The sequence below is a fragment of the Protobothrops mucrosquamatus genome, unplaced genomic scaffold, assembly GCF_001527695.2.
Source record: "Protobothrops mucrosquamatus isolate PMUCROS unplaced genomic scaffold, P.Mucros_1.0 scaffold3180, whole genome shotgun sequence".
In the NCBI taxonomy this organism is placed as follows: domain Eukaryota; kingdom Metazoa; phylum Chordata; class Lepidosauria; order Squamata; family Viperidae; genus Protobothrops; species Protobothrops mucrosquamatus.
This window is the reverse complement of record NW_015389178.1, coordinates 48,034-120,122: the sequence shown is the minus strand read 5'-3', so window position 1 is coordinate 120,122 and position 72,089 is coordinate 48,034. Positions and strand designations below refer to the sequence as shown.

General features: G+C 35.9%; 2 protein-coding genes across 2 annotated transcripts; one reads left to right on the top strand and one right to left on the bottom strand.

The window, feature by feature from the left end:
- The first annotated feature begins 1,212 nt into the window (after positions 1-1,212).
- CD247 (CD247 molecule) lies at positions 1,213-9,520 on the top strand. The gene is made up of 8 exons (XM_015826563.1): positions 1,213-1,264; positions 1,812-1,915; positions 3,321-3,377; positions 5,264-5,350; positions 5,647-5,682; positions 6,630-6,686; positions 8,168-8,203; positions 8,517-9,520. Exons 1-8 carry the CDS (start codon positions 1,213-1,215, stop codon positions 8,580-8,582), a joined length of 495 nt encoding a protein of 164 aa, XP_015682049.1. The 3' UTR covers positions 8,583-9,520.
- Positions 9,521-24,771: 15,251 nt separating this feature from the next.
- POU2F1 (POU class 2 homeobox 1) lies at positions 24,772-58,310 on the bottom strand. Its single transcript, XM_015826564.2, has 15 exons — positions 58,235-58,310; positions 51,518-51,615; positions 44,307-44,360; positions 42,666-42,785; positions 40,762-40,941; positions 37,788-37,914; positions 36,242-36,336; positions 33,374-33,547; positions 32,692-32,833; positions 31,881-32,026; positions 30,793-30,972; positions 30,265-30,370; positions 26,964-27,312; positions 26,477-26,565; positions 24,772-25,334 (listed from the first exon to the last, which is right to left on the bottom strand). Exons 1-15 carry the CDS (start codon positions 58,293-58,295, stop codon positions 25,024-25,026), a joined length of 2,232 nt encoding a protein of 743 aa, XP_015682050.1. The 5' UTR covers positions 58,296-58,310; the 3' UTR covers positions 24,772-25,023.
- Positions 58,311-72,089: the final 13,779 nt, after the last annotated feature.

The window sequence follows — 72,089 nt, the reverse complement described above, 5'->3', positions numbered from 1 at the left end:
TTTCATTTCTTATTTAACTGAGTAATGCCAAGGTAAATAACTAAAACTAAGGTTACAGTTTCCAGAGAATATCAAAGAGGGAGATGGTTGGACATTAGAGAATTGTGTCATATTCTTCTAAATTAAATGAGTGAAAAATGGATTCTCTGAACTCTATAAACAACATAGAGTTTGTGACTCAGCATGCACACAGAGATATTCCACCACTGTGGTTTGCAAACCATGGCTATGGCTTAATATTTTATGTGACCAGAATCAAGTGGGGTTTATGTATTTAACCATACTTGCATGATCTGTGAAGATAGCCACTGACTATGTTAAGAATATCCAATGTAGCTATTTTCTTTTTCTCTTGTGTTGAATAGCTGTTGCTGTGGTACCAATAGAAGAGAAAGTTGGTCTATCGCATGCTTATTCTTCAATGCAGTTGATGTAAACATTTCTAAAAATAATTACATTGGATCTAGAACAAAAAACTGCCCAGAACTTTGGAAGGATAATTTCATATGTTAAAACAAATAAGTATTTTTGATAACATTTCAGCTGCTTTTAAGCATAGGATTATTTATTTGGTGTATTTAACCCCCTTTCCCCCCATCAATCTCAAGGTGGCATATGTGCAGATCTCCTCTATTTTTATTCCTATAATTACAGCATTGTGAAGTAGGTTGGGCTGAGAATCATGGTCCAAAGTCAACCAGTGACCTTTGTGAACAAGTGGGGGCATAAACCTGGGTTTTCTCTGTCTAAGTCCAATATTTTAATCACGCCACAAGCTGAAGAAGAATACTGCAGCATGAAGTGAAATATCTTTAGATATTGGATGCATGTTTTAGAGATCTCTCAGTAACAAAACAGACACATTATGGATCTAATAAATAATAAACAAATATTGAAATACTTCTAGATCAGGGAGCAAAACAAAATCCTGAGTGAGCTTCACAGTTTTTCTTAATGCTGCTGAAGAACTATAATTTTTAATTGTCACAAATAAGGGAAATTATTATATAAAGGATTAATATTTAATTAAAGTATATATGTAATCCACTTAAGTTTTTCTTTTTTAATGTACTGATCTTTAGGATTTCAGCCCTTAACAATATCACTTAAAGACAAAAATAAGATTGGCTAAAATAAGATTGCCTATTTCTGCTGTAAATAGTATTATTGAAGCATTAAATGTTGGCCTCAATTGTATTTGGAATAAAGAACATGGCCCAAATCTTGAAAAACGTTAGTGTTGATTATGATCCATTGAAAATCAGTAGGACAAATTACAGTAGTTGCAATGATCTATGGCCCATTAATTTTACTGGGATTTTAGTGTGATGTTTTTCTGGGGAACCTGGATGTTGTAGAATAGGGGTGTCAAATTGCCAGCCCGCAAGCTGGTTGCATCATGCGGAGGCTGCGCCCACCCCAGCTCCGGCAATGCAAAAAACGTTGTGATACATCGCGACATGTCATATGATGCGGCGAGTTTCGTGCTCTAGAATCATTGAACCATTATTATGTAAAATGATAACAATGAGGGCTTTATATCACCTCAGCAACAAGTTACTTTTTTATTAATAATAGCCAGATCTGTAAAACATGCATGGCAATGTGTAACTGTTATTCTAATATCCCCATGAGATGACAAAAATGGAAGTTGCTTAAAAGTCATTGAGCATGCTAGTTGAGAAAGTAGGAATTGTAATCTTGAGAGTACTAGTTTATGAAAGCTGGTTTGCTCATGGTTTGCTTTAAATCCTTTCTCTGTAGAACTGACCCATTAGTTATTGGTTTTTTTTTTAAACAAAACAAAACAGATGCTGATGCACTGGGATTAGCAGATCCAAAGCTGTGCTACATTCTGGATGGGATCCTTTTAATATATGCTATCATCATCACAGCCCTTTTCATGAAAGTAAAGGTAAGATATTTTCAGAAAGAGATTTCTTTATTGTTTTACATACACACAGAGGAACCTGAAAGAAAAAAGGTCCCTGTGACTTTAATCCCTTTGATTGTATGTTTGAATGTTGATGTAAATCTTAATGATATAAAATTAAGAGAAATTACTCCGTGAAATCAACTTTCACTGCAACAGTTCTATAACACTGCAATGTCTCTCATATAACTATTATAGAAAGATTATCCTTCTGTATCTTATCCCAAAGTTCAATACCCAGTCAAAATGTTTCCTACATTATTAGTTGTTACTCTCAGATGTTGCAGATTTGCATCACTTTCCCCAATCCTGTGATTGCTAGCTATATTGGATTTTATCCTGCAGTGGCCACATTGCCTTGCAGTATTATGGAAGCTGAAGTTCCACATTCAGTGAGGAGACATATTCAGTTGGGAAGACTATTAGGTAGACATTGTTTGTAAACAGTTTGGAAAAGATGGGAAATCGTTAATAATAAATCTTACATTTAAGAGTTTGAACAACTGTTTTGTTTTTGTTTTATTTAATATTCTACTTTTAACTATTAGCTATAGGTTTGTTTTTTTGGACAGGACCAGAGTTAAGGCATTTTTAAAAATGAAATAAAGGAAAATTTAGCAGCCTACCGTAACTTAGTGTCCTACTCCTAGAGAATTCTGGGAAATGCAGTTCCAGTCTTTAAGAAGAGATTGGACAGCCATTTGTCTGAAATGGTATAGGGCCGTGATAGGGAACCTATGGCACGCGTGCCACAGGTGGCATGCAGAGCCCTCTCTGTGGGCACGCGCACTGTCGCCCCAGTCCTAGGCCTTCAGCTGGTTTTTATAAAACCTTTTCGCTTTAGGCCTCCGCCACCGTGTGCAAAAAAAAAAAGGTTCAATCAATCAATTTCAACTCGCGGGAAAAAAAGATCTCGCAGTTGGAATTCATTGATTGAATTTTTTAGTCCCACCCAGTCTGCCGTTACCACCAAAGCCACGCCCACCCAATGGACCACACCCACCCAATGGGTCACGCCCACCCACCACCCGACGATACATAAGTGGGTTTTGGGTTGCAGTTTGGGCACTCAGTCTCTGAAAAGTTCGCCATCATTGGTATAGGGTTTCCTGTCTGGGCAAGGGATTGGACTAGATGACCTCCAAGATCCCGTCCAACATCATTATTATTATTATTATTATTATTATTATTATTATTATTATTATTATTATTATTATTATTATACATTTGGAGGGTGTCCAGTTGGAAAGAGCTAATATATAGTGTTCGCTGAAGGCTCAGTAATACACTGTCACTATTTTATAAATCCCTAGTGGCCTTTGGAATAGAAATGGACAGTTTTGTGAGTAAAAGCTCTTATATTACATATTTGTCAATATTTTTCCAGCTAAGCAATCGCTCTACTGAATCCAAGCCTTCTCAAAATGCAAATGACATATATAATGTAAGTAGTGATTTTTTTATGTCTCTTATATAATCTGGCACCTACAAATAAATTAAAGGGACGAGGTAACATACAAGTTGGAAAATTGAGATATCAATCTGCCTGCGGAATCCAGTGAGATTTATTCAGGGGCCCAAGTCAAAATGATTCCTTTTAGTATAGTATAGGGATTCCCTGCTACCTTCTTCCACCAAAATTACTAAATGCCAAGTAAAAGGGGTGGGGAGGTTCTCGTGTGCAACTATAGGAGAACCTCCAGGCCATAGTTATACAGCTCATTTTTAATTAAGGCAATTGTAGTGGTTTACTTGATATAGGATTTTGCTTATTCAGTAGGCTTTCTGAAGAAGGACACACATTCTCTCTCTCTCTATGTGGATGGAGAGAGAGAGAGAGAGAGAGAGAGAGAGAGAGAGAGAGAGAGAGAGAGAGAACTCTGCCAATGTTTTAGATTTCACTCACATCAATTGCATTCATAGAATAGCCAATGGTAAGACATTCTGACTTTTACAAACCAAAACACTTGGCAAAGAACATTTTCAACCAAGAAGCACTTGCAATTATTGCAATATTTTCACTATATTCCTGAAAATCCCATTCCCCAATATTTGATTATCTGGAGGAAAAAGTCAGCTAGAGATGCTGCTATGACAACTTTATACATTATGTGATGGCTTTGGTTTCCTTTTTAGTATCATCTGTTTGCTTAAGGTTCACAGAATATATAATAAGAAGTTTAAGGCAACACTAAAGAGTATTTTATACGCTTACCAAAGAATACTGGGATAACTTTATAGCTGAATAACGAGCACTGACTATTTAAGGTGAGATTAGAAAAGCTCCAGGTAAGCAGAGTTAGGGATGAAATCGGTTCATGAGAAGTTATATACTGTACAAGTTTCCAATTTCATGTGAATAATGGGACAAGGTAGATAAAAAGGGACAGAGAGCACTTAATGTGTGAGAGATTTATCCTCGGATGGAAAATAAGGATGCTCCAAAGATTAAATAAAATGAGAAAACTACATCATAAACAGGTATTGCTGTAAATATGTTTGTATGTGTGTGTATGTAGATACTCATGTATATGAAATATAATTGAAAAGATGGGGAAAAAATTAAACACTGAAAACTTTTGAAAATTCTGTTTACTGATATGTTTTCATCTATTTTGTTTTTTTTAACTATCTTTTTTCTATGTAGTCATTTATTTTGCTCCTTAAATGTCTTAAAATAAAAATTAAAAACTTTCCAGGTTAAATACAATGTAAGCTAGAGTCAGTGTAGTTTGGTTGAATTAATCAGTTATACCCGATATTTTTGGACAAAGGAGTAATGAACTCCTTAATGATTTAATTAGTTATTTGCTCAGAGTTCTGCAACTGTAAAAGTTTGGTTGTGGTTAAGAGCTATTATCTTGAGCTTTAGGTAAAATACAGATAGTCCTCTGTACGACTGATTGCTTAGTAACTGTACAAAGTTGTGATGGATCTCCTCAGGGTACTTACAACCTGGCTAATGGCTGGCTCCCACACAGAGATCATGTGACTATTTTATCATGGTTTTGCTGAAAACATTTACTTCTGTGTTTGGGCAAAGAGACCCATAGTGAGCCATTCATTAATTTAATAACTTCAGAGTTCACTTAACAACCGCTGCAAAAAACGTCACCAGTCATGTACAATTGTCACAACTTATGACTGTGATGGACAGGCTTCATTACCGTCGTAAATTGAGGACTATCTATATACAGATTTACTTGACTTTTTGTGTCTAGTGCTTCACCTAAAACCAAATTACCCATCCTTAACTTGGGGAAAATTGGTTAGCTCAAGAGGAAATTGGACATTGTAGTTAGTAGTATCTCTTTTTTTCTTCTCCTTCAGAAACTATCTACCGGACACAGAGATGAATATGATTCTCTGGCAGTAAAAAAACCAGATACAGATCTTGAAATGGCTGTGGAAAACCAGGTATCTTCACCATTTTTTCTGTGCAGGCAGTTGCCACAAAACATGTAGGCATAGCTTGGTGGAGGAAGCACAAGACCATGACCCCCTTGTGCTTTAAGGAATGAATAGTATCAATCTACAACTGACTTCTCTGATGGTTATGGCATCAGAGTTGTGCAATGGATGTTGATGCAAGTGCTCTGTCAGCTCTCCCACCATGATATAACTGTTCTGTCAGCTCTCCCACCATGCCTTCTCTTTTGTCTTCAGACTTGGTATATATAAGAATGATTAGGAGAATGTTTCTTTCTTTCTAGCGCAGAAGAAAGAAACCTCAGGACAAAGTTTACACTGTGAGTAGATCCAAGAACTGACTGTTATTATAATTTACTTAATCATCCACCACAGCATTTTGAAAGAATATGTGTGAGTGTGTGTTTGGAAAGAAGTTGTTTTCATATGCAACCTTTTCCAGAGTTTTGTGAATAAGGTTTTGGGAAAAAAAATTCTCTATGTTGGGATGTAACACAACTACTTCTTCACATGATGCAGAAAGGAATATAAGTAAATAAAAATCAACCAGTCTATTTTTTTATGTGTTTATGAGTCTTAAGATACTCAAGATCGCCCCATTTTGCCTTTCTTTTTCTTTAACAGGAAAGAAAGCTGTCAGGTTTTCAAGCTTCTGTTATTGAAGATTATATCAATAAAATAGAATTCTAGTTTTTTTTCTGGATTGTTTTTTTAACCTGACCTACCTGAAAGGATTAACAGTGACAGCAAGAACAGCTGTTAGTAGTCATCCTTCTCTGGACTTTGGGAGATGTTTATCAGATTATTGATCATCTTTTTTGTGGACATTTTGCTCTCTATATCAGAGGAATCTAACTTCTACTGTATGTTGTAAAACAAACTATTGAGCATGTACAGGAAACCTGGGCTTCCTCTATTGCAACAAATCTTGTGTTTATAGTTTAACCAAATCCCAGATTGGGGAAAAAAATGGGGAATGGTTGCTTTCCAAATAGCATTGCTCTCAAATCTGCATAAATAGTGCCTGAGATAATGGTTGACAAAGAAAAAACAATGAAGAGTAAATGTTTTGCTAAAATAGCAGCCATAAACACATTTTGGGAAATATCTTTCTTACAATTTGGGCTGGGAAGAGCAAGGACATACTGGCCAGAGTGAAAAGATTAATCAAATGCATCAGAAACTGTAAGAAAAGGCACTAGAGAAAATTAAGATTTTTCTTAAATTTTCTTTTCACTAATACTGTTTTATGGTTTTCCATGGCTAGTCCCTACAGCGGGATAAGATGGGTGAAGCATACAGTGAAATTGGAAAGAAAGGAGAGGTAAGTGATATTTTCTATCATTTTGGATGCACAAAAGGTAGCTGCAATCAACAATTTGTCATTGTTGACTCTAGGCAGGATTGCACTTCTCTGGATGAGTGGGTACTTCAAGGTTTGCCCATGTTACACCTTTGTTGCATGAGTTGCACTGGCTCTGTTTCTTCCAGGTACTGGTTATTACTTTTAATGTCTTACATGGCATGGGACGGCCTGTCCCTGGGGGTTTCTGCCAACATGTAGGAAGATACGTCCAGGTCCCTTCCCTGAACTGTTGCCATCTAGTAGGATCTCTGAAGCGTGCCTTTTCTGGCAGGCCCCTGCTAGTTTAGCCTTCTGGGCTTCATACCCAGTCATTGGGGTAGAATGTGGTTGCTCTAAATTGGTTGTTGGAGTATCCCAAGATGAGTGAGGCGCTGGCTTTTGGTTATGTTTTATGATTTTGTTTTATGGTTTTTGTAATTCAGGGTTTTACTATTGTTGTGAGCCATCCAGAATTGTATTTTAAAATGGGCATCTATACAAATCTTATACATGCATTTCTATTCAAGCTTTCCCAGTCCTATCCTTGAAACCAGCGGTCCCTAAACTTTCCAGCTCTGCGGACCAGCAGCAGTGGGGGTAGAAGAGACGGTTTTGCGCATGTGCTCACCATTTGCACAAATTAAGCTTCACGTGCTCACACACTTGCCCCATGCATGCGTGGTCCAATTCCCAAAGGGCCATGGCTGGTACCGGGCTGTGGACCCGGGGTTGGGGCCTCCTATTTTAAGCTGCATTGAACTACAGTTCCATAATGCAGAATAATGACAGTATTAATTCAATACATGTGAAAGTACCAGCTAGGGAGAAGCTGTCTTATCAGCATAAACTTATCTACAATAGTCGTACAAAACAGAAGACAATTTTGTAGTTTGTGTTTTCTGATTATAATTTTTTCATAGTATCTCTGTCAGGTAAAATTGGGTAAAATTGTGAAGAACAATCACAAAAATGTTGCCCTTGTTGGAACAGGCTAATACGGGGGAGTCCACAATTTATGACTATAATTAGAGCTAGAATTTCCATTTAAGTGATGTGGTCATTAAGTGAATCACACTTGACTTTACAACCTTTTTACCATAGTTGTTAAGCGAATCATGTGAACCTTAAGCAAATGTGGCTTTGTCCATTGACTGCTTATCAAAACTCACTGGGAAGGTTGCAAATGGCAATCATGTGACCCTGAATGCTGCAAACATCATAAATACATGCTGGTTGTGCGAACAATTATACCACACAAGAGTTCAGTTAGCTATTTTTATTGCTCATGCCTATAATACAATTCATAGACTGGTGGTTTGCACCTGGGCTAGACAAGGTTTAATGACATTCAAAGGGGAGGGGTCTGATCTTGCTTTCCTGTGCCTATGTAGAGATTCCAGACTAATTCCCCACTTGACTTCTCCCTTGAAGTCTATTAATCCTGGCCTTTTCTTTTCTAGAGACATTGTGGCAAAGGCAATGATATTCTTTATCAGGTAAGATAACAACAGAATCCCTCCCTGTAATTTCTTTAACTCTTAATTCACTGAGATCTGTCTAAAGCAATTTATTCACTGTTCTTATTCCCCCCTTCATTCTCTGAATACTTTTGGTCCTATTGCCTGCCTATGCTTGCAAGAAAGATGTACAAGGGAAGATGATTAGGAAGTAGTTGGATTCTTCTCTTCTTACAAATGTTGCTATCAGACCTTAGATTTAGTACCCTTGCTAAAGGCAACACTGAATCTGAATCTATGGTTAATAAAGTCTAATTATTTGTTTTCTAATCATATATTTTCTCTTTATCAGGGCCTCAGCCAAGCAACAAAGGACACATACAATGTCCTTCAAATGAAGCCAATGCATTCTCATTAGTTACACCTGGAAGAAAGAAAGAACATTCCTTATGGTGGAATGGTAGCAACTAAAGAGGACAGTTCATTTCAGCAACGCCATTGCCTTGTTTGAAGAATGCTATTGTACAGTCAGCAAAACCCATATTTCATTTCCAAATAACATCCTAGGTTTTTTTTTTAAAAAAAATGTACATATGTTTAAAGATTCTGCTTAATGTATAGTTGCTCATATTTAGGAGCAGAAGTTGAGATTGCTATTCACTGCATAATTAAATAAGAAAAAAATATTTTTCTTCCTAAGGTGAAAAGTAACCAACATATTTTCTTTCCTTATAGATGTGTTGAAAGGTATTTTTAATTGAAGATAGCTGGGGAACTTTTGGGGGAAAGGGGAGGGGAAGAGGATATATTCTGGAACCTTTCATCACTCTCCAGGAATTTGGATTACTGTACAATCTATCAGTCATACCAGCAGGGCTGGTGGCAAAGGATGTCAAAAATTGTCATTTTTTAAAATTGATAACTCTCAAATCATTAAATAGTTCAGAACTTAACTGAAGGTAGATATCTTTTTATATTGAAGATGATGGTACTTTGAATTGCAGTGTATGAGAAAATTGAAAGTTCTGTTCATGAGCTTGGATCATTATCCACAAAATGTAATTTTCTTTAGCATCAAAAAGCTATCAGCCTTTACTATTATGTTTGGATGAAGTCTGCAAGTAAAATAAAAAAACAAAAACAAAAAAACTGGACACAGAACTAGCCCATTTAATAAAGCAACCAAAACTAGTTTTGGCTTAGAACTACTTCTGTCGAAGAACAAAAGTCTTACTTTTGAATAGTTAAAATGTATTGGATGTCACTAAACAGTAATCATAAAAATACTCTTGTGCTATGAAGAAGTGGACCAGTACAGTTTATGCCTGTCTTTGCATGATTAAAATAATGGATAAGTATATTGTCTGTTGCTTCATTATGTACATTGTTCCTAGAGACTACATATCTCATACTTCAACCCATATTAACTACAGTGAATACAAAAACTTACAACTTGACCAGACATCACTAACAAGCTTTCTTTTGATTACTACTGATCACATTTTAAGAAGGTTAATAAAATTGTGAACTATAGTTAAGGTCTGCAAGGAAGGAAAGCAGGGAATTTGCCTGGGAGGCTGCACCCTTTCATCATCTTCAGCTGAGTGCCTGCCTACCTTTGGAATGTGTGGGTACAATTTGAATGTGGAGATTATAATCTTGGACACCATGACAAAATGGGTACTGATAGGCTGTATAGAGTGGTGTATCTGAACTGCAAAAAATGGACCACTAGAAGGAGCAGATACAAAAAACCCCTCTTCTTGCCATCTACTGGTTAATCAGCTGCCATATATAGGATGACCTATATAATATATATAATATTCCTAAACAAATGGCAGCCCTAGACAACTTAGCAATAATGCTAGGGCTACCAGATTTGGACTGCAAAAAACAGATCACTAGATGGCAGGAAAGAGCTAGGATTGGTCAAGCCTACAAAATTTTACTGTACCTGCAATGCTTCTCTCCTCTGAAGAATACTATTACCTGTACTTACCTTTTTTTTCTGGGCAGGTGAGTGCATGTCCAAATAAAACACTGGTATGCAGTAGCTGACCATTACTTCTATTTTTTTTAAAGTTTATAGACTGCATGTAGGTTTCAAGTAATTCTAGAAAATAAAGATGCTGCAGATTGATATTATGCAGCATGCTAGTGTTAAAATCAACATAATTTTTGAATGATTAAATAAGTCAAATGGAATAGGAACTTTGGGGAACATGAAACACGAAGTCATTTAAACCTCTCAAAACCACAGTGGGCCACAAGCTTTAAAACAGAAATGCTTGCACAGAAGTTACATCATGTCAAATTTAGTTCCCAAATAAAGCAAAGTTTTTATTAAAGACACAGACCAGAATAACATTACAATAGTAGTGAAATAAAAAATAAAACTGGGTTACACATCATTAAGAGAAATGAGAGTCTAAGTAAAATTAGGGACAATTAGGACTGGGAGTAAACCCACTGCAAACATTTAAATTCCCTGGAGTATCTGTTTTATGTTTACCTGCCTCATTTTCCCCCTAGGACTTGAGTCAAGATTGAATTCATCTCTATATCATGTACAGAAAATGCAACAAAACTTTAAAAAGATGCTTTGTAAAAGGGGCAGTAAGTCTAGCAAAGCTTCATTGAAAGTAAGCAAAGAACTCATACTTGAGAATACTACTCTGTAGCCATGCTCTGGAGTGCTATGTAATCTGCCCACTATTAGGTGGAACTGAGATGTCCAGTCAAAGATTTGGGAGTTGGCAGCTGGAATTCTGATCACAGCAGTTTTTATATTTTACCTTTCCAATGTTAAATGGAGAAGAGCCGAATGCTGGGAAAGATTGAGGGCAATAGAAGAAGGGGACGACAGAGAATGAGGTGGCTGGATGGAGTCACTGAAGCAGTAGGCGTGAGCTTAAATGGACTCCAGAAGATGGTAGAGGACAGGAAGGCCTGGAGGAATGTTGTCCATGGGGCCGCGATGGGTCGGACACGACTTCGCAACTAACAACAACAACAATGTTAAATGTGTATGTATATTATCAAGTTCAAAAGACTCAGGGATATGGCAAATTCTGGACTGTGGTACTGGACATTTAGAGGGCAATCCTTAAGTTCAAAAAGTTTGAAAATACAACGTTACTGAGTTAACTCAATCTCCTGTATAGGCTAGCAGCTGATGTTTATTCAATCCATCTAATGCTACAAAAATTTTATACCAGACATTCTAATGTATTTAATAACATTTTAAAAAGCATACATCACAAATACTTCTCTATAAGGAAATCAAAAAATGATATATCTGAAATAATCTTAAACAAATTAATTGTCAGTTTGAAGTCCGGTGTTTAAAAACATAAAAGGCAACAATTTTAAAAAGTTATGTGCAACTGTGTATATGGGTACATAGATATAAAATGTATCTTCATCCTCTTTCTTATGAATAGCTTACTCTGTCTTGACATGCTTTGATAATGGATTAGCTGTTGTTAAAGGCTAGGAAAGACAGGAGTTGTAGTCCAGTATATTTAGAGGATATCAGGTTGAAGAGGCTACTTTGAACAGTGAAAAAAACTGAGTTGTATACATTCAGTTCAGAGTGGAAAACCACTGTAAAACATAATCAGTTATCAAATGATCAGGAATACCATTATGATTTTAGATCAGGCATGTCAAACTGCCGGCTCGCGGGCCAGATGCATCACGCCGAAACTGCGCCCATCCCATTGCCGGCAATGGGGAAAAAGTCACGATACGTCACGTGACATTGCAAGTTTGACATGCCTGTTTTAGATTATAACGCAAACAAGAGAAAAGCTTACCTATTTTTGCTTCCCCTGAGGAAAAAAAACAACAGTTGGCAGAAAATAAGATCAATTTAAGATAGTAGAAAACCTAGATGTTGGCATTTCATTTTGTCTCTAGTACTTGTTTAAAAATCACAAACACGCACATAATTGTTAAAACACTTGGAAAAATGGTTTAATGACGTTTACAACAGAAATGAACTGTACAGTTACAGTAAGTCTCATATATATAAAAATTACAGCAGACAAATGCATCTACACAAAACCTACCATTTTTATCCTGATTCACTGTAATCAACAGTTTCTCAATGCCCACAAGCCACCTGCAGGCAGCCACAAGGGGGAAAACAGAAGATATCTTTAAGAGACAGCATTCTTTTGATCTCCCTCAGGATAGGGATCTCAGACTGACCATAAGCAAGAATGAATGTTGTAGGATATGTAAACAACTCTTTTAAGTTGACATACATTCCAAATTAAATTATACAAACGATCATTTAAAAAAAGAATCAGCAGAGAGAAAAAATCTATTGATCAATGTACATGAAACTGTGTAGTCCACAAAAATTACATACTAGGTTTTACAAGAGAAAGGGCAATAAACATTTTTCTAAGCAATGCGTCCATTGAGTGCCTTAGAGCAAAATAATTCTCTTGTAACAAAAATAAAAAAGTTATGACATCAGAACCATGGATTACCCTTTAGTGAACGGCTTTACCTGGCTTCTTATCTCACCTTTGGATATGAATGGACGATGCCTTCTGAGTAGGGCAAAGGTTCAATTTTATACATATAAGCATGCTGTCTCTTTAAAAAAAATCTCTCTGTTCAGAATGGCAATAAGAGAAAATGCAATCTAAATTGACAATCCGATGGAAATTACAGATTATGTACATTTTTCCTCAATTATGAACACCTAGGCAGTGAAAACTATTGTGTTAATACATACATAGACACACCCAAAACATACAAAAATACTATTATTTCAAACTACTAAGAATAAGACAATCAATTATCTCCATGCTATGACTTTAAGAGCATTACACAGAAACAAACAAGAATTTAAACACATTTTTAATATCCCAGAAATATACCAAAATATACATCTAAGCTTTGGAATTACTGAGGTTAGACTAATGCAAGTGCTGGGTAATTGTACTTAATACACAAGTCTAAGGTTCTGCAGGAAAGAAATTATCTTTGGTATCTGCATCAGGCTAATATTATTAACATTTGGATTTTGCTTTGGGATAGAGCTTGTATGATCCTAGAACCAAACACCCCTACTTAACTGAGATTTAAAAGATTTGTGTAAAAAGTTCCTTCGTTGGCAACCCCCCCTCCCCCAAAGTTTAAAAAGTCATAGGCATCTACCTAGCAAAAATGTTGAGAAATACAATGCATAGTTGCACAGTGGTGCTGCAAAAATAATGAACAAACAACAAAAAGGAAAAAGCAGAAAAGAAGAAAAAAAAATTTCTCACAATAGGACAGCCTCTTCCAAGCAGTGGCGGGGGGAAGCTCAGAAGTGCACCCTAGCATGTATCAATCAATTTATCACCCAGCTCACAAAGGGTTAAAAGTACCCACCAGAGCAGCCAATCATGCACCAAGGCCTTCAGCTTCACAACCAATATATAAAGCTCCATCACATTTCTCCAAGCTTTTCTCCATGCCCCTTGGATTTGTAATCTTATAAGAGTACTTTGCATCCCAAATAGAGTGGGAGAAAAGTTACCTTGCTGACCAAATCCACATTATCTTAGATCAAGCCATCCACTGCATCTTGGACCGGAAGGCAAAAGCCACTTTGGGATTCATCTCTTGCACACCCAGAAAAGATGGCTTCCCGAATTGGATTGGTGCTGAAGATGCCCTTTGTCTTTGGTTTGTTTGTTTGTTTTGAGTTTATACAATCATTAGGAAATCTTTGGTTTTGGCTGGAATTTTTTAAAAGAACAAAACAAAACAAAGAAACCGCCCCCCTCAGCATATAGCAGGGTACCGTGACCTGGCAAAACGTCCCTTTCTGAAAGGATGGGGAAAAGTACATTCAAACTAAAATGGTAGAAAGAGCATAGATACAGCTTTTGGTTAACCCAGAGGGAAGAGGTGGCAAATGAACAAGATTGTCAAATAATAAAAGGACATGTTTTAGAAAAGGAGTGACACTCAAAGACAACAGGATAAAAGGTTGAAAGTGGTATGTATGCACACAATTTGGCCCTGGCTTGATCCTGGAAATCAAGAGCCCTGTCATCTCGCCAGGAGGTGGCAGAAGGCAGCATTCAGATTTCATGCACAGGCTGGGAAAGAGATGGTTATTCAAAGACTACAAGATGACCCCCAGTAACCAAAACAAATAAAAGATTGCAATTTGCCCTCAGTTTGCAGTAGCTTTTAAGCAGCAACGTTCAGAGGCTTTGGGGGATCTGTCCCCAGGTTACAGGTCACGGTTTGCTATAGGCCAGAGTTCAATGCTAATTAAAGGAAGGGTGGCAGACTTGGCAACTCTGTAGGGTTTGGAGAAAGTTAAAGCAAGTTACTCGGTTACGAGTTAGAAATGAGGTATACGACAGCTCCTGTACCTGTGGCGGATAAATATCCGACACCTATTCATACCTAGCTTAGATACTATTACAGAAAAAGGAAATGGAACATCAACATGGTAGGATCAAGGAGTGAAAATGTCTCATGATGCTCTAAAACAGGGGTAGTCAACCTTGGCTCTTTTATGACTCGTGGACTTCAAATCCCAGAATTCCTGAGCCAGCTTAACTGGCTCAGGAATTCTGGGAGTTGAAGTCCACGAGTCATAAAAGAGCCAAGGTTGACTACCCCTGAGTCTAAAAGATTCTTGTACCCGATCTTTTGCCTTGTGGATTTTAGAGAAAAGTGCAAGTCTTCTCCAACGAGTTTTAAGTAAGTAGTTATCTATGCACTGCTATATCGATATCTATGGTATGTTCTCTTTGCAGTTCAGAGAAACTGAATCTTAAGCCTTAAAATCATAATAAGGATTATACAGGGCAAACAATGGCTTCCTGCCCCACAATAATGCCCTTTACAAACCTACTGAAAAAGTAGCTTTGCTTGATGTATATCTTAATTAAATGCAGACTTATACATTCCAACATATATCAAATAACTTATAGTATTCTTCTCACCAGCGTCATCAGTGCTGAAAACCTTCTGGTATATCAAATAAAATTAGAAATTATTTGGAAAACTTATTTTAATGGGTTTTACCCAGTGAAAAAACAGTATTATTTTTGGTGTCAGAAGAAGATTGCGACAATGAACATTGGAGGAAGAGTTCACAACAGACTTTAAGTCAATATTTTGGCTTCAGCAAACAAAGATAAGAAATAAGGCAGAAGAGAATCATTGCAGTTCTCTCCATTAAAAATTTTTCTTTCAAGATCCCACCTACCAACTGTTTCATTTCCTTCCTCTCTCGTTTTCAACATCTTTTGTTCCAAGTGCTCTTATCTTTGAAAATATTTTCCTATTTTCTACCTATAAATCTAACTAGTTTAGGAAAATCACACAATATTAATACCACTTTACATAAAGTCAGAACACCAAATCTATTATTAAAGCTTTCAGTGAGGTTATGCATTCTAGCTGATTTACAAAGTAAGAAATGGACAACCCATATATAATTACACAACTGCTTTCTTTATAGAAGCGTACGTAGAACTTGATTATTGCAGTTAATCAAGCCACAGCACGTCATGTGAGAATATTGAAAGCTCTTTTGGTGAGTAAAAAAACCCCAGTTATCTCCAACATTTCCATTATGTAAAGAAAAAGACATCACCCAGTATATCTGAACTGTGCCAGAAGATGATGCATTTTTTTTTAATATTTCAGGTTTCCCTGTTTCCAAATAATAGCTTATGACCTTGGCTTTTGTTTTAATCAGTTCTTGATTCCAATACGTCCTCAATGAAATCAGCCAAATTAAGCCCATTTGTACAAGAAAAACCACTAAAAACTATGTCTTCAAAGAAAAAAGCTATCAATATAAACTTCTAAGACCACCTTTTTTTTTTAAATCTTAAGACACTCTGAAAACAGGAAAGTTGGCAAAGATTTATCAGTGCCTTTAAGCATAAAAGCCATTGGAAATTCTCCCCTCCAGTCAGTCTAAGTCCCTCATTCTCAAATAATATGCCAGCAACAAATACACTTACACACTAATATTATTCTAAAGAATATGTTAGAATAAGGATGGAATAGACAAATCTAAAGAATTCAGACTTCAAACCAAAATATGCATTCTTTGCAAAAAATGACCCAGCCTCTCAGCAAAATTAAAACAAGAATAATCATCTATTCAGTAAGAAATCCTTTCTCCCAAGGATTATCTTACAAGATCATCTCCCCCCCCCCCATGTACACTATATTTAAGTGTTAAGAGGAGATTAGTGTTTAGTTTGGTTTATCTTCTGCAATTTTTGGTCTAGAAAAGGTTAACATTGTTACTTTAAAAATTATTTAAAAAGTATTTATTATTAAGCACTACAATCAATGGCAAAATGGGTGGGAATAAAAGCAACCATTTTACAATAACTTTCTGATTTGATTTAGATGGAAATCTTCCACTCCCACCCCCAAGTTAAACATCTTGGCTTAAGAGCAGCCCTAGTGCAACTACACAGGTTGAAATGGATTGCTAATTTTATTTCTGTGTGTACAAATAACACAATATAGCAACTCAAATTGGTAACCTATATACTGTCATTTGATATACTGAATATTATTAATAATCAAAGAATCCCAGATTCAGGAGTAAGAGTCTGCTTCCTTTGGCAAGATAAAATTAAAAAAGAGAGAGAATGAAGTTGTAAGCAACACTTGCCTTCTGGTAGGAGTGTACTGGGCTATTCAAGTGTAAAACTTTTGAACCAGTTACTGGCTGAATCAGTCTGAATGTTTTGCAAGTATTTCAACCCTGAAACGGAGCTATTTGAACTCGAAGGATTGTTTCAACCCTGAAAAATTTCCAAAACATTTGGGCCTTTTGTAGTCAGAAGAGCGTCATGAAGTTTCACACTTGAAACAGTTCGAAATGTTTTTTACACTCCTCCCTTCTAAGCATAGTCAACATAATCTGCTTCTTCCCAACACCATCCCTGTAAAACACAGATTTCCAAATACATATACACTGGGTTTCCAGACGCTTAACTAAACTCTACCACTACAGTTACCTCCACTATTTATAAAGATGCTCTCTCCTGATTTTTCAGTCTGCAAACAATACTAAAGCTATGCTGAGGTATCTTTTTAAAGGTGCCAGAAAACCAGCTGCTACCAAAGGCATTGTTTCTACAATCCTGTAACATTGCCTGCTTTAAAAACAAGAGATGAGAAGGGACAGAGTGATATTCCGAATTCTTTCAGTCAAAATGTCTCCATTTTACTCCCCTGGGGAGAAAATATATAGCAAACATACTAACATTCAGTTCAACAACATAGATATTTGAACAGAAGTCAGAATGTGCCAGGAGACGTCTACAAATACAGCAAAGTTAAACATCTTAAAATAGTTTTCCTTCTCAATAATAAAGCTACATTAGTTCCAGTGTGAATCAAAGGTCATTGTAATTTGCCTTAAGAGCAAATCTCTGTGCATGCAGTAGAAATGCAGGTTGTGTTCCCAGAGCAAAGATAAACGTTCACTGCATATTTATGTTATAGTTTCCTAAATGGGAGATAGTATTTCATATAGGAAAAATCTAAATGTGTGAAATAGCTTCATATTCTTAAATAAGGGAATAAAAGTCTGGCATGGGCTATTAGCAATTAACCAGAATTAAAAGTTGAGCTTTCTATTTACAGTATATACTGTAATTTGGACAGGGAGTGGGAAATGAATCAAAGATTGATTTGATTTCAGATTTTCATTAACAGTTGATTTAGATGTCTTTCTGTATCATGAAAATAGAAATGTGTTGTTATTGCATGGTGTATGTTTAAAATGGTCTAATAGAAATATGGAATACAATGAACATTTCATTTTCCATTTAGACCCAATATGACTTCAGGAATTTGAAAGCAATAGCAAAAAATAAGCGGACAATAAAAAAAAACCATTAAAACATATTAAAAACCAATAATAGTCATAATAAATGAAGAAGAATTCAAGAAAACAATGAATTGGCACTAATTACAGTTGTGTTTCTTCTTTTCTTGCCATTAACAAAGGAACTCAAATCCAACTTAAATACTCAGGGATATGATTTAACTTTTCCCACTTAATCATCTGAAATGTTGACAAGTTAAATTTGGCCCCAATGCTGCACAGAACAAGAATTATGTAGTTGAATTTTTAAAATAATGTATTGCTTTAAGAATACTAGAACGTAATTTTGCATAATTGGCCAACGTATCCTAAGGTCACAGACAACTTTTATCAACAGATTTTACTTCTGGTAGTGTTTACTCTATGATCACTTTTTCTTATATACATTTATGAACGTTTAAATCCTTGTAGGATTTATCTACTAAAAAGTACAGATAGGGATATACAGATTAAGTATAAACATTTCAAATGTTTGAGATAAAACTGGAAAGAGTCAGGTCAAGGATATTCTTTTATGGCATTTTTTAAGTCCATCAATAGTGTAAGAATCATATTATTGAGAATGGGAATTTAATGCTAACATTATTATTTTAAGCAAATGTAACTGAAAAATGCCCTTACTAGCATGGTTTATTATTCATTTTATGTAACAAAATAGAAAAAAGTCATGTATTTAGTTTTGCACTACCAATATAGTTGGGTAGCTCCAAAAGCAAGATGGCCAGATCAAACCCCCTCAGTTTGCCAAATGATAACTAGTCAGAAATGGATTTTACATATTTATTATGCAAAATCTCTCAGCGTTTGAAGTCACAAGGGGAACTGCATTATTTTCATGTGAATCCACTGCTAAATTAAAAGAGGAGGATTTCCTAAAGCAAGACCTCAACAATATTTTTCAGAACTCACCATTTACAAGCTTCATTTTGTATGCAAAAGTGGTTCTAGAAATATATGTTTTGCTTACTACTTTGTTCCCCGTAACGTTTCATTTGACTCAAATTCCATCTTTCAGTAGTCTTAGTAAAACAGGATCCTGTTCAACACCCTCCCCCTACCAAATGCCAAACATAGTTTTAGAGCCTGTCCACTGCTGGCTGCACACCCACTGGCAAATTTTTTATAATTTCTATAATTTTGGCTTGAAAAATCAGAGCATATTGGCAATATTTTTTCTCTCTCAAATATACATTTAATTATATCTTGCTGTCAGACTTAAACCTAAGTAAAAATATTGCCAATCAAAGTGATAGTGAATTAAATACAGTTTATATCTTTTAACAAAGAGCCAGTTTACATTTTTCTAGATTCTTGTTTGTTGTAAAATATCAATCAGGATAGACATAAAAAATAAAGAGCCCAGATAAAAATGACTATCTGAGTAAATTTTCCACACATCATACACAAGTGAAAAGAAAAGTTAAGGGAGAATAAGGCAACGATGGATTTTAAGCCTGGTGTCTAGCATTGGAAATTCTGCAATTCCTCTGCTCTTCCTTATATCTTCAAATGACATATACCATCTTTGGCTGAATTATCTAGTATATAGATAAAATTTACATTTATTGTAATGCAATTTAATGCATTCTACCAAGTCAGGGCACAACATTATTTCCTCCGGCAACTGAAACTGAAAAAGTGGATCCAACCTTCAGGATTTCATTGTTTCTCAGCAGCAAAGAAAGACTGCTATATTTCCCTCCCTGGCCACCTGAACCCTCATTCACTACATTAAAATTCTCTAAAGTATGGTCTCCTCCACAAAGTATGCATGCATCCTTGGGTCAGCATGTATTGTTTCTAAGGGACTGGATCTGATCTCTGTTGCTAATAATAAGATGTAGCTTGGGATTGCACTTTCCTCTAAAGGAATTCTTCCTATCCATCTTGCCTTTTTATATTGCCACATCATGTTGCCTAAAGTTAACATGAGCGTGACCCACTCTCTTAATGGTTACTTAGATTCTGGGAGTATTAATTGATCACTGTATTATTTCCAACCTTCTGTAGGCATCAAATAAAACTACTGAACATACAGATCTGTATATGGAGTAGATAGAGAAATGGCAAATAGTTCCTATAGAGAGAGTACAGCATCCCAGTGCTGTCATATCTGAGATATATAATCCATATTTCATATATAGTCAGTCTACAGAACCTAGATATATCAGTATTCAAGAAACATCTCAATGTCGCTAAAACAAACTGAACAGTAATAGGCGCTCATTCCCCGTGTTACTTGAACAGTTCAACAAAGGGACCTGTTGGCTTGATTTCTCGTGCTTTGAAGCATTAAGCTTCAAATATTATATATTGCCAGATGATGTTTACAATAAAACCAATAAAACTAATAAAATATGAACTAGTAATAACTCAGCTGATATTATGTTTTCTGGAGATCTAGCTCTTCAATTTGAACTATGTAAGTCAATGTGGGTTGAGCTACTTACTGCAGGTGGCCTAGAAGACATTCTTGAACCAACAGGATATCTGAACAATTTATTGGCATGGTTGTAATAGTCATGTTTCAATAAAATTATTATTTATGTAGATAGATTTATACATTCCCAAAGGAAAGGAAAAAAAGGAAAAAAAGTCTACATTTAATAGCCTTACATAATGTTCAAGCCCTGAACAAAAAGGAGCCATAATACATCAGAAAAGCATGAATGTTATGCTCTTCAAAAGTGAACTGTTAAAAAAATATTCATATGATGCTTGTTGCATATATGAACGCTGTACATGAAATCCATAATGTATAAACTGGTAGCACATGATCAAAAAAAAAATGGAAAGCCAATTTTGAAATTCTAAACTTCATAGGTTTAATGTTTTCAACACCTGTTATACGTTTGTAGAAGAACAATTGTCTTACTACAGAAAGTATTTACAATGACTGTAAATGCTCACAAGCTAGATCAACCTCAGACTATTATCTTAAAATATTTGTCAAGAGATTCGTTTTCTCAAAATGTCATTCTTTTTATACCTTTAACATTCTGGCATTTTAGCTTCATTACGCGTAATCAAAAGTTTTCCCCTGATTCGAAAGGAATGCAGCTTGTTCAATTTTCAGAAATTATCTGCAGCTGCAAAGACTGAAGAAACTAGGATAAAAATCTACCTGTTTCACCAGGAATCAACGATAAATTTCTATGGCAATCATTTCTAATCTGAAATTCATCAAATGCACTGGACTGAAATTCCCACTCAATATAATTTCTGTATTGAGGCAAAGGGAAAGGTGATCCAATTCTCTGAAGAATAACAGATAAAAGAAGATTAATGTAAAGTAAGGTAATAAGGTCCCAGAACAATACTGCAAATTCTGGTTTATGAAATTGTATTTCATTGAATTGATGAATAGGACAACAAAATAACCCAGCTATGAAATGGGGACAGTCTCATATTTTAGAACACTGAGAGATTGGAACACAATTAACTCAGGTAATTAACTCAAGTGATAGAATAAGTGATCCTCTCCAGTTATTAGAGAATATGTATACAGTGAACATATTTTTGAGTGCATAAACTGCGTTTGTAGTGACTATCTGAAAGTTGTCACAACTTCTAGAATATGTTTGTGTTTTCTGGACCTCCATATTGTTTATTCCTACATATTCTCTAATTATACACATCTGATATTCTGCTGAAGTTTTAAATCAATTGTAACTTTTACAATATTATGGAAGCTGATAATTATTTTAGACTGTGCAATAATGTTTATATGCTAATTTATGGGAGCATGCATATTACTGAGTAGAATAGGTGGCAAAATAATAGTGATAACCATTAAAACTCCAGTATTTTGTATTATTGGAAATTTTTAGTAATCTCTTGCTAACTCATCAAATACATAACCGAACCACTTAAATTAAACATAAATCTTACAATTCAACCAAACAACTGTTGATTTGTCTGTTTCTCAATTTCCAGTTTCTCTGATATAAGACTTATAAAACCTCTTAGATGTGTGGCTATTTGTACGACATAAGGAAGAGTGGAAAGGTCTAAAAAAGGTTTATAAATAAGTTCATATAATGCATGTTGGATTCATGCATTATATGAGCAAATTAAAATAGTTATGTTTTATAGCAATCATCTGAGCTAATTAGAATTCTGAGTATCTCTATACCTTCCCACCTAACAAAAACTAGGGAACCTAATCAACTGCAGGCAGACAAACCAAATTAATTTCCCTGAATTTCCTCGAAAATGTTTATGATGATAAAATGGATATTTTTTTTTGTTTTTTGGTTCATAAATCCACAGGACCTTTTCCTTGAAGCCTATGGATGAGCAAACACAATCAAAAGTCACCATTACCTTCTTTGCTTTTAAAATTATATGTGGGTTTGTGCGTGTATAAAAAAGTAAAACCTTTTTTCAATGGACAAAATAAACATTTACTGGACCAATATTTCCTTTGGTAGAAATTAGTCAATATAATGGCCTACAGGCCAGCATCTTGAATATTCTCCTGTCTTCTTACTTTAACTGCACCATGCTGTTGCTATAAGTCAATTAAATCTTTGACACAAAATATTATAATTGTATTCTGAGACTAGAATTATGGTGATAGCATATCCTAGGATTTATACTGATCCAAACTGCTATGGAGAATGCAGAATCAGCTAAATTAGTAAGCATTTGCCATTGCCATTCTATTTACCCACCCCCGAACCATGGAAATTAGAAAATAATCAAGTTAAGACTTTGTCCTAAGGATATACAAAAAGATCAACCTCTCCCCACCAAAAGATTAAAACAAGCAGCAATTTTTACATAAAATAATAAACAAATGAAAAGAAATTGTCAGTAGCATCTATCACCTCTCTGCATCTGAACTGCACTTATACAAACTAGTCCATTAGTACAGCAGCTTGCTAGAAATTGACTTTGGTTCAAGCTTAGTTTTTAAAAAATAAAACATTAAAAAAAATAAACACACATTAAAGACGGTGGACGGACATTTGCTCATTTCCCTGCTTAACAGTTCACAAGTTTTTTTTTTTTAAAGTTTTAGGAAATAAGTTTCTTATATTTAAATAGCTTGTGAGTCAGGAAGTTGAAGATTCAGAGATGAACAGAGAGCAGGCAGCATGATAGTAGGTGGAGAGGAGACAGATTTCTGCCAGTTGATAGTTAATGCAGATCTGCAAACTGCGGTCACCAGTCGGAGATGGCAATAGAAATGAACTCTCTTTCTGTTATTAGGTGATCAGAGACAAGATTTTTTTTGGGGGGGGGGGCAAGGAATGGATTGCAGCTATGTGAGCTTAAGAACTTCCTCGTCCCTCTTCCAAATATTAATAGAAAGGAACATTGAACAGTTCTGATATTTTCCAATTTGGATCAAAGGGATAGGAAAGTGCCAGCTATGCAGTAGTGATCCAACTTCTTTTTATCGGAGAAAATATGAGTTCAGGTCAATATATCATTTCTGTCTCCTTTCCTCCATCTCTCTCTCTCTCATCCATTGTCAGCAGTTGTTTGCACGTACTACTTGATGCTTGAGAACAGTTTTTCCCTCTTTAGTAGAGATGTTTACTGCCATAAATGATTTAGCTAGTAGCAAAAAACACAAACAGCATGAAACATTGCAAAATACATGCAACATGCTAGTGCTCATCATATTCCACAGCAAGTTGGCCTGTTTTTTTAATCATCCCTTACCACCAGTTCCCACAGCAGCAAGCAATGGTAAAAACACTACAAATTGTTTACAATGGAACAAGATTACAAGGCTGCTTTTTATGGCTGTGTTGGCATAAATGGTACTTCCTGTTCACGTGACCCAGTTTGCTTCTGGAACAGAAGTGTTTTAAATTCAAAATAATTTTAATACAATCATAAAAGCAAGAGACTCCAGAAAAAAAAAAATCTAAAGATGAGCCAATGCAGCTTTTTGAAATCCTATGCCAAACAGCTGGTAGGAAGATTTAGTGGATGCATATGAGTTATCAGCAATATAGGCAGTCTCCTGAGAAAGTAAATAACAGAAATATTTTCAAAGTTGTAAAGTGGCAATTTCCATGCAATTAGGAAATAAGAGAATTGTCAGCACAAAAGTTGAAACAGAGGCCAAATCCTTTCCCCCTTGGATCAACAAGAGCCAAAGACGTGCAAATGAGGGCTAGATTTGGCCAAAAATGATGAACACACTGCTGTCTAAACAAAACTCCCACGTCACATGTGTGGACTATTTTCGCACATGAGCCTCAGTATGTTTATTTTAATTGCCAACACTTCTGAGAGAATCTCAGAAAACACTCCACCAAGAAAATTATAAAGGATATTTGTGATTCACATGCTTCCCTCTCTTCTCTCTTCCCTCTGAGTGCATGGGAGCTCACTGAAACTGTTCCAGGAGCAAAGAGAAATGTGTCCAAACGTTCTTCTTCTCTTTATATAAAAAATAATAATAATCATAAAGAGATACACAAGTAATACAGGCCTGCCTAAACTGTACCAGTTAAGAAAGGAATCCCCAACACAATTGATAAGATTATAAACATCTTGTATGACATTATGGCCTGTACAACAGACCAATAAAAGATAATTAAAAAAAAGATATTCAGATCAAAAAGAAAAGAAAAAAGAAAACCCATTCCTATGTTTGAGTTGATAACCCACCTTAACTTGTCACTGAGACTGCTGGAAATGATAAGTAGTCCTTTTTTTTTTTTTTTTTTTACATTTTTGGTTAGAAAGTTCTCCAATCAATGAAGCAATCCTGAAAAGACAGTGTTTCTTATAAAATTAGGCAACTGTTTGTCCCAGTTTTAAATCCTTCTTTTTCTTGCTGTTTTTTTTTTCCTGTTTCTAATATTTTTCCTTCTCTCCCTTGTCCCCAGTAAGATGGCAGGAGGAAGCCAATCACAATTTGCAGTTCAGAAGCCCGGCTGACAGCCAAACTCACTGCAGCATGAAACAGGCTAGGGTTAGCACAGCTCAGCCCAACTCACTGTGCCTTGGAGGCCGTAGTGGTGGTGGAAGCAGCCCCACTGGCTGAAGCTACTGTGAAGAGAGAGTTCTGGATAGATTCTGCTGAGGTGGAGGTGGCATGAAGGCTGGCAACTGGTCCAGAGGCCCCTGCGGAGGCTGCAGCTGCAGAGACCAAACTAACTGGGTTGCTGGTGAGCAGTGAAAGATTCTGAGGGTTCAAGAACAGTGGGGCAGTTACGATGTTGGGTGTACCTCCAGCATTGGCAAATACCAAGTTCCCAGTTGCATCCAGCGATGTTATTGGAAGAGAGCCACCAGATGCAAGAGCTAAAAAGAGGAATAATAAATGTCAGCATTAACACAGCCAACTCCCCAAAATACCATAGGCAAACAAAAGAAAAAAAAAAGAAGAAAGAGCTTCCTTTTTAGGTCTCTTTAACGATTTGAAATTGCAAATTCATTTTCCACTTAAGGAAATTTACAATTTTTACCGCATAGGAAATGCAGATTTGAAGAGTGAACGTTCGTTAGATTCATTATGAAAGATCATCAAAATCACAAAATTGTATTTCTAAAAACTTGGGATGACTTCCAAAATTGAGGCAAAGAATCCTTAGATTCTAATCAAGTAGCTGGCAGATGATAAACTCTTTTTTATATCTTGTCACAGTGTGGGTATTTTGCCTTGCCAATTCTTTCTAATTGACCATATAATGAGATTTGGATGCCAATTCAATAAGGAGTTCGAGCATCTTTAATCACTGAGCTCATAGCCTCAGAAATCTTTGGTCTGTAGCTTCAAAAACCAAATAGACTTAGATATACTTCTAAATATGTACCAAATTCAAATGGAAAGGGGATTCTCAGTGACTGTTCATTTCACAAGGGACAGCCAATTTGGTGTACCAGTTAAGGTGCTAGTGTATTAACCACAAGGTTAATACACTAGCACCTTAGGCATGAAAGCTGGCTGGGTGACCTTGGGCTAATCACATACGCTCAGCCCAACCCACCAGAAGGGCTGTTGTAAGGAAAATAAGAGGCAGGACAATTAGGTACCTTTGCCACCTTTAGATAGAGAATAATAAAGAGAAAGTAACATTTGCCCAATATTTCCAACATTTTGGGGAAATTTTGTATATAAGTATTTTGTTTTTACCACTGATCCTACCACTGAATTTGAAGCAAGTTCCAAGGTAGTTAATGTGTCAGATTTTTTTTAATGTAATTTAATATGTGAACATGCATATCAGAGACTTATTTGTTGTCTTTTATCCTAAGATAGACTGAAATAGACATTTTTATTCATTATGTTTCTTTAGAAATAAATCCCTGTTAAATTATTTCCGCTAGGGGCTTTTACATGTTAAATATATACGGTATATAACATCTATAGCTTTCAAAAAGAAGGAACAGAAAAAAGAGTATAGAAATTTAACAGGAATAGAAAGTATAGTGTAGTAACTAACCTTGAATAGTTGCCAATGTACTGTTGCTCATCAGAGCTGGGCTGAGAGCACCACCTAGCGTCCCAGGATTGAGACTAAGTAAGGCACCTCTGCAAATCCAAAACGCAAAGCAAAACAACCAAACAACCAAAAAAACAGGTGAGTTGTTAATTTAAGGGCAAAAAATATATCTTTTTCTAGAACTGAAGCAGCTCTATTAAGTAAACTGTTTAATTTGGATTATACAATAATACACCGTAACACTGTCAATATTTGAAGATGAAAGTGATAGAAATATGAACAAGGATTGTTAACTCCACTAAATATTTTTAAACTAGGAAAAGTGTCAAATGTTATACTTTGTTATACTTTCGTTTAACAAAGAATTAACAAGATCGGTAGATTTTTAATCACCATATATTTTAGATAAAGGTACCGAAATGTGATGACTCCTAGGTTCTCTCGCTTAACTTGATACTTTAAAAAAACAAGTTTTAAAGATACTCACCCAGCTGCAAATTGGGAAGATGCCATCAAGCCTGGATTCAATCCTGCCGCAGCTGCCATAGCAGCCAGACTTGCATTTGCAGGCAATTGTGCAGCTCCTTGTAGTGCAGCTGCTGCTGCTGCAGTTTGCAAACCAGAAGCAGTTACCATCACCTGGCTGGTCCCAAGTGCCGAGGTCAAGGGGGTGGAGGTTGTCTGGGTTGTGGTTGTCTCACTGGCACTGGATGCCTCAGATGTGGAAGCAGAGGCAGAAGGAGAAGGACTTAGGGAGGGTGATGTTACTGCCGAGGCAGCTGGAGGTGCCGTAGAAATTACGGTTGCTGTATTGTTGGGTATGGTTTCTGTGGTGCCTAAAATGATACAATATTTGAAGTACCTGGATGAGACATTGCTAAATGGAGCCAATGTTACTCTAATGGAACAAAAGAGCAAGAATTTGAGTATAAGCAGTGGTTAACTCAGGGCAGAAACAAGTATCCTTGCTTAATGACTGCCCTGTTTAGGGACTGTTCAACATTATGACAATGCTAAAAAACTAACTTCAGAACCAGTTCTCACATTTACAACCACTATAACATCCTGTGGTTAAGTGATTGCTATTTCTATGCTTTATAGCTGGCTTCTAATAATTAGTCAATGGAAAAGTCAGCAGTAAAATCACAAGTCACAGTCATGTGATGTCTTGCTTAACAACTGCAGTGAAAGGGAAATTGTAAGTCGGTCATCATCATGTGATGTCTGAGTGACTACATCCCTTAACTATGAAGTGGCTGGTTTGATTGTAGTCATTAAGCGAGGACTGTAGTTCAAACATCCAGATAGAAAAAGGCTTCAGAATACACACAAATGAGTCATAACTTGGTGATTAACAATAAACCTTCCTCATCAAAAAGACTGGACCAAATATTCAAATTAACAAGGATAGCTGACCTTTTCATAATGGAATAAATGTGTAGCCTGACCTTCACAGAGCTATACTGTGCTAAAATATCATGCTTATAACTTGATGCATTTAAAGATTTAGAGTTCAGATATGACCCAAGTAGAATTACTAGTTTTGGTTGGTTTATAAACTATTTTTGTTGGACAGTTTGAGCTATACTACAGTTACTCATATTCTATCAAGTTTCATTACTGTAACATCCTCTCTATAAAGCTGTTTTTAAAATGTGTCTAGAAATAAACAGCATCAGGTATTCCAACTGAGTTACTGTTCCTACTTCAATTTGCATGCCATCTTTCACTTTTTAACTAAGAAAGCAGAATGTGTTTTAAAATAAATAAAACTGTTTCCATTGCTTTTACGACTGTTATGTTTAGTTTATAAGTCAAGTCAAAATAGAACATTTAGTGTTCTATTTCAAATATTCAGTTCAAATTGTTTGATTTGACTTATAAACTACTATAATGAACATTTTTTCCTCACTGTTCTTTTCTTTGGTATGAATAAGCATAGCCTTGCTCCTAACCGATTATCCAGAACAAACAAAATACATTAAGAAATCATAATATAACTGAAGGATCCAATTGAGATGGATTATCTCAATTTCAAAATTAGTCTATTTCTTTTGAGAAATCCAAAATATTATTTCCAATTATGCCTGGCCATTCATGGATCAACAATGTTTTAAAATAGCAACATGTGGCATTTGGTATATGTAATACCCCTGATTCAACTGAAGGACTGAATACTGGCTAATTTTTTTTATCAGGATTCACATGCACTTTCCTGATGTGTCAAGTTCCTCCTCAATCTCTCAATACTATAATCTTAGTGCTTCCTCCAAAACAAGAGACATCATTTCAGTACTCCTGATCCCTCTGCAAGTCAGCCAGATCTCAATCTCTCTAAGGTCTTGGTTTGGATAAAAAGTGCTTGAGCAGCAGCGGAGGCACAGAGCAGGATTGCTCTCAAGAAGACGTGGTGCGCTGCTCACTCGTGTGCGCCGGCCTCATTGAGAGCAATCCCGCTGTGCACCTTTGCTTCCTTTCACTTGGACGGAGCAAAGAAACTCAAGCTGCTGCTGCTCAAACACCTTTTATCCAAATGGAGATCTTTGGGAGATGAGGAGCTCCATCTGAGTGTGAATACAAAGCTTGAAAATGCAGCAAATCACTGCGTTTCCAAGGCTCCCATGGGTGCTCAAACACCTTTTATCCGAACGGAGATCTTGGGGAGCACCATCTGTGTGCGAATGCAATGCTTGAAAACGCAGTGAAATTGCTTCCTTCTGAACTGCCCCATTTGCTCAGAGGGAGAATCTAGTTTCCCCAAGGTCTCCCTTTGGATAAGAAGCTGATGTGCGCCTATCTGACGTTTGAAAACGAAACGATTTGCTTCGTTTTGAACCGCCCCATTTGCTTACAGAGGGAGAATCCAGTTTCCTCACGGTCTCTCTTTGGATAAGAAGTTTATGAGCAGCAGCAGCAGCTTGGGTTTCTTGGCTCCATCTGAGTGGAGGAAAGCAGAGGTGCAGCAGCAGGATTACCCTCAATAAGGCCGGCACACACAAGCAAGCAGCGCACCCGGGTCTTATTGTTTGAGGGCAATCTTGCTGCTGTGCCTCCACTTTCCTCCACTCAGATGGAGCTGAGAAACACAAGCTCCTGCCTCCGCTTGAGTGAGGAGGACAAAGAGGAAGAGAAGAGCTGTGAGGATTTGTGCCAGCCGGCCGGCCAGGCAAGGACTAGGTCGGGTGGGGTGGCTGGCTGGCTGGCTGGGAAGGGGGATCATGATCGCTCAGGTGGTTGCTGCGAGCTGCTCAGCTGTGCCATGGACGGTATTGGTTCTTGTGCCCGGCTGACTCTGATTCCATGCTTTGTCCCATAAGTGTGCAAATGAAGCAAACTCTTCTCCCCCCCCAGAAAATGGAAGCTTCCAGGGGCCATGATCTCTTTTGCAAAGAATGGGTGTTTGAACTCGCACGATATTATGGCACCCAGGAACTTCCATTGTCAGCACGAAAAGCATTTGTGGCAGAGGAGATATATTTTGCAAGGTAAGTGACTCCGGCGCGGCAGGAAGGGAGGGGGAAGCAGTTGTGAGGAGTGGGGAGGTGAATAGGATGAATACTGCAGAAACTCTGCGGTTGCTTGTAAGGGCGAACGACTACCGTGGTGCTGCAACAGTCATAATTGTGGGGCTTGCTCGTAAGCACTAGGGGGCGCTGATCACATAACTTTGAATGAGCGTTAAGTGAACGATCATAACTTGAGAATTACCTATATAGACATGATGATGATAATTTTATCTTTAAAAGAGCAAGCGTTTCTATGGAGTTGCAGTCCAAATGGCCTCTTACCTGTGACTGCCAAACTAGTTACAGTTGCGCTGGTTAAAGGGAGCCCAGGGTTGACAGTCAAAGTGGTAGCTGCACTGCTTGTCACAAGGCTTGGCGTAGTTGCCACCTATAGATCAAAACAAAATAGCTGAAATCCTAAAAAAAGGATGTCACCAATGAATAAAGGAGTCAAATGAAAACTTCTATATAGCTTTAGATTTTCACAAGAAGCTACCTTTCGTTATTTTTAGAAAATCATTAATCTTTCTAAGTGTGGAAGAACAAAATTAAATATATTAGCATACTACAAAGGCAGAGTTAAATGCAGTATTCAAAGTGGCATGCCTTAGGCATAAATATCTTTCTTCATCAACTACAAAACAGAAATAATAAGAACTGAACTGTGTACATTAATGTCCACTCATGATAAGTTTCAGATTTTGAGATCCTTAGGAGCAAAAATATTAATATCATCCTCTTGCTATTCTTAGCAAGAATTGTCAAATTATCTCCCAATCTAACATAATTCAAATGGTTTTGAATTTTTACCAATGAAGTTGGACAAGGGAACATTGCTTTGATGGGCGAGTTGCTGGTTCCACCACTACTAGGTGGGTTAATTCTTTTTTCCTTCTGGCGCCGATTACAGAACCAAACACGGATCACCTCTTTTTCCATTTTCAGCTGGTCAGCTATCATGGTTATCTCTTCCGAGGTAGGCTTTTGGTTCTGAAAGATAAACCATTTAGACTATTTTCTGTTGCATGATATCATTTGGATTATATTCCTTTCTGCCGGTATTTTAAAAGGAAACTACAATAATAGAAGTAAGTACCACAGATACGCTAGATACAAATGATATCTTATTACAAAGTAAAATAAATCTTTATATCCCTATAAAATATGCGGCGTTTGCTTCATATTTTAACTGCTAGAATACTTTATATGCCTCTCACTGGAAATCACATATGATTCATTCTCTGAAAGAATAGCAGACTAAGTTGTGAACATATCCTTCGGTGTCAAAAATAACTTTTTATTTAGAAAAAAAAGTCTGATGTGGAATTGAATTTAGATCTTAATTTTACTTATGGAAAAGTACTACATCTTAAGTTTGGAATTCTCTTAACACAAGGTTTTAAATGATTAAATCTTGCCTGAATTGTTGCAATAAGAATAGATAATATTCAATTAGATATTTTTTATAAATAGCTCATTCTGTTTAATGATTCTTATTATACTCTCTGCCTTGCTAATTACTGAATAATATCTTAATAATCATTTTGAAATAATATACTGATATAACCATTACCTTTATATCCAGTGCTAGTCTAATGTTACCTTGAAAATTCTTATTCAATTTTATACTGCTTGTAAATCTTTCTATTTTTTTTCTCTTTTCTTTTACGCTCTTTCTTTCTAATACATCTTCAATTATTTATTAAAATAAAAATATAAAAAAATGCAAGGGACATATCAATGCAAAGATGCACTTGTTTGTGTGTGACCTATTTTCCACAAAAGTCCTAAAACAGTGTGCATATATGAGCATTTGCGCTCCATTTCATCAACTTTTTTTTTTTTTTTTAAATATTGATATATCTTATATACCAGAATAGTACAGTGCAAGTACCGACCTCCAGGAAACTCTTCTCTAAGGCCACACGTATGTTGGTCTCTATGCTGGTGCGTTTCTTCCTCCTACGGTTCAAGCCTTCAATCCCCAGCCCTGGAGAATTCAGGGCACTTGGGCTGGAAAGAGCTGAATCAGATGAGAGGTTTTCTGCAAAAAGGTCAAGTTAATCATGGTAATTAGTGTAACGTAAGCAGGAAGTTAGTTTAAAGAAAGTAAATTTCATTCATTGTGCTTGCCTAAAAACATACATACATTCCAAAGTTCTATTGTTTGGGACCTGAAGCTCATATGTACAAATCCATTCCAACGAAACAAGCAGCTCACCCACTTGCAAAAAGAAAGGAGACTCAGAATTCCAATGAATGAAATCAACTTCCCACAACTATATATACTAACATCTTATTTATTAAACATATGGTTTTACACTGTGGTAAACTGCATATATCCTTATTTAGAATAAAAGTTTGATGTCCACCACTCAGTATTTTTTCTCAAATATTTTTTAACACTTGTCTTAGGAACATAAAATTTTATGAAATGCTTATGAAGTTATTTTTAACAGAAAACAACTATAAATAAGACACAGATATGGAAAAGCTTTAAGCTTTAGCCAATACTGCACAAGATTTTTTTTTTGAAAAATCTGACAAGTTTTACTCGTAAATCCTATTCCACATTTTTGTGTGTGTAATGCATTAAGTCTTCTACAGATATATTCCTGTATTTATATCCTCAGGAAAATTAACAGGAAGCATTTTCAGAATTCCAGAAATCTGCTGTGAAATTATGAGAAAATCTAGACAACAATTTACCTGCATCATTGAGCCACTTTTCCAGAAGTGGTTTTAACTTGCACATGTTCTTAAAGCTGAGGTTCAAGGCTTCAAAGCGAGAAATAGTAGTTTGACTGAAATCATTTCCATATAGTTTACCCATAGCGAGCCCAACATCACCCTACAAGGACGAAAAGACGGTAATTTGTTCCGGATATCAGATGTAAGAAGATTTCTACTCAATATGTAAGAGATGGTTTTCCACCTTCAGTAAACTACTATTGTAGAATATCTGAAATACTTATTGCATACAGTATAATATGTTCATTTTATATCTGCAATATCTCTTAAAAACTTGCCACAGATGAGTTAATCCCACCTAAGAGATTTTCTATGGGAAGTTATGAAGATGTTTTTATAACATAGATCCATATCGAAACATGCAATGCTCCATAATATTAAGTGTGAGCTCTATCTAAACCAGAAGTTCTTTGTTAGCACATTATTTTTAGGAGTCCAATAGATATGCCTCAAAAGTCCCTTATCAAATTGGGTGCCAAATATCCAATAAGCATTTATTTAAATATATCAGTCTGAATAAACATTAAATAATATTGCAAATTTATAAATAAGAAACCACTTCTAATTGGGAAAAGTGATTGAGAGTCTCAGATCTGAATACCAGTGACCAAATTCCTTCTAAATGGATTTGTGGTCATACCTGAGTGAATCCAAGTTTGATCCGTCTTTGTTTAAAAGTCTTGGCAAATTGCTCAAGCTCCTCAAGATCACTGGGCTCTTCCAAGCTGGGTGTATCAATTCGCTTTGGTGTTGTCTGGCTCTGTGGAAGTGGCTGAATAGGGGTCGCTGCTATTGTGCGTGTTGGGGTTGCTGGCTGCTAAGAAATATGGGAAAACAGAGTAATATGAAAAGTGCAGTAATAATGTACCACAACACAATTGTCTTGTGTTCAATTCAAGTGCACTTGCACTCAATAGTTTATGTCACTATGCCAGAGGTTCTCAAACTTTTGTGGTATACAGAACCCTTGCTTTCTCAGTAAATTTTTCCATGGTGCCCCAGGGCAAAATAAATACCAAACAATTATTTTCACTAAGTACAGATAGTCCTCGACTTACAACAGTTCATTTAGCCACTGTCTACAGTTACAATGGCACTGAAAAAAGTGACTTATGACCATTTTTCACACTTATGACCACTGCAGCATCCCCATGGTCATGTGATTTACATTCAGATCTTGATATGTGGTTCATATTTATGACGGTTGCAGTGTCCCAAGGTCACGTGATTGCCCTTTGTGACCTTCTGACAAACAAAGTCGATGGGGAAACCAGATTTATTTAACAACCATGTTACTAACTTAACAACTGCAGTGATTCACTTAACAAATGTGGCAAGAAAAGTCATAAAATGAGGCAAAGCTCACATAACAAATTTCTCACTTAGCAACATAAGTTTTGGGTTCAATTGTCATCATAAGTCGAGGACTACCTATAATTAGGTCAAAATTTAAAATATCCCATGGCGCTCCTGTGAGTTTGCTGTTGTGGCTTAGGGTGACGTGACAAAGTTTGGGAACTGCAGCACTATGCAGTGTGAATGAGCTAAGGAATATGATGCATTTATTGCATTTCTAACCACGGTCAATAATAATTCTTGGAAGCTCACTGGGATTCAGAAAAATTAAACATCCATGCTATATTTAAAATTACAGTTCAGTCACTAAATGATAAAATTTATACATATAACAAGATCAGCATAATTTAATAAAATTACACAAGATGGCACAACACATAAAATATATAGAATACTCTCTAAAAGAGCTCAATCATCCTGAAAGCAATCATAATGGGGGGCAGTATAATCTCTACTGAAAAATTATTCCAAAATAACAGTTTTACTATTGAAAAGCAGTGCCTCCTAGCTTTGATTCAATTTGTTTCTTGAAAGCGTGGGAGTGCAAGATTTTCTCTGAATGACTAAGTAGATTGGGAAAGATCAGGTTGTAATAACTAGTCCTGAAACTGTCAAGAGTACCAAACCACGGAGGACATCATAGTCTTAAAACCAGCATTTTTAAAGTTTACTTGGAAGATAATTAGGCAATGTATGATATTGGTGTTATGTACTCCTAGGAATGTGTGTCAATTATCACATGGTCAACAGTGTCCTGGAAAAACCATATAAGTAAAATTGATATCACAATAGCTATTTGGAAGGAAGTTAATACTTTCAATTATTTCAAAGTAATAAAAATGAAGACAGATATTTTTGATATCAGGTATCAGGATAGCTTAACAGATATTTCACAATTTCTGAAAAGCTTTGATCTAAGAATCTCACCAAAGAGTCGTAGGCATAATCAAGCGCTCTCATGAACTAGCAATTAATTAAAACCAGGGAGCAGAGAGTAGGCATAAATTTTCAATTCTCACAAAGACCTAGTTCAGAACAACTTGTATACAAATTATATGGAAGTAGGGCTGAATAGCAGCAATAGGTGACTAAATCCAAAGTGATTTTAAAGAATGGGCTTTCCCAAGTGAATACAGTTCAAAGTAAACAAGTGTAAAGAGTTACATGTTGGCATTTAAAAAATCTAAAATTCATTGTATATTAATAGGATCTCAGCTGGTAGTAACTGACCAGGAAAGGTGATTATGTAACAATGGACAGCTTGAAAATGCTGCACAAAAGACGAATGTCATGGATGGAATACAGAAAGGGAACATTAGTACCAATATAATATTGCCATATAAATTTATGGAGCAATCGCCCTTGACTACTGTGTACAGTTCAGCACTGAAGTTAATGTAAAAAAGGGGGATAAAGCAGCTCCCATGAGGAAAGGCTACAGCAATGAGATTCCTTATCTTGCAATTAAGAATGGTATGGAAAGATATGATAGAATTATATAAAATAATTGATGGCATAGATAAAACGAATAGAGATAAAATTTTCTTCTCACTCTCTTAATGCTAGCATTCAAAATGATCCACCGAAAATAAACAGATGGAGATTCAGGATTGAAATAAATATTATTTTAAAAGCTTCTTCTTAAACTATGAAATAATAGAAAGAAAGATCTTGAAGAGGAAGAGGTATCAGAACATCTCTATTTCCCCTTCCATGATAAGGATCACTGGAATGGGGAAAGGCTATTAACTTAGCACCCTCACTTACTGTGATCAAGATGAAGATTGTGTTTGGGAAGAGAAATTATAACGAGGGGAGATCGACGGCATTATTCCCCTCTCATTCTCCTTTACACCTAAAATACTACGGTATGTTCCCAGTAGCCTACCAAATATTTGTTTGGAGGCAATTGAAAATGAAACTGAATTGGAAATGTTATTCCATGCCCCTCTTTTCCAGTAAATTTGTTGATGAGAAATACTGCAGCAATGTGTCACCCTACAGAAGATGACATGATAGGTATTTTGAAGGTCACCTGGGTTCTACAGATAATCCTGAAGAATGAGACCAACAATTCAAATCATGCACTATTTCTTCTATCCTCATCAGTTAGCAGAATTCATAAAACAAAATAAACAAACAATAAACTGACCTGAGAGGTGAAAGTGATGCTTGGCTGAGACTGCAGGAGGTTGGCTTGGCTTTGCTGAGGTAGTTGCGTTAAGAGATTCTGCGCTTGCAGGAGACCTGAAAATTGAAATGCATTTACATAAATGAAATGAATTAGCATAGTTTGCTGTAGTACAGGTTCTAAAAAGCAAAGATTTTTTGTATCATACAGTACTTGTAGCTCAGCCTACCGTTAAAGGATATCTATATTAAGCCCAATATTTCCTACAGAAAATCAGTCATATTCTATTCACCTCATGGCTTAATTATTGCCATGCGCTGTACATAGGGACTATCCTTGAATATCATTAAGAAGGTTCAACTGGTCCAGAATGCAGCAGTGTGGGGATGATACATATACCTCAGAATGTCTATGTGAGACTTCCACTTTACAAGCTGTACTGGTTGCCAGCATGCTCCAAGTGTGATTCAATATGTTGGTTATAACCTATAAAACTCTGCATGGCATAGGAACAGATTATTTGAAGGATCATCCATCTTCCCTGGTTTCTGCCTGGTCCACATGTGCTGATATAATTGATGTGTTCCATGTTCTTTTGATTAAACAGTGCTCTCTATCAGAATCCAGGAAATGTGACTTCTTTATCAAGGGGCCTGCTCTCTGGAATGAGGTTCCCACTGATATCAGTATGATTCCTACCCTGGTGACATTCTGAAGGCCTTAAAGACATTCCAGGCCTTTGGTTACTATGTGGTATATGTTTTTCCATGATTTTATCTGGAGCAAAACCACTCAGAGCCAGTGGTGTTGGGCAGTACTGAAATTATAAAAATAATAAATGCATTAAGATTATTTTGTGCTAACCAAAAGCATTCAGCAAATCATGTTTAAGGCATGTCCCTTTTGATTCCAGCTTTTTGTGCTTCCTTTAAGCAAAAACAAACAAACAAACGATGGACAGATCCAAAATATAAAGACACTATTCTCATAATAATAGAGTCTTCTAGAATGTTCATGGCATATCTATTCCCAGTGCTTTTTTTTGTAAAAAAAAAAAAAAAAAAAAAAGGTGCCGGAACTCACACATGTCAAAAACCTGACTTGCCTACCCTACAAGGTTCCATCCAAAAAAGGTGCCGGAACTCAGTTCTGGGCGTTCTATGAGAAAAAAAGCCCTGTCTATTCCATAGGTTTTGTTGGAAACAACCTCAGACAATTAATGATTACTCTTATATGCTTAAGCTTCAAGCAGGTGATCCAGCTGAACATTCCAAAGAAATGTAAATTTGTTGCTGATTAATCAATATGCAATTAGAAAAAAAACTATTTTAAAATATATTCCTTTATCTTTCACAGCTACTGTAAGAATAAATGATTCTTATAAAGAAACACCGAGTAGATGCATTCTGATCACATGACTAGTCAATCTGATGGTTCCAATAGAACAGTTTCTTTTTCTCCCAAAAGAAGCATGCCTGTAACCAATTTTTTTTTTAAATTTCTCAAAAATACAGGAATTTGCTATATGAAAAACTCTAAAAGATCACCTCAGAAACGTTTTGCTTACCCTGCTGCCCCTGCGGTGTTTGTGAGATGATGAACTGTGCTGGTTGCAAGTTGGTTGTTGGATGCACCAAGACAAACTGTTGCAGATTGAGATTTTGTTGCTGGAGCTGCTGTAGATGCTGCAGATCCTTCAAGAAGGAAAACATTATGAGATATCCAAAACTAAACACCTTCTCCTTCTCCTTTTTAAAATAAAGCCAAAGGAAGAAGGATCCCAAACATTTTGTTCCCTGAACACGATACACCTACGTACACCTTTGAAGAATATACACGGAACAAAAAGGGTTCAATCCATTTTATCATCCCTTCCACTGAAAAACTTTTCAAGTTTTCAGATATGCTGCCATGTTCGTAACAGAAATAACTTCTTAATACTTAGCAAATGCTGATGTTTCAGGCTGGCTCTTTCATTTTCTGTACCTGTCCCTTGCTGATAGGGAAGTTGTGAAAGGGCAGGAGAAAAGCCATTTTTGTTCTCATCAGTCAACTGGCTCATGAAAAAGGCAGACTCCCACTGAGATTTTCTGCAGCAACCTTCAATAACAGGAAGATCTAATGGGTTCTGCCTCCTTTTTTCATGCACCTACTTCTGTGCAAGCAGTTGGCATTTTTAGAGGGGGGGGGAAATACTGCCTTTCTTTATTACCTTTTCTCCTTTCTAGCCAGCAAAACGTGCAGGATTTCCCCACTTATGCATGAGGAGCAAGGGATGAAATATAAATGAGGCAATGTACATTTTGGAAATGGCCAGGACCAATCCATCATCATCATCATAATGTTTTTCTGCATTAAAAAAAAATACTGGGAATCATACCGATGGTGTCATGATGACCACTGAAACATTAGTAGCTCTTTCAGAGGCAACAAATTGGTCGACAAGCAGAATGGTAAAAATGGATTCTTTTATGATATTCAAATAAGTGCTACATTATTTATATCATATATTAGTCTATCATATTATACTGCTGTATAACAATATTATTAACAGAACTAGACAGAAGGCAAGAAACACCACTACCTAATTTTTAAAGATCTGCTTAATGTATTCATACAGAAATCGATTAATTAAATGAAAATTAATTAGTCAAGGCCAATTTTTTCTAACAATAAGAGCAATTCTCTAATAGTATTAATGGACTTTCCTTTACTAGATGTGTTCAGATACAGGCTGAGACTGATTTACCATTTGTCACTAATGAATTTGATTCCTGTACGTAGCACTAAGATTTTGACTTAATGGTCTATGTCAGGGGTAGTCAACCTTGGCTCTTTTATGACTCGTGGACTTCAACTCCCAGAATTCCTGAGCCAGCACAGCTGGCTCAGGAATTCTGGGAGTTGAAGTCCAGGAGTCATAAAAGAGCCAAGGTTGACTACCCCTGGTCTATGTGCTATTTGGATGATCTTCCAAATCACTGATTCCACTGACTAAATCTATTACAAGAAATAGTTATTTGGTAATATGTTATAAAAGAAATTCAAATAAGAAAAGCCATGTTGTTAATGATAAAGAAAATGACAAAACCATTTTCTTCAGTCTGCAGTGTGAAAGATTCCAGAGCAGCGGTCCCCAACCTTTCTGACTTGATAGCCAGACAGGGGGGGGAGGGGAGAGAGGGGATGGTTCTGTGCAAGCAGCAGGTGCATGCATACAACTGGAGCTATGCATGGGTGTGTACTCACCTGCTGCTTGCGCGGCCTGGTTCCGAATTGGGCATGGGCCAGGGGTTGAGGACCCCTGATCTAGAGGTTATATGAAGATCTGGACATGAAGTTTTGCTTTGCTGATTCCACAGTTCAGCTTTATCAGCTAAGCTTCCTACTCTCACTTTCTACTTTTTCATTTCCTTCCTTCCTTACGATTGAATAGTAATGGATTTAAAAAGTTACACACACACACAATAATAATAATAATAATAATAATAATAATAATAATAATAATAATAATAATAATAATAATAATAATAATAATAATAATAATAAAGTTGGAAGCGACCTTGGAGGTCATCGAGCCAACCCCCTGCTCAGGCAGGAACCCTACACCATTTCAGACAAATGGCTGTCCAGTCTCTTCTTAAAAACTTCCAGTGTTGGAGCATTCACTGCTTCTGGAGGCAGGTTGTTCCACTGGTTAATTGTTCTGTCAGGAAGTTTCTCCTTAGTTCTAGGTTGCTTCTCTCCTTGATCAGTTTCCATCCGTTGCTTCTCGTCCTGCCTTCAGGCGCCTTGGAGAATAGCTTGACTTTCTCTTCTTTGTGGCAGCCCCTGAGATATTGGAACACTGCTATCATGTCCCCCCTCGTCCTTCTCTTCGTTAAACTACCAATTCCAGCAACCGTTCCTTATATGTTTTAGCCTCCAGTCCCCTAACCATCTTTGTTGCTCTTCTCTGTACAGAAAGATCTCAGAGTCGTAGAAAAAATGTAGCACCACTGGTTTTGACCTACGTCATAAGGTTCACACCGGAATGATTCCGTAACATTTCACCATAATTATGAAGTGCACTAGAACTAAGATAGGGAGACAATTACGTCGGGTCGTGACACAACCGAAAAAACCGTCGACGTCGTCACTGCTGGCTCATATTTAAGTGACTGTCCAGTAGAACTCAGAGATCCCTCTCACAGTTACTACTGAGCAAGGTACCCCCTATACTATACCTGTACATTTGATTTTTCTTGCCTAAATGTAGAACCTTACTTTTTTCACCACTGAATTTCATTTTGTTAGATAGCGCCCAGTGTTCAAGTCTGTCCAGGTCCTCCTGTATCTTAAGCCTGTCTTCTGGAGTGTTGGCTATTCCTGCCAGCTTGGTGTCATCCACAAATTTGATGAGTTCCCCGTCTATCCAGTTACTGTGTACCCAAGACATTCTCACTACATGATATATAATGGATCTAAACTTCAGCTATTCTGTGAACAAACAAAAGAAGACATATTTGACCAACTAAAGCCATTAACAGTTTGAACCTCACCTGTGCAATTTGTATCGGCTGAGATAGAGGAATCTGTGTCATGGGCGTTGCAGCAGAAGCTGAGATGGTGGCCCCTGCAGCATTGTGCTGCTGACTGGCTGAATGCTGCACTGCAGCTGCCAGCAACTGTGCCTGTGCCTGTTGTAACAATAATTGCTGCTGGGCTGGTGTTAACGTAAGCTAGAAACAAGTTTTAGGATAGTAATTAATAAAGGAAAGGAACAACTGCTTTCTTAAATATTACTGTTAATTCCTGAGAAGTTTTTATTAGATAGGCTATTTTATATTAAACATTTTTTGATTCAGTTAAAAAAAATCAAGCTATCCAGTTAATTTTACATCACCCAAATGGGGCTGGCATGTGTTTGTGACCATTCGTACCATTGGGATCAGGGAAGCAAGATTCTCTATGACTTTTCTTCAAGATCAATGTGAAAAAGGTAATTAGCAAGCAAGCAATGCAGAGAAACAGCACTGACAGGAAATAGCAAGCAAAAAGAACAAGCCATCATTGACAGGCTTTGAAAGGAAATTTACATCCACCAGAAGCACAAGCGATTAGCCAGATGAATGAAAAATAGCAATGCTGGCTGTGGTTACCAAACAACTGATAATACTCCAGCTGCTTCATATTAGTATGAATCCCTGCCATGTTCCATCATCCCCATTATGCCTTAAGATATAGATGAGGAACATGTGCACCATTTGTTCCTTTCCAAGGCACCCCCTCTTCCGTCTGTCTTTTTGTTTTGATAACATTGAGCCGGTAAGTTGACATCTCTGCCAGTTTCCAAACATGCATTATCTCTATGAAACAGGTGGCATCGAACTCCCTCTGACACATTAATATTCTTCCCAGTTTCTGTAATGAGAGAGCTGCTAGGTTCAAAGACCTGGATCCACTCCCTATATTACAGGCAAGAACATTTCAGCAATATGACCCCAGACAGCATTTGAAAAAGCCTGAAGGATGCTGAACAGGTCCATGCAAATATTCACACATACTCTTATCATAAGCCTTAAAGAATGATACTCAGATTACAGTAAAATTGTGATTTTTATGTTATTTAGCTATTGTTATGGCATACATTTGCTCAATTGAAAAATATACAAAGAGCTCAACTGAAAAGCCTATATAAAGAGCTTTTCATCTCCTGCCAACTTTTAAAATGTTAATCTAAGGGTTCATTTTTCTATATGAAAAATAGAATGTCAACAAACCAAAATATGTAATCAAAGTTACTCTTTAGAATGAATATTAAAATACCTGATCAATATTCATGAATATGAGAGTGAGTTCATTGTGACTTCAGAGACACCAATACATATCTTATTTCAATCATGTAATAAGTTACATTGCCGTTTCTATGATGCTACTGATCTTATCACAAATAGCTTATGTTTCAGAAGAGTAGAAACAAATATGTAAAAATGCACTAATGTTTTAGGCTAAGAGGCTTTGTTGAAATTATCTATATCTACAATCACTAATATTTTGCAACAGAGCTGCTGTTGCTTAGGAGATTTCAAATGAATTTATTGTTGAAACCAGCAAGGACAACTTTTGCCACCACATATAAAACTAAAAGTGTAAACTTAAAACATTAATACAATATATTGGGCTCAGAGATCAAAAGACTACTCCATTACACTCTAGAATATCATATGAAATTGCAATATTTAGAAGAAACAGCAAAGAGAAGTTTTGTACTTTCTCTCTTTACACAGAGTAATTATATAACAATCTCAGTGTTATGGCCTTGTCAGAGATTTACAGGAATGCATAATATTGATAAATTCAGATTCACTGGGATTACTTCATTTTCCTTTTTGGGTTGTTTGGCTAATACCACAACTTGAGAAGGTTGCTCATTCTCATTCTCATTCACTATAGCTGATCTTACCCCAGTTATCTGCCCTCCAGCCAACATAAGCTGTGTTTGCGGTATGGCCGCCTGAATTGAAGGCTGCTGTGAAGGCTGGCTTGGCTGTTGAGTGTCCCCAGATTCTTCATTAGATTTAGACTAGAGAAAGAAAAATACAAAGTTTGTAGAACACAGCAGTTATTAGTATGGACAAAAACATATTCTATTATAGTGTTTTCCCTTTTCATTGAATGTGAATTAATTTGTTTGTTTTTTAAAAAAACTTTTTTTAAAAGGCTTATTCGTTTCTGTAAGTGAGCACAGATAATAGATGGGGGTTGTATTTGCTTTCATACCAGTAAAAAAACAAAATATTTAGAACAAAATAAAAGAGCAGTAATTTCAGGTTATTTTCTTAGTTGGATATAAATGAATATGTTGAGTACATAAAACCTCTGATTTATTATCTCCCTGTCATTTATGTATTGGTTTAAACCAATACATTAATTAGTGCTGCTAAAGCTTCCAAACTTTCCTAGTCAATGCAATGTTACTGATATTCTTAGATGCACACCTTCACCAAGTATGTGACATTGCCCAACCCTATTAATTACTGGGAAAACCATTACTAATACACTGAAGCTTTGGATCAGAGGATCACAATTTCCATGCATCCATTTTATCAATATGGCATTCAATTTAAACAAAATACTAAAATGTTTGTATACAAAAAGTACCAAGGGAAAGAAAACCAACACTCAGAATACCAATATTATTCCTGGTATTTATAACAGCAAGCTCAGTTTACATATTTAAACTATTTTACAGACAAACAAATTAATATAGCCACAAGGTAGGAAATGCAAGCAAGAAAGCAAAAGAAAGATGGGGAAAAAAGCCCAAAGAGGGTTTATGCTAATTAAAATTGCTTATGGAGAACATTAAAATTCTGCATAGATTTGCATATTTTCCACCACCTGTTTTGGGGACCACAGAGCAGGCTAATTAACATAGAGGCTCTGATTAATTCTGCCAGTCATTGAGAGATAATTACAGCACAGGACTGTAAACATTCTGCACTGGAGATATAGCCTGTTTGCCAACATCTCTCTCTGGGATTGAAAATTTACCATGGCAACCAAGTCAATGTTCAGCCTCTTTTTTACAGAAGAAGGTCACTTTTCCTACGCCTTTCAGAAGCATCATTTGTAACTAGATGTGTGTTCTAGAAAGCTTCAAGAATAGTCTTCGGTCTTTAGCATTCTGATAATGAAGCCACTTCAAAATACTGTTTGTTGTATTCCTTTTCTTTTTTTAATATATTGCTTGAATGTCTTAATAAGAATCAGAGGATCACAATGTGGTATAGCATCATACAATACACAAAGCGTATTTAGTCAGCTATATATCTTTGATAGAAATGAACAAGTTTTAGATTCAATTATTGAAAATAAATGTATTTTCTCCAATATTGCATAACTTTCCAAAATGATATATTAAAAAGGTAGGATAAAAGGATGATGATGATAATATCTGCTTCCGTAATATAAAAGGAGCTCTTTTTAATAGTTTTAACAGCATTAATTGCTGTTGAACACCTAAGTTAATGATTATTGTGTCACACTATTGTGTCACAACTAAATGGATTCAGACGGATGAGAAATTTATAGTAACTCTTACCTGTACATTTAAGGACTGGGCAGCAGCTTGTAAACTTGATCCAGGAAGCTGAACCTATAAAAATAATTCATTTTTATGAATAGAATCAGTAAAACGGTTGCAAAATTTTCCCAGCTTGAAAAACATATACCGGTAATAAGCATTATGTCTTAAATACTACTTAAACCCCTAAGGCTATAGGTAGATGGGTTAATAAAAAATATTCTAGTTAGCAGAATGCAATGGCAATATTGCCAAGAAAACTACACTGATATGAAATCATGATGAGTGAAATTTGTTAGGAGATTGAATCCCATTGGAGAATTGAACTGATTTGGAAAGATTCAGGAACTGACTAAATCAAATCACCATTTTTATGAAGCAGAAAAATCAGAATTTCATTGAAAGTTCATTAGAAATTTGGTGGAACACAGAATCATAGATAATATGCATCTCACTAAATGTAAATTTCTTCAGATTTTAGTACGCTGTGTGAATCCAGATTTGTGGGTGGTAATGCATTCTTTACAGGTTAAAAATCACTCCAATGAAAAGTTTTACAATGTTCTTCTCAAAGAGACCAGGGCATCCTTCTACAGAAGCTAAACATTTTTTTTTAAAGCAGAGGTTTTCTCTGTGTTGTGTATCATTTTCATAAGAACACAAACTTCCAAATTATAAAGGATATGAATTTTCCCAAGGATGTGTTTCCCTCAGAAGGGGAATAACAAGTAATGTATTATCTGCTTCCTTTAAAAAAAGTTTAATTGTGGTTATCACAAAAAATACAAAAAAAGCTTCTTCTGCTTGCAAGGGGCTATTGTATTTTTAAAAATTGCCCAATTTTGACAAAGAAAGTTATAAATTTTTCTATTATGTTTAGTCTGAGGCATTACTTTTGAAGTGTTTGACATCAAAGATTCAGAATCAGCAAAAGCTGATAAGACAGCTTTGAATCACTCTTTAAGGCGTGAATAACTGAACTGGGATAGAAACTACGGTAAATATTGTAAGCAATACACATCCCAAGATCAAGCAACAAATCAGAAATTGAGTAATATCACATTATTGTACAACGTTAGAAAGGATATCTTAAAATGTAAGGTTATAGCACTTTTTATTTTTTTAAAAAGTCCAAAAGAGATGCATTATACACTCTGTTGAACTACAGCATAGCTCTGGGAACTCAGATATATTATTCAGGTAGCATATGATATATGTAAATAGGAGACATAAACTAGTAGCTAGTATATAAGCAAATATTGTTTTCAAACTTTTCCTACATTTCTGGATTGGCTTCCACAAAAATATACGCATGCCATCTGCCACCAAGCAAGTAATTATCCTATAAAAAAGCAGTGCCAACATCCAGTTTAATCTGTCTGTTCGGTAGTATGAGAAAGAATAGTATTCATTAGAGAGGTTTGCAAACCAGCATTGCAACATAGCTGTTTTAAATATATGGCGAAGGTAAAAACTTGCAATTTTTTCTGTTCCAATTCTTTTTGTAGTATCAAATTATGAATACATTTATCTTACACATCATTTGCAAAAAATACTTAAGAGTATTTTAATGACAACTAAGTTCAACATACTGCATTTTTTTTAAAAAAAATCTCATTAGTTAATTGTAAATGATGCTATATTCTGCAGTAAAGATATCTATTTGGCCTAAATTTTATTTTTAAATAAATTCATCCAATACTGTAGAGGAGCCAATTGTCACAGATATTCAGTATTCTTCCTCTCACTAAAAGTAAACTCCAAGGCAGCTCTGAATAATGTTTTACAGCATATATTTTTTATTATAAAAGTATGAACCGGATATCAGTTTGAACCATAAAGCACACACATTTGCAAGAATGCAGTCATTTTGCCAACTAATCTTGCAAACCACGTGAACCTAAAAACAATACAATATGTTATCACTGAACATTTTATAGTTAACTAGACAATTGTGACCCATTGGGTTATCATTTCAAATATTCAAATATTTCCTTACCTAAACAAAAAGGCAGAATAACTATGGGTGAGCAAAAAGCAGTGGGAATGGGAACAATTTCTGACTTCTTGCTGGCTTTCCCATTGAGATTCCTTGTAGGAAACTGGCAGTAAATCTTCTGGCACTATCAGGTAACTGCAGCTAACTGTGACGGTGCAGCCACTAAAGCTGCCACAACTTTCCCACATTTTAATCACACAGGTTTTACATGCATTCTGTAAGTTAGTCCATCTGATATACCGGTATGTTGATTCCAAAATGGTGCTCCTATGATGCACCATTTCACCAATTGAAGGTTACAAACAATCAGACACAAGAGTTTAGTAGTATATAGATGGCAAAAGCCTTTTATACCTACTGCCTAGTGACAAATTTATATATATTCTAAATCAGGTGTCGCCAACTTTTCTGGATTGGCGGCCCGGTGGGAAAGGGAGGGATAGGCACCTTATTGGCACCTGCACACACACTGGTCAACCACTCACGCAGCCCGCTGGCCAAGAGGTTACAGCCTGGTAGTGGGCCGCAGACCACAGGTTGGGGACCTCTGTTCTAAATGATCTTAAAATGTACTTTAAAAAAAAAACTAAACACAAAGGGACTCTCATACCTCCATCTGAGCCTGAATCTGCGGAGGAAAATGAACTGGAACGGGACCCTATGGAGGCTGAGGGAGAGGTGTCTGTGGCTTCAGAGGAATGTGGGGAAGAGCAGGCCGAGGCAGGCCAGAGCCCTTCAGGATTGGAACAGGAGGAACAGGAGAGGCAGAGTTCAGGCGATGAGCAAGGGCCACCCCCACCTGATCCTAGAGCACTGAGAGTGGAAAGAAGGAGGGAACAATGCAGGCAGGCTCAATTACTCGGGAGGAGAGCATTCCGCCCTTCTCCACAAGGAACATCTGGAGATTGAGATTTGTCGGGAACAAACGCTGGTTCTTGGAGTGTTGTGTATTGTTGCTGATCTCTTGTTCTGTGACTTCTGTTTGGAAACCTGGAAACTCAAACTATTGGATTGACTGACCATATTACTTGAATGTTTAGAGACCTCGGACTGTATTTCGGATTCTCTCTTTTGAAAACTGCTCAGGCAAGCTAGGATTCAAACAGACTCGTTAAGTTTATGTTTTCTTCCTTGTTATCTCTATGGCCTTGAGTAATTTCTTATGCTAATCAGACTGTATTTGAACCTACTTTCAGGAAGAGTCGGCTGAAGAGGTTTGTGTGTGCTGTTGTTGGAGGCTTGCCAGCAAAAGTGGGAGCATTTGGGGAAAATTTGGAGCAATAAAAGAACTGTTTGAATTGCCAGCTGACTGCATTGCCTCTGTGCTGTGCCCTGGGTCATCACAGGGACAGTGGACAATGGATGAATGGAAGGTATTCACTAGAGGTAGTACAGACAAAATTATTGAATTGTTCCAATATGTGTATTGGTAAAAATTGATGCATGTGTAGCATTATGTAAATTTTCATGAATGTTCCTTGATCACCTACATGCATATACCTTATCACTGATCATTTTGTGTATTGCTGCCTTGTTTCAAACATCCAATATTCTACCACATTTCAGTTTTAGTGAACATTATAGGACCCAAGGCTAAACCAGCCAAATCACATTGATTTTGTTTACGAAAATATTTTTCCTGCACATCTCATCAAGATATTCTCTAAGCATAACCAAACTTGATTAAGCTAACCAATTTTCACAGGAGTACCAGCTATATGCTACATAGATTGTAGTACCTGGACTGGGCTTGGAAATTGAGGCAAATAATTTCTATGTTTTGCACAGGAAATAAATGGCTATGTCCAGAAAATCACCAGAACTGAAGTTCAATCTAAAGGAAATTCTATTAGGAAGCACAGTAGAGACAGTATTTTAAGCATATTGGCCTCAAACCATCCCAATGGTTGGATGAGCACATCCTGGGATAACATGGAACGCTCTAGGAAATATCAGGGTGTTCTGTGACAAGTATACAAAGTTTTATACACACAACTACTATAATACAGTAAACTTCTGAAACCACATTTTTTTGTTTAAGTTTGTTTTCTTCTCTGTATCTCAGAATGTTCATACAAGTAGAGGAATGCTTCTGCTATTGAATAACAGACTGTTACTGAAACAGGTTTTAATTAAATAGGACAATTTATTTTAAGTCAAACTGTGAATTAAGTCTCTCTTTTTTTTTAAAAAAATAACACTTTAGTGGGTTATTTGTACTAGGTCTATTGTATTTTCTACTAGAGGTAACTTATTTACTAAGTGTTTTCATATACGATATATTGTAATAAGACAGTTGGGAAAAAAGCAATCCTATATTCCATAGGACAAGTATTACCACCTAAATTGTCAGAAAATTCTAACATCTGTCAGACAAACAAATGGAAATATGAGACAAATTGATCTTCTAAAACAAGTTGTAGCAGGTGTAGAAGATATACTGAAGTCCACTGTTATCCCTAAAATAAATAGATAGATAGATAGATAGATAGATAGATAGATAGATAGATAGATAGATAGATAGATAGATAGACAGACAGGCAGGCAGGCAGGCAGGCAGGCAGGCAGGCAGGCAGGCAGGCAGGCAGGCAGGCAGGCAGGCAGGCAGGCAGAATTTATTTGCCACCCATCTCGCCGTGGAGCTACTCTGGGTGGCTTACAATAGTAGAAAGTAAAATTGTAAAAATAACAATACTGTAATAAGACAATGAAACAATAAAAATAAAGCACAGCAATATGAATTAAAAGATGGGCAAGTAGAGGGCAGGTTGCACAGGGGGAGGTGGGGTCAGGTAGTTAATGTATTGGGTCCCTGGCCAACTGGACGAGCCAGGTCTTCAGGCTCTTACAGAAGGACAAGAGGGTGGGGACAAGCCTTATTCCAGGGGGATGGATGTTAAAGATCATGCCTTTCTTTATTTTTATGGGAGAAAAGTACCTGACAGCCATTCATTCTTATAGATAACAGTGACCACCCCCCTTTAAAAAGAGAACTGTTTTCCACTTAAGAGTAAATGTGAGAAGGGGCAATCTATTGTAAGTTATAGTAAGATTTCCAAAATAAATAAAATCTGTTAAATAAATTCAAAAGGGAAACATTTTCTGACCTTTCTAAATTAAGATTCACTTTCTATTTTGGAAGACAGTGAAAACATTTATTATGTGCTCCCCAGAATTTGAAGACAGGGTTTGCTTTTGGAGTTGAGAAGTGATGGGTCTGACAAATTAACCTCCCACCATGCCAACATTAAAAGCCTCTTGACATATTATAAGATCAGGAATTGGAGAAACAACTGGAATTCTCAACTCATTCCCTTTTTCCTACTCCAACATACAAGTATGATTTTGGCAGTACACTAAAATGAGCAAGGAGGAATGCACAATTCTAAGTAGTATGTAAAAGTTGATTCTTTTGAGCAAGAACCTCCATGTAATCACATAAAGAATACATGCTATACAGAAAAAGAATAGGCAAGCAAAAATCTATGTCTTTTTATCTTATCAAAGTTAATGTATTAATAGACAATTTTGCTTTATTAGTGTTCTAAGATAGCCAAAAGTTTCCATATAATCAAACAATTTACAAATGCCAGCACATTGTGAAATTATGATTTAAGTTACAGGTTTAAATGTGTGATACATTAGAATGTGAAACTCTTCTTTCTCTCCTTATTTGCACTACACTAACTTCCTGACTTCATTTAACTCATTTAAACATGGTTTTTAAAAATCTGTCATCCTACTCTGAATATGACAATAGAAACAGCCAAGGAACTATTTTTGTTCAAATACTTTCAGCAATGGAGAGTTCACTCTTAAGTGGCAGACTCCTAATTCAGATTTTTTTTCTTTTTTATAATAAGAACCTGTAACGGAAAATTATTTTTACTATTAACGGCCACTTTTTTAAAAATAGAGTTTTACTGAAACATTTTAATGTATATACAATCACTGTGCTATCTCTTCTTCTATTTTTATATAGTTACCTCCATGTTTGTCAAATACCACTTGATTTGTAAAACAAAAAAATTTAAAAAATTTAAAATAAAAATTCAATGTCAAAATCCTTCATCTCGTTCATGATGACTACTGGAAATTCTTCTGTTAGAATTTTTTTTTAAATGCTAATAATTTTACCCCTAATTATCTGTTTAGCACTTAGGTTTCTAGTGTCTGAGAACAAGAGGTTTTGAAATCAAATGTCTGAATTACCCATGTTTCCTGTCCAAGTACATAAATCCAGTCAAGTGAAATCAAACCCAGTAAGGCATGAAACTTTTCAAACTTATTGCTTATGATCAAAAGGCGTGTGTTTGTGTGTGCGTGCACAAGTGCGCATGTACGTCTTCGAGACAGTGCTGACTTCCTGGCAACTGCCTGGACTAGTCCCCGCAGTTTTGTTGGCAAGATTTTTGGAAGTGGTTTGTCAATGCCTCCTTCCTATAGCTGACAGAATGTGACTTACCTCAGGGTCACCCAGCTGGCTTTGTATCTAAAACTTGAACTTGGGATTCAAACTCATGGTCTCCCAGTTTCTGGCCTGATGCCTTAACTACTGCATCAAATTGATTCTCTTTATTAAAATGATCCTAGTACGATAGTTGGATAATTCTAGACAAATTAATCAAATGCACCCCAAAGCCATCAACTGTTATTGATAGTAGCTTATACTTAGAAACTGAAAATAAGCAATAGTTCAAGCAGTGGTAACAATTATCATGATTTGCAGACTCTAGTCCACTCTTGAAAAATAAAATTGTATATAACTACTTTTAGCTGAATTTTGGTTTAAAGGTAATTTAAAATTATTACATTGCTCTGTTAATTATTGTCTTTTTCACAGCACTTATATTCCAAAAACCTTATGAATGTTCATAATATATGCAATTATTTAATATATGCAATTGTATCATATGTTAAGAATACTGTGCAATTTTGTGTAGATGTTCACGTATGCATGGATTCCTTCCAATGGCAATATGAGACACTGTACCAATGGACATATTACATGATCATGATATACTTTTTTTATATAGAAACAATTGGGCATTTTTGTGTTTCCATTGCAATTTTCAATTTTCTTCCACATATTGGCTGCTAAGTATTTCCTGAATCTGGCAGATTTTATAGAAGTTATTAAGATAGCCTTATATACTGTGTTAATCCTGAACATAAAAATTATCTATGTGACTTTTTTCAAGAGTCTGTATAAAAGAAAAAAAATGCTTACCTGATGAAGATGTCCAAGGAACGCCTGGGCTGTGGAAATTGCCCCTGGAATAGTAGGCACAGTCTGTTTCTGAAAGTCTAGGCCATTTGTCTGTGTGCCTGGAAAAGCAAAGTTATAACCAATTAAAATTCTTCTTAAAAGACAATTCTGAAAAAATTGCTGGTTCCTTAAAATCTCAGTAGCAATTCAAAGACCAAAATCTTAACATGCCTGTATTTTAAGTCTTGGTATTTAGCAACTTTTTAATATTACATATTTACTGTTCTATTTTAAAGCCACTTATTAATAACTTACAATAGAATAATGCTACTAAAATGTCCATCATAAAACTATAAAATCCAATTAGACAGGAATGCAAATACAGTAAATAAAGATCAACATAATAAAATACAAAGCATGATTTAACACAATTAGTAGATTATAGAAACTAATTTGCCAAAGGAAGTATAATACCTTAAAAAATGAGAGATACAAAGAAGTCTTATTCTGAAACCAAACAAAAATAAAACAAGTGCTATGCAACTTCTCAGATCATCCACTAGCTAATCACTATTAAAATGATTCATTCTTCATCCTTAGATAGGCAATTGGAAGATGTTCTCAGTGTGTGAAGGATACACATACTGTACTGCAGAAGGGTTTTATCCAATACTGGATTCTCAAGTGTTATGTAGCACTTCATAAATGAAATAAAACTCAATGAATTCATAAGAGTTTGGGGAAATATAAAAGGAATGACAAAATGAAAATGTAATACAGGTGATCCTCAACTTATGACCACAATTGACCCAAAATTTCTGCTGCTAAAGGGGATATTTGTTAAGTGAGTTTTGCCCCATTTATGATCTTTCTTGCCACAATTATTAAGTGAATCATTGTGGTTATTAAGTTAGTAACATGGTTATTAATTGAATCTGGCTTCCCCATTGACTTTGTTTGTCAGAAGATCACAAAAGGTGATCACATGACATCAGGACACCACAACCATCATAAATACAAGTCAAGCATCTTAATTTTGATCACATGACCATGGAAATGCTGCAATGGTCGTAAAGGTGAAAAATGGTCATGTCTTTTTTTTCAATGCTGTTGCAACTTTGAATAGTCACTGACAAACTGTTGTAAGTCAAGGACTATCTGTAATCAGAACACTTGAATAATATAGTTAGGGAAATTAAAAAGCACTTAAAAATATTAACACAAAAAACTTAAAAAACTTAAAATGAGAGTAAATATTGTAACTATAAAACAGGTTCTAACATTTCCATTTATATTACAAATTAAAAAAGAGCTGCCTGAATAAAATAATCCGAGAAATTAAGAGAAAAGAAAGAGGAGAAGATGAAAGGGAAAGGCTCAAATTCCACTACTGTTGAAATTAAGTTGAAGTAGTGCTGGTATTTCAAAATATGATAGTAATATAGTATCTTTATCTATATACTAAATTGCATAGGACCAAATTAGGGGCTACATGCAGCCCATGAGAATTTTCTTTTGTGGTCCCTAGATTCTTCCAGAGATTGAAGCTAAAAAGCTAGACTCCTTTTTTGCATTTTTGAGGCAATTTAAGAGGAACAATTAATGGTTTAAGTCTTGCAGTACTGGGCAATAGCCCTGACTACTTTTATAGTACAATCTTCAATGTATCACAAAAAATCTCAAAAGCTCTTCAGCCATTAGAAGTTATGCAACTGATACAGAATGTCTATGGAGATTCTCAGTCATCCAGGTCATCCCAAAGGTATCTTTTCAAAGAAAAACAAAGAAAGTCCAGCTGCCTTTTGAAAAAGCATCTTTGGGACAACTGATACAGAAGAAATAAAACATAGAACCAGATCACAGAAATTAAGTGATCATGGAAATGTTAATACAGTAAAAGAGGGAAAAATACAAAAGGTTCTAATATTTGTTTCATTTAAAATATATTATGATGCTTGAACACTTTTCACCAAACTGATTTTTCCAAGCATGGAATAATTGGGTATGCAGGCAGGAATAAACATGTTTTTCAACTTACTTAAAAGTTCCTCAAGGCTGAACATAACCAGAATTTCTGTTCTTGGAAAGAAATAAAAAAGTACTACTTTCTCTATTTGAATACAATATATGAATATAATATGAGCATTAGACAGATTAAGAATTATTATCCCAATCTATAGCTTCAACAAAATATCCTAACTTTGTAGATTTTCAAATTTAGCAACTTTTAGTGAAACTAGATAGAAGACAGGGACTACATTAGATGCTAATGAATGCTTCTTTGAGGGAAGGAATGGCATTGCTAGACTTGGAAGAGATGGAAAAGACTTCTCAAGAGACCATGTTCTAACCCAGCCATTATGGACAACTATTACCCATCTCCAATCTTTTCTTTTATCAAATATTGAGAAGGTGCTAGATGAAGCATTTTATCAGTCAGGGTTTAGGCATGAAGACAGAACACAATTCTCATTGGTTCCTGTTAAAAATGACCTGACATAGTCCTGCCTACTTTTATAGTATAGTTTCAACATGTCACACAAAAATTGGGGCAATTCTTCAGCCACCAGAAATTATCCATTTAGATGGGGAGAGGGTGCTGCTCTTTATCCTGCTTTATCTCTCAGTGGCAAATCTATCAATCAGTGATTCCATATCTTCCCAAGAAGGTCTCAGTAAGCTGATGGGGAGGGATGGCTCTTCAGCATTTCCTTCCTTTTAGTATCTACATGAAACCACTGGAAGAGATTGTCTGTTGGTTCAGGGAGACATACCATCAGTATGTAGATAATACCCTGCTGTACATTTCCACTCCAGGTCAAGCAGGAGATGCAATGGAAGTCCTGTCCTTGTGTCTGTAGGCTGTGAGGGACTGATGATAAGCTTAGTAAGAATCCCAGCAAGATGGAAGTTTTGTTTGTTCAAAAGCCCTCTAATTCCAGAACTGCTCCATCATTAGCTCTGGTCAGGATGCACTTCCCTTAAAAGAACAGGTTTACAACTTAAGGATCCCCCTGGACTTTAAGCTCCTGCTGAAAAAGCAAGTGGGGGCCATAGTCAGGACACCCTCTTCCCAGTTGCAGCCTTTTCTGGACCTGAAGCTCTAGCAATATCCTGGTTGGATTAGTACAGCCCACTCTTCATGGGGCAACCATTAAAGACAAGTCAGAAGTTATGGCTGATATCAACTACAGTTGCAAGCACTAGAATAACCAGTATTTGCAGAAACTACATTGATTACTTATTGGCTTCCAGGTCCAACTGAAAATCCTAGTCATTTTTTATTAATACTCTTTATTGTCAGTAATTTTTTGTTGATCCAAATAGATTTTGTCTACTCCAGAGGTCCCCAACCTGTGGGCCATGGCCCACTACTTGGCCGCGGCTCTTGGTCACCGGGCCATGTGAGTGGCTGGTCAATGCATGCACGTGTGCGTGCGCTCTCACTCCTCCTTGTACCAGCGCTACCCGAGTTGTGAGCCTCGCACCAATGGTAGCCGAGCTGCGAGCCTCGCAACGGCATTAGTAGAACCATGAGCCTTGCGTCGGCACTAGCCGACTCGTGAGCCTCACGCCAGCGTTAGCAGCCCCATTTGAGGAGTGTGCATGCTTGCAGCCCCCTTTGTGTGGACACATGCACAGTCATAATAGCGTGTATGCACATGAGTGCATAAAGGTGCCTGCCCCTTCCTTTCCCACCAGGCCGCCAACCCAAAAAGGTTGGGGACCCCTGGACTACTCCACACAGCCAATAAAGCAGGGTGAGGATTCCATGCTTCAAAATAAGATGGGAGATTAAATAAATATGCCTTTGTGGTAAACGTCCCTTCTGCAACAACTTGCCCCCTGAAGTTAGGATTGCCTTTAACTTGCTAGCATTCTCAAAAGCTGTGAAGACTCTACTTTTTCAATAAGCGTTTGGTGTAGAAGAGGTAACAATTGAGGCAACTACTCAAGGGGAATCTTTAGTCTAGCTGTATGAAGTTTTGTACTCATTTTTTTTCTTGTTGCTGTTCTGAAGTATAAATTGCCTACAATTTTTGAAGTAAGCAATATATAAATTTACAGATAAATAAAAAAGCAAATAATGTATTTTACTTTCTGATCAGTGAAACATTAAATGATTAGTTTTAATTTTCTAATTTGTAATTATGCTTCTGATACTGTAATAGTTTGTTTAGAATATAAGAAAAATTCAGGAAATTATTTGGAAACAACAATTTGCATGTTTCAGTTATCTGGGGGAGGGGAAGCGAAGCAGTCAGCTCATTAGTTCACAAGAGCACCACTAGGATGAACAACTGTTTGTCCTAATAAATTGAAAAATAAATTATTTTCTAAAGTGAAAGTAATTCAATTGCTGAAATTACCGTAACCTTATCCTTTCAATAAATCTTGTTAAAGAAATCTCTGTCCCAAGAGTATAATAGGAAAAGAGTATGACTAGTGACTTTACAGTAGTGGCCAAAATTTTGGAAACCTTTTGGGAAAAGTGTATTCTTGAGGTTTGATGGCTAATAACACCACTTTTTGGGGGGAGTAGTACCATAAAATTATATATCAATGGAAAGATAATTTAATCAAGAATGTAATGCAACACAGTTTGTTCAATTATCTGTACTGTAGTCTATGAAAGGTTATAGCCAAATAATCAGAAAAAGGAAGCACAACTTGCTTAGGTTGATATCAGGTAGCTTTACTTCATCTGATTGTAGCCAATGAGCATGAGTGTTTAGAGAGCCAATCAGGTGTCATCTTGTTTTGGCAATGAGCCAATCAGATCACAGTAGGATTCAGTTATTGATGTCATGTATTGAAGCTGAGAGGAGGACATTTGTTAGTGTGTTCTGTGATCGCTATCAAGTTGGTTGGGTTTTCTTTTCTTTCATTTAGTGAGCTTGTAAAATGTAATAAAATTAAAGTAATGGTGCAAAGAGTTGACTGGTTGCCCAGAAAGCGATGTAAAATAGTATTATTAAGTGAACAAGGCTACAATTATAAAGAAATTAGAAGAAAAATTGGTGGAAACTTAACCAAAGGTGGCATTTCTACTGTACACTTTCCCCAAAAGGTTTCCACAATTTTGGCCACTACTATAAATATCTTATATTTTTTATAGAACATGAATTTCAGTTTAACATCTGTTTTCTCCAGCACAACCCTGATATGAGTATCTGGGATCTTATAAAACTATAAGAATCTACACAGATATTTTATAAAAGCAACTAAAACATTTTTAAACTCAGCTATGGTTGAATATTCATCTTATTCAGAAACATGAATTCAGCCCATAGTCCAAAAAGATGTAAGTAGCAACAGCAATTTGCACATATTCCCATACTAAACTAAACCATAGTATGAACAAGGCAGAGATGTGCCGGAGCCAACTCACTAGGGCCAATTGTTACATTTTGGGGGATGTTGTGAGCCAGTTAAGATATATACATATACATACATACATACATACATACATACATACATACATACATACATCAAAACTTGCATATTTGAGACTAAGTCTTCTCAGTGGAAATGGCCAAGAGGGAAAGAACCCACTTGGCCATTTCCTTTGAGAAATTTAAAGAATGGGATATAATTTGACTAAAATTAGGATCAGAGAATATGGCTTAAGGATATTATGAAGCCTCATTCTAGTTCTCAAACATGCTATTCCTGAATATAATTCAGTGACCTCTTTTTCATTTAATTTACAATTTAATTAAAATGTTTATGATACTGGATGAAACAGAAATGTTAACTGTAGACAAAGTTACTGACCAATTTATAAAAAGAAAGCATTTCTTCAGGGAATAACCAATCAATTCCTAGTGTATCATAATAAGCTAGCCTATTCATATATTATTCTTTATTAACTTATATTTCTCCAAACCAATGTAAAATTACTTTTAGCAATGATTACGAAGGCTAGAAATTATTTTAAAATATTTTTAAATCAAATGAGAAAAATCACTTTGTAGTAGAATAAGTGTCAAATAAAAAAATGGTTGTACTCAGACAAAAGCAAAATATTATGTACAGTTACAGTGTAAAAAAGAAATGGAAAGAGTAAAGAAAAACAGATAGCAACTCAAAACAGCTGAAGATTACAGATATAGATTAAAAATGAGTTCAATACAAATTCTTAAAAGTTATTGTTGAGACTGTTTCTTTACCAACTCACACTGCAAATATTATAACCTATCTTTATAGTGTCAGTTAAAATAGTTGTTTTACATGTCAAAGAGCAGCTTAAAAAAGCAGAACGTTTTGGGATGCCCTGTTATCACTGTAAAATACTATTGTAATTGGCTAAACTCAAAAATAGCTACTGAACTGAAATCTAGGTTCTCAATATTTTTCTGCACTCTTATGTTACTCAATAGGAAATTCTTTCATTCATAACAGCAAACACAAACATGTCAACAAGCACATAGAGGAGCAGATTACCAACTTCACATTTTATATGTATTAGATTCTCTACCATGGGGGGGGGAGGGACAGAAGGTATGTATTGGATAAACACAAATCTGAATAGAGGAATTAATAAGGACAGCCCTTTATATTTCAGGATAAAATGTACATCTATTATTAATACACATTTACATAGCATTGGTGCAAAGATGCCTTGCTCAACATATTGCCATACGGAACGCAGGAAAATAGAAAGCAAATAAAGCTGATCATGTAATTACTGTAGTGTTATTAAGAAATCTGATCTAAGCACTATATAATCCGTACCTGTGTCCCCATTCCCGCTCTCCATTTTTACAGATTTACTGGTTTCTGACGGAGTATTCATTCTTGAGTCTGCATCAGAAACAAACAACAAACAAAAAAAGACAATGAGTTAGGAGAAAATAGTCCTACTGACTCTATCTTTATGACTGTGGTAATCGTAACATTTTTATTTATCAGTCTATATAGTGCACTGTATCCTAATTGTTAAGTTTGCACTCACAGTATATTAAAAGAAAACCAGGGCATAAAAATCCCCATGTGTGACTATGAAATTTTAAATACTAGTTACTATTAAAAAGAACTACTGAAATAAGAATTATGTGTTTCATAGTTGCAATTATTTTGGCAATAAATACAAATATTGGCTAAACAAGTAGCCTTGCACTGATATTTTGTTTCATTGCCATTTTCTACCATGTTTTATTTAAAATTTGTTTTAGTGAAATTCTTATACAACTTTACAAAGTTGTTTAACTTTCCTTCTACCATAGCTTTCCCAGTGCCAATCACTTTTCTTGTCCTAATGCAGATACATACATCTTCTGAGAAGTTGCCATGACATATGTAAGCTATCATTGTGCAACTGCATTACTATAAGTTGAATGTGATGACATATCCTAACATTTATTTTTTAGAAATAACTCCTTCTCTAACATTGAAATCTCCCCAATATTGTCACTGTTCAATGGTAGTACAAAAATTACCATTTAATATCAATACAACATTTACATGTTGTGCTGATAGTAGGAAAGTTCTATATATTTCTAGCAGTAAAAAAAAGGATTCAAGAAAATAAAACTGAATAGTTCCTGACAGTTAAATGGCACAACAAAGATCTAAATCATAAAAACTTTGAACCCATTTCTAGTACTATCATTCATTATACCCTAGATCTTTATTTGTTTCATCACTTTCCAGTTATGAACAGATTCTTTTCTGCAAGCAAACTGATTTCTATTGGAATGGTATGAAATAATAATATTGTAGCCAACAGATTTGTAGTCTTTATAAAATACCATCCATTCTTCATCTTTCCAGTTATGGCACATTTACGGTTTAAATTACAATCCAGGTAATTTTTATAGAACATTATGAAAAACAAAGTAAACAAAAACACTCAACAAACCACTTGTCTTTTGTACCTTCATTAATGTACTAAATTTTCATGAACTTCAATTTTTCTGTAAAAATTGATACTGGGTGGGGAAGGTACCCATTGGTGAGGGAATATCCCTGGTACAAGAAGCCCTGTGTTTATTTCTGTTGCAATTCCCCTCCCCCCAATATCTATTTATACTAGGTAGAAAGAATAGCTATCCATTTCTGAAAGTAATGGGGCCAATTGTCAATCAACTTGGGAATCATAAATCAGAGGACAGGAGTAATATCTGGATTTGAATGTCTACTTGAATTGTTACTCTGCTTGAATGACAGGCTCCTAAAATGGATTTTTAGTAAAGTGATAGGCCCAATTGTCTCAGTGAGTGACATATACTGTAAAGTTCAAATAATCAACAAATTTTGTACAACAGATACCTGTACATGTTCTCAGACTTCTATAGAAGTTTACAGGCAAAAACTAGAAACAATTAATCACTAGGAGAGTATAGAGACTGCCATTTTAGGACAACATAAAGTATTTATTTATAAGTAAAGACTGTTAAAGTTGCAGTGAAAATTGCCAAGGCAAAATCAAATCCTCCAAACCTGTGAAACAAAATAATTCACATAATTTAACAGATGACAAACAAATATTGAGAAAATAATAAGTAACATATAAATGTTATCTTTTAGGCAAAGACTGTCATTTTTCATAAGAGAAAAATGAGATAGGAGAAAAAAAGCACATGTAACTTGAACTGACTAAATTATATTCCACATTGTCAATGTATTTTCTTGCTATTATAAAATTATTTCAAATTCCAAACTTGAAAATGAGGATTCCATGAAGTTGTTTGTTTCAATACAGCATTAAACAAAACACTCTTGTATGGGTACTTTCAGCTTTTCCAAAACAGATTTTTAAATTAAAACTTTGGTCTTGTTCCAAAAGGAACATTCCATTGGCAAATTCCATTCTGTCATATTTTTATATGTCAGGCATCGCCCTAATTTTCTCCAAAGTTTAGAAGGCAATTTGGGGGCAAAACTCGGTTATGCAATGCAAGATGGTGGTGGAGAAACACAAGAATAGGAAATTCTACTGCTCGTAAAGAAATATGCTCATTTTAAATGTAAATTTAAATTACTGTTATATATAAATTAGCAGATTTCAGAATATAATCTTTTATTCCTCTTTTAATAGAGCATGGGAAAAATGCACACTGAACATTAAAAGCATATTTTTCCAATTAAGGTTCAGTCAAAATACGTGGACGAGTATAATAAATTTAAATAAATTATCACAAAGCTTGGGCTATCACTCTTAGTATGAAAATGCCATGTTGTGTACTTATATATGAATGAGTGTGTCTGTATATTATGTTACATCCTAGTTTTATCATCCTAGCTTTATCATTTTCTTCTTTGAACAGGGTTTTTTTTCACCAGCTACTGCTTCCCCAATAATGCAAACTTTACTCTTGCATCATGCATGAGTTATCCAAATAATACAAAACACAGCCAGATCATATAGTAACAGTCAGTATGCAAAATCATGCCAAAAATGATGGTAAAGTGCTGTCCACTGTGAAACTAATTCATTGATATAAAAGTCCAGTTTCCTCATGATTACATCTTGGCTTAATAATCAAAATGTTTTATATATTATACACGCAAACAATATGCCCCAATACTTTCTGAATATTTGCAGTATAAATCTACAGGTAAAATATGCAGTATGTCTTATTTACAAGGAATCAATCTGCAAAAATTATTTTTTCTACCAATTATAAACACATTTGTACAACAGAATATTCTATGCTTATTCTGAAAGTTTAATAAATTTATTAGACTGCATCAAACACACACACACACACACATACACATACATGTGGTTTCAATGGATTCACCTTAGAAACATGTTTAATGGGATGTATTACCATAAGAGTATAAAAATGATCATGAAGAGCAAGAAATGATGTATGTACTTCAAAATGAGAGGATGCACTTAGACTCTCATATTGTCTAGAACTTAGTTGAAGGTAGACAGACAATCCTTTAAGCCTTATTACAGACTGCTGAAATGAACTTACAACCACATGATATAGTGACACTAAGTAGTTCAAGAGGACTTCAAAAGCAAACAGAACCTCCACGAACTGCTTGTGAACTCCCAAAGGCATCTGGCTCACCAATATAAGACGAAAATTCAGGAAGAATTGGAATCCTGCTATAATCCACAAGACGAGTCTAATTTAAAGGTGAATGTAAAAGTAGGAGACAAATGTATTTTTAATGGAAAGGTGTGGCTATAAGGCACCTTAATTTCAATAGCACATGGTAGAACAAATTCACATTTTTAACTATGTCCTTATCCCTTTCATAAAATGTTTTATCATGGCACTAAAACAATTTTTTATTCTAAAGAAAACGTATTCTAAAGAAGCAAGGACGGAAAATAACAGGTGCAGTACTGAAATCATATGCTAATTAACTTCTAGATTCATTCTTAGTAATATTCTGACAGATCTCTAATGCTCTAAAGTTAGCCAACCACATACAATTTCAAAACAAATAAGAAGGGTTATTTAAGGAAATGGTTTTGCTAACACTGAAATCTATATGTTCAGCTAATATTCATTAATATTCTCAGATAAGGTTATGTAATTAATTCATCAGATCCCCAAAATTTCAAATGGCCAGATGAAAATTCCTTGAATACAACTGAAATGAAAATCACGTTTAAAAATGAATCCAGATATGAAGAACTTGAAATAATTATTCTAAAAAACAGTACAATCTCTGCTATTTTAATTTAAAAGTAACTAAATCCTTTTTCATAAATTTAAAAAAGCTAAATATTAAAAGCCCTGGAGGTAGAAAATTCTATTAACTTTAAAAGCATATTTTTAAAGAAAATAAAAACACTTATTTAATAAAAAATTAAACTAGGTGATAGTATTAGTAGCTAAACATTGGTATCGAAAGCAATGGCTGGCAGTAGTGTTTGCTTGCTTTAAAAAATAGTGAAGTATGACTTCAGTTCAGATATATATACACACACATATAAAATATAAGTTGAACTGATGAAGCTACAATGGATGACAGTATTCTCTTAACACCCTAGAATAGATACAGTAATATATACAAGAAAGCAAATTCTTAATTCTGTCAAGAAGCAAATGTTTTAAAATTTACAATTCTGTAAGCTTCCATTCTTGACAGTCATGAGCAACTCCATTTCTCCAATGCTGAAGAGTAAGATTCTCTGGAAGAAAAACGAAGAATGGGGAAGGCGTTTGCTACTGAATCACTGACAAGATTTCAACATTTCAAATGCATCCCCCAATCTTACATATGCAATTAAGCCTGTATGTTTAGTCAATTTTAACAACTGCTATTTCCATATTACATGCTTGCAAGAAGTCAGTGGAACTGATACCCACCTAAAACATAGTCGCTGCAGTCCAGCATTGTTGTGCAATCTTCTAAAGATTTAGGTAATCCAAGGAAAGAGAAAAAATACTTTCTAAAATAAAAGGCATATACTATTACTCTTTAAAAGAAGGAAGGGGGGGGTCAGGAGTAGGAAAAAGTACAACTTCAGTTACACCATAGCAATCTTCAACTGAACAGTGAAACTTCAGTTGCTCTGTGGACTTTTAGTCTCTCCTACTAGCTGTGTCTGACATTGTCAAGGCGACTGAAGCATGAAAAGTTCCCCTTTTTTTTAAATAAAATAGAAACAAAGATTGCAGCTGGCAGTTTCCATAATGAAGCTTAATCAGTATGCGCCTGATTAGGGCCTTATGCAAATCTCCCCTCGTTAGCACAGCAGCCAGCACTTTGAAGTCCATGAACAATTCATTTGCAGAGTACACTGAAAGCACTCCCTGCATAATTTAAATCATGATATAAATATTTATCAGCTCATTTACATATTAATTGGCAGTGCATGAAGGGAAAAATTATCTTCCAAGTGCCAGAATAATAATTAGGGAACAAAATGAAATTTCTTCCAATAGCTTTGCTTCTCAGACCTAACTTGAGCACAGTACCATGGAGAAATAGGGAAGGGAAAGAGGTAAGAACATTCTCTTAAAATGCCACTGAAACGACACATACAAATTAAGCATCTTTAATCTTATTCCTCCTAGCAACAATTAGTTTTGTAATAAAAGATTTAGAAAAGCTTTCTTCACCATCTAAATAATCCTCCCCTTCCACCCCCATTAGCAAGTTAGAAGGTGAATACAATCTACCTAACTACAACCTGTGCATTTATGTGATATTTTCTAAATGAGTCCTGCAAAAGAACAAAGTCCTGCAGAGAAAATCTAAATACTCATGTTGGTTGCTTTATAAAGGTAGCCAACACTGACAGATATGACAAGCAATATTTTCTACCTGCCCAAGATGCCGTAAAAGCTGTTCCCTAAATATACTTCTTATTTGCATCTGCAAAAGTAAATATTTATATTGTTAAGCGGTCTAATTGTATTCTAAATATCCAATAAAAAGTGATATATATGTGAAAACTACACTCTCAAAAACCAGCTTAAGAAAAAAAATTACATAATGACAGTTTGAAGTTTTAAAAAAGAACTATACAGCACATAAATAGGCTTCTGAAGATGTTCTCTTTCTCTATTCTTTCGTGTGACTGCAAAATGTGCTCTAGATGAGATTTGAAGGAAATGCAGAATCTGTAGGAAGAGAAAGGGATCCATTCTACCACTTGTTTTGATCACATTAGATACAACCTATTACAGCAGCTTAATTGGATTTGTCCATAATCTACCATTTAGTCACCTTTAATAATAAAGGGAGCTATTAACTATTGGATGGTTTTGTTTTGTTTCAATGGGAAGGAAAATAATATTTTCAAACAAGTTGTTTTACATTCATAATAGCAGGGAGTTTTATGCAAACCAGGATGAGCAATCTTTTCACATAAAAATTAAGTACTGGTATTTTTACTTATTCATTTCAACCAGAAACCTGCAGATAAATAATTAGCTGATTAATTCAACCCTACCCCCCAAATTCAATGTGTATCAATAAACGTATTTGCACAGGCAGTAATTGTATCTTTAGCCATATTCAGTGTTTTGTAAAAAAAAAAAAGAAAAAGGTGCCAGAACTCACACATGTCATACAACCCGCCTTGCCTACCCTACAAGGTTCCATCCAAAAAAGGTGGATGGAACGCCATTCTTGGCGTTCTATGACAAAAAAAGCCCTGGCCATATTAGTTCCTATGGTTACATATGGTTATACGAAGTAACAATGAAAAGCTAACAAAATCTTGCAACTCATGGAAGATACACCTATCTTATGAGAATCTAAACATAAAATATTTTTGCTTTGTAAGTGATAAGTCAGACTTACTAGAGCTATGGTTTTATTTAATAAATCTTCTTAAACAATTAAATGTTTTTCAATCAAACTAAAATAACTGAAATGCTACTGTAGGAAAAGCGTTATCTCTTTATTTTTTTTAAAGAAATAAAAATAAATAAAACCAGGAATTTATTACCCGAAGTTGTGCCTGTTTTAACCCTAAGCATCATTTTGATAGCATGTGGTATTAAGGATACTGTACAATTCCCTTTTTGGGCATCATAACGTTGAATTTCCAATCTTTTGGCCAGCCTATGTTGTTCTCCAAATTTGCTGGCATAGTTTGGGTTAGAATCTTTATTGATTCTTTTTCTGTTGCTTGGCATATTTCAGTGGGTTCATCAGTTCTGTTGCATCAGTATATTTCCAACTTTGCAATAACTCAAGTACAAGAAGTTCTTGAAAGTAGGAAATTATTTGGGTTGATTGACCACTCTGGGGTGGGGGACAACAGTGATGCTGAATTGCCTCCATTTATTACTACAAGATGCCTGACAGTGAACTGATGGAGTCCAAACAATTTTGTAACCTTTTCTAGACTAGTGAGCATCAATAATTGTTTTTTAGAGGTCCTCAAAAATCTCCTTTGAGCCATGACACGCTTCCAAATACTTGTGTTGCAAAGATCTGTCTTGGATGGTGAATATTCAAGAATCTGTTCTTTAAATAAGGCAGGAACTTCCACACTCACACCTGATTATCATTGGCTGCAGCTCTGAGGACCAGTCATAAATTCTCCTCATTTAGCAAACATATTTTCAAACAATTGCTGAACAGGGATTGTAACCTGAGAATTACTTCTAAATAAATGAACCAAGTATAATGTTTTTGACTTGTTTAATTGAGCTTTCTTTACCAAGTTTCAGAACTTACATGGAGTACATCTTTTAGGTCAGTGTTTCTCAACCTTGACAATTTTAAGGCATGTGGACTTCAACTCCCAGAATTCCACAGCCAGCATTGCTGGCTTAAAATTGTCAAGGTTGAGAAACACTGTTTTAGGTCATACTTATGTATAAATATTGAAATTCAAAGGAGTTCATAAACCGTTAAGTATCCTGTATATAATATATAAATATATGCAATAAGTTCCTTTCAATTAAAATCATTTACACATAAACACAATTTATTTTTTAAAATATATGTTGAATAGGGATTGGAAATAAGCACACGTATTTTAGCATAACTCTAGAATCATTTTCCTTGCCCATATTTTTTCAAGAATTCTGCCAAACAATATTGACAGAAATGTATTTTCCAACTGCTTTTAGCGCCACTTTTGATTTTCAACAGTTCTATTCCTTTCTTTAAACACAAAACTTCTTAATGCCAAAGCTCTTGCTTTGGAACACAATCTAAGAGCTTGGGAAATTAGATATCAAAAAGATATAATTTCTAAAACTAATTCAGGACAAGGGTAATTTGATGTCACATATTCCTCTATTTAAAGCATTTGTATTTAATTTCCATATGGAAATATCCTTTATAAAAGGCTGGGGGGGGGGGGAAGAATGACAAAACTTCAATTATGTCAACAGGTCTCAATCTTTTGGCCATTCTCTACAAGCAATTAATTGTATTATTGTAAAGGGCAAGTTTGCAAAGTCTTGATGCCATTTAAATCAGGCATGTCAAACTGCTGGCCCGCATGCCAAAACCGCACCCAACCCATTGCTGGCAATGAGGGGAAAAGTCGCAATACGTTGCGCAACATCGCGTGACATTGCGAGTTTGACATGCGTGATTTAAATGATTAGTTGCAATGGTTAATTTAAAAACCTGCTACATCTTTAAAAGGATGCTACGTGCTTTATGCTTTATTTCTGATTTTCCTTCACATATTCAACAACTTCCTTTTATTTTAAGAGCTTACTTGCTACTAAGAATTACTTAGTAGCAAATCATTTAAGAAAGGGGCACAGAGTTTTGGTCATCTCAGATGTTTTTGTTTTTGTCCTTCTTTTCCTATTCAAGTTGTACAGCACAGTAGCAATTTTATCTATATTTTCCACTGTTTGCCAGCAACTTATCAAAAGCAGAATCTTATGGGGTGCAAAACAGGACAATTTATAACTATTTATGATTTAGCATATCAAGAGCAGTTGGGACCTGCTTAAATCTCTATCACAAAGCATGCTGTGCTCTGGAATATTTTAACCGTTTGAGAAATTGTTTTGCTTCTGATTTTTATCCCTTTTGTGGATTGTGTTTTAATTTATTTTGTGCTAACATACTAGTTATAATATTAAGTATCTGCTTTCAATAACTGGACATGATGAATCAGGCAGCACTGTAGTGAAAGTGAAGGCATCCCCACCAGTCTGAGTTCCAATACGTATGAAGAGAAAGAAAAACTATGGTGGGGGTGGGAGGGAGTTAGTGTGGTAGTAGTGGTGGACTTGCAATCTGAATTTTATTTGCTTCTAGTGAAACCTTACTAAATTCAGAACAAAGATTTATAAACAAGAATGAATGGCCATGTTTCACTATAATTAATCAACCAATAACATGCCATCTCTCAATACCCAAATGTTGGCAAGCAAAAAAACCAAAACAATCTATCCATTACTTCTTCTGTGAAAAGCTTACCAACAACCAAAGTAAAAGTAGAGCTTTTGAAGCATGAGGGGAAACAAAGAAAAGTAAGAATCCTGTAACTAATAAACATTAATTCCAGTGGTAGATAATCATGGAAAGCTCGTAAGAAGAATATAAATGCAACTCTCCTACTTTTATTTTCTGTAGCTAGTATTGAAAAGTATATTCAGGCTGCCATACAAGTAGATTTTTACTGGTGTGTTTAAATACAATTTAAGGCATACATGGAATTATGACTCTCCTAAAATGGAATGCTAATTTGAAGTTTTATTGTATTGACATGATATATCACCTTATTTATTTATTTATTTATTTATTTACTTACTTACTTAATTACTTACTTAATTACTTACTCACTTACGTATCATATTTAAAAACTGCCCATTTCCCTCACAGAGCAACTCAGGGCACGACAATAAAATGATTATAAACTGTTGGTAGCTTTAATTATTTATTTATGTTTAATTACTTATTTATGTATAAGTACCATGATCAGGGGACTGGAGGCTAAAACATATAAGGAACGGTTGCTGGAACTGGGAATGTCTAATCTAATGAAGAGAAGGACGAGGGGGGACATGATAGCAGTGTTCCAATATCTCAGGGGCTGCCACACAGAAGAGGGAGTCAAGGTATTCTCCAAAGCACCGGAAGGCAGAACAAGAAGCAATGGATGGAAACTACTCAAAGAGAGAAGCAACCTAGAACTAAGGAGAAATTTCCTGACAGTTAGAACAATTAATCAGTAGAACAACCTGCCTCCAGAAGCTGTGAATGCTCCAACACTGGAAGTTTTTAAGAAGAGACTGGACAGCCATTTGTCTGAAATGGTATAGGGTTTCCTGCCTGAACAGGGGGTTGGACTCACTAGATGATCTCCAAGGTCCCTTCCAACATTATTGTTGTTGTTGTTGTTATTATTTTGGGTTAAATGTATCAGTAAGAAATACCCTGCATTTTTATCTGTACGATACAAACTGCAGCTCTTCTAGGAATATTTCAGTAAAGTTCTTGTCTTTGTCTATCCATCTTACCCTTTGTTTTCCCTTTTTCAACTTAAAGAATACAGAATAACAGAGTTGGAAGGGACCTTGGAGGTCTTTTATTTCAACCCCTGCTCAAGCAGAGACCCTATACCAGGAGTCCCCAATTCCTGGTCCATGGACCAGTACCAGGCTGCAGCATGCCAGCAATCAGTCCACACAAACAAGCAAATCCCCATCTGTGGGATTCAGGCAGAACACAAAACCACACACTCTCCGGTCCATGGAAAAACCTTTCTCCACAGAACCGATCCCTGGTCACCAAAAGGTTGGGGACCTCTGCCCTATACCATTCCAGACAAGTGGCTGCCCAATCACTTCTTAAAAGCCTCCAGTGATGGAGCATCCCACAACTTCTGAAGACAAGCTGTTTCAATTTACATAACAGGGCCAAGGCATATGAAGTGCTGCTTACTAATCACTTCAAAATGTTTATTTCTTCCAGATCTTTTAATCAATGCCATAGTCCAGTGATGGCGAACCTATGGCACGGGTGCCAGAAGCGGCACTCGGAGCCTTCTCTGTGGGCACACGTGCTGTTGCCCCAGCTTTGCCTCTCCCGTGACACCCTCACCAGCAGCCTCCCTGGAGGAGTTGCCCCTGAGCGTGGCCCACGCAGAGCAGCACAGCCAAGGACATGGCAGCCAGGCAGCATAGACAAGACTCTGCCCTCACGCCCCATCGTGCACAGTTGATGCTGCAGGGCACGGGCAGAGGGCATGGCCGCCATGGCACTGCTGGGCTGCCTGGGTAATCTGCAGCAGGCCCTGGAGGCGGTGAGTGGCCCTGCGGGCAGGCAGGGTGGGGCGGGGCAGGAGGTGGAGCTGGGGCACGGCCAGTTTTTGGGCACTCAGTCTCTAAAAGGTTCGCCATCACTGCCATAGTCCATAGTAGTCTTACTTATCATCTCCAAATCACAAGCATTTATCTTATCCCTTACTCTTTCTCAAAGTTCAGCTTTTATAGCTTCATACCACCACTAAAAATATTAATTATTCTGATTTTTCATGTCATTGAAATATCCTTTCCTTCATGATTATGTCTAAGTTTGCTATTATCTTCCTCCCTATATTGTAATAGATGTGTTTGTATACCTCACAAAAGGAAGTAAAATCAAATGTTATTCTGTATAGAACGCATAACTGTTTAATATAAATCCAACAAAATTGAAATGGACATAATTACTTCAAAAGTGTTCTTAGATTTATCTATTTATATATACATGTTATGTGTTTATGTAAGTATGTATGTTTAGGGCATATCAATAGATATTTTTTTTGCTTTCTCAAGCATATACTGTATATTGAGAATTTGTGAAACATACACACACAAATGTTACAGATATTCCCTTTTGGAATAAGCAATATTATGCAAAATATAAACAGCTATAAGAAATAGCAAGCTAAGGAAATTTGATTCATTAGCTAAGGAAAGGAAATTAGCTAAATCTGATTTATACCAACACCATTTACTGTACCAAAGATGATTTTTCAAGAGGCAACTGGACTTCCTTGTTTTTCTTTGAAGACATTTTGCTTCTCATCCAAGAAACTTCCTCAGCTCAGAGCATCTTTGGGATAACTGACACCTGGATGACTGAACATCTCCATACATAGGCCATTCACTGTACCTTTCCATGCATTTCTATCCTTGCAAATCACCTTTGCTTCCACCTCCATATGCTGCTTCACACATTGCTCTTTTGTTCTTTGAATCTTACCTTTCTTTTAGGATCTCAACCACACCATTCTACAATTTTCTCAGTCTTTCCATTCTTAACCCATTCACTCTTTTAACAATAGATTTATTTTGCAATTCAATTCTTATTCACTCCATTCAACAAACAACCTCAAAATTCTTTCATACCAGCCACTCACTTTTGTATTCAGTCCACATTCATTCCCATTCTTTTATTCTTGACCCTACCTCTTCTTGTTTTACCACACACATTTCTTAAGTACCTCATTCCTATTGCATTCAATTTATTTTTATGCTTTTCCTGAAAATCCAACTTTCATATTCAGATATCAAAGTAAGCAAAAGTACATTCTCATTCATTGCCACTTTTGCTTCTTTTGACATTTGTTCCTCACAACAAACCACATGCCACAATTTAATACCAGTATTGGTATATTTTAAAATTTTCTCCATTTTTGCATATTTAGTAAACATGCTACCAACACACAAATTCATCTACTTGTTTTAGGTTTTTTTTAACTTATTCATAATGTGAAATTTTGATTTATATCATATCAAATTGTATACTTTGCATGATATCATTCAGGAAATGATTTAAAATTGCTGCAATGATGTAATCTTCAATTTACCATATTGATATTAATAAACCATTCCCATCTGTTAACATTTGGTTTCACTTATATTTCTAACTTTTAACTTGGTCAAACAACATCTAGGTCCTTGATTCAGGTAATTCTCACTTAATGACCACAATTAGGCCAGAGTCTTGGTTGTTGTGTGAAGCAATTGTTAAGTGAGATGCCCATGTGACTGCTTTACTTAACAACCCATGATCCCAGCATTCCCAGTTGTAGTTGTTAAATAATCTCACGAGTCATCAAGTGAGTAGAATCCCTTTCCATGTCTGTGGAGAGATTCTGAGCTGTGTGCATGCTTGGATTTTACCTGCCAAGGTTCAAGTAGGCATGGAGTTGGGTGTTCTCTCCCTGTCCCTGCAGGGCACTCTATAGAGGTGGGAAGAGAGAGCTGCCAATCTCAAGAAAGCACAGATCTGGGCATCATTCTGTCTATACATCTGTGGAGCTCTCTGCAGAGGCTCAGAGAGAGGGACTTTTGGCTATTGACATCCAAACAGGCACAAAATGGCAGGGACCTCTTTTATCCAGGCCCAAGAGATGAGAGGGAGCCTTCTCAACAGGCAACAGCAGTTTACAAATTTCCCTGCCATTTTCCACAATGACTTTCTGGTGAGGCCAGCAGGGAAGATTGCAAGCGGCAAGCCTGTGATTGCAGACTGCTTAGCACCCAGTTGTAAATGCAATCAGATTGCCAATCACCCAGATTGCAATCATGTGACTGCTAGGTAAAAGTAAAGGTTTCCTCTTTCCAGTCGTGTCCAACTCTAGGGAACAATGCTCATCTCAGTTTCTTGGCTGAGGGAGTCAGCATTGTCCAAAGACATTTCCATGTTCATGTGGCCAGCATGAGTGCACACCAAGGTCACGGAATGTTGTTACCTTCCCACCTAAGTGGTACCTATTTATCTATTCACATTTGCATGCTTTCAAACTGCAGGGTTGGCAGGACTTGGGACAAGTAACGGGAGCTTTTCCATCTCACAGCGCTCGGGTCTCAAATCCAGGCCAAAGCTTTCCAGCTGACAAGCAGCCAGATCGCAATAATGTGATAGCTGGGAGGGTGGTGCAACATTTTGTGACAATTGGAAATGCTTTACAGGCCATAAAGACCCTTTCCGAAACCTTCATAACTTCAAATGGTTGTTAAGCATCAGTCATTATGTGAGGATTCTATTCAACAATTTTCAGATTTATGTTCATTATTACATCCTACCATTTGTTGCAATTCATTAAATTTTTTGGCCAATCACACAGCATTATTTGAATACTAAAGTCCACAAATGTTCATAGCTCCAGCCAAAGCCATACACATTCTTTATATCTTTTCCCATAAATATATTAAAACAACCAAGGGACATCTCAATCTTACTTCCT

Excerpts from the sequence above, each read along its gene's own strand:
- CD247 (XM_015826563.1), top strand. The coding sequence starts at position 1,213 with ATGGCCCAAATCTTGAAAAACGTTAGTGTTGATTATGATCCATTGAAA. Across the intron at positions 5,351-5,646 it reads AAATGGCTGTGGAAAACCAG|CGCAGAAGAAAGAAACCTCA; the intron begins GTATCTTCACCA and ends CTTTCTTTCTAG. Across the intron at positions 6,687-8,167 it reads AAATTGGAAAGAAAGGAGAG|AGACATTGTGGCAAAGGCAA; the intron begins GTAAGTGATATT and ends TTTCTTTTCTAG.
- POU2F1 (XM_015826564.2), bottom strand. The coding sequence starts at position 58,295 with ATGAATACTCCGTCAGAAACCAGTAAATCTGTAAAAATGGAGAGCGGG. Across the intron at positions 30,371-30,792 it reads TCCCTTGTCCAACTTCATTG|GTGGCAACTACGCCAAGCCT; the intron begins GTAAAAATTCAA and ends TTTGATCTATAG. Across the intron at positions 26,566-26,963 it reads TCTTCCCAATTTGCAGCTGG|AGGTGCCTTACTTAGTCTCA; the intron begins GTGAGTATCTTT and ends TTGGATTTGCAG.